Source organism: Lactuca sativa, chromosome 4, assembly GCF_002870075.4.
Source record: "Lactuca sativa cultivar Salinas chromosome 4, Lsat_Salinas_v11, whole genome shotgun sequence".
NCBI lineage: Eukaryota > Viridiplantae > Streptophyta > Magnoliopsida > Asterales > Asteraceae > Lactuca > Lactuca sativa.
Genome location: NC_056626.2, coordinates 29,044,398 through 29,116,486, shown reverse-complemented (window position 1 = coordinate 29,116,486; position 72,089 = coordinate 29,044,398). Strand labels below are relative to the sequence as shown.

General features: G+C 34.5%; 3 protein-coding genes across 3 annotated transcripts; all 3 read left to right on the top strand.

Moving 5' to 3' along the window:
• The first annotated feature begins 24,585 nt into the window (after positions 1 to 24,585).
• Positions 24,586 to 25,746, top strand: LOC128133396 (uncharacterized mitochondrial protein AtMg00810-like). The gene has a single exon (XM_052770803.1). The coding sequence runs from the start codon at positions 24,586 to 24,588 to the stop codon at positions 25,744 to 25,746; it is 1,161 nt and encodes a 386-aa protein (XP_052626763.1).
• Positions 25,747 to 28,290: 2,544 nt separating this feature from the next.
• LOC111894404 (uncharacterized) lies at positions 28,291 to 28,863 on the top strand. The gene has a single exon (XM_023890476.1). It carries the CDS (start codon positions 28,291 to 28,293, stop codon positions 28,861 to 28,863), a length of 573 nt encoding a protein of 190 aa, XP_023746244.1.
• A 22,590-nt stretch (positions 28,864 to 51,453) lies between these two features.
• LOC111894403 (uncharacterized) lies at positions 51,454 to 56,431 on the top strand. The gene is given in 13 exon segments (XM_052770802.1): positions 51,454 to 51,574; positions 52,849 to 52,958; positions 53,008 to 53,106; positions 53,358 to 53,402; positions 53,506 to 53,634; positions 53,858 to 53,920; positions 54,032 to 54,110; positions 54,256 to 54,297; positions 54,578 to 54,660; positions 54,760 to 54,861; positions 54,977 to 55,220; positions 55,540 to 55,632; positions 56,030 to 56,431. Coding segments are annotated over 13 exon segments (1,482 nt in total). The 3' UTR covers positions 56,302 to 56,431.
• Positions 56,432 to 72,089: the final 15,658 nt, after the last annotated feature.

The following is a 72,089-nucleotide window of genomic DNA, read 5'->3' as shown; positions in this document are numbered from 1 at the left end:
ACTCTTCATTTTGTAACCTATGAGAACTTTTATGAGTTTTAAGATTCATAAATGTGACTTTTAAATTACATAAACACATTTTATGAACTTCTTTTAGATTAATTTGGATTAAAACCAACTATCACATAATTTTTTTCATTAATCTAAATTCACTCATAAAACAAGGTAACACAAAAAACTTTTGGTGATCCATAACTTATTCTTAAGTTATGGAATTTTTAAAAACATTAACACCAAATTTTGTAACTCCATAAAAACTTTGAATCAATTTTTTTTAAAACCTTTTCATATCCATAACTTATGGAGGTTTCAAAAAATATAACTCTTTAGATCAAACTTTTAAAACTAATAAAATAATCATATCATTTTATCTTTTACTAAATTTGACCTAATTCAACTCATATAGCAAATTATTCAAATTTTACAAATAATTAGTTTTTCACAAGAACAAGTAATTATCTTAAAATTTGACAAACTTCATGTTTTTTTTCCTTTTTTTCAACTTTGAAAATAAAATATTTGCATCAATATAACAGAAAACAACCCGTGGCTCTAATACCACTGTTGGGTTTTGAGCATTCTAACACTCCTAAGTGTACATGCAACCCTAAATACCTTGGATCTATGTTTTCTCTATTATACATGCAAATATGAACTTTCCAAGGTATTCATCCTAACTAGCATAAGAACATGATTCATATGAATATATCAAGTTAGAATTACATACCTTTTGATGTACATTGTCTTCATGAAGCTTGAGTGCCTAGTGCCCCAAGTGTGACACCTCAAATGGTTCACACAACAACAAATGCACATGGAATGACTTGAGAGAACCTACACACTTCATGAAATCGGCTAGCCCTTTCTATTCCATCGAGCCGATTTCTTGAGCCATGGGATTCTTTTATATGGTGGCTATTAGGGTCACACCATGTAACTCATAACTTTACCCATTCCTTATGCTCCATGGATTTTAACCTCCATGGAGTATCCATGGGTCACCCCATGGACTTAGTCCAACATAAGGATTCTTGGATCACAAGCCCACATATATAAGAATAAATGATTTACACAATCAACCCAAATATTTAATTAGTCTCCTTTTGATCACTTAATTAATTCTAAATTATTATCAATACTAATTAAATAACCTTATTAATATATTAGAACTTATAATATATTAACCAACCTTAAGTGTTATTTCTCTCATTATAGTCTATCTAAATGCATGATGCCATGCAACCCAAATGGACCATGCCGGGTCGGGTCAAGTCTCACCAATTATAGTTATGGACTTAGACATTAATCCAACAGATGATACAGTCTTGGATGCGATGACTTGGAGTGATTTCACAACCAGGTTCAGGGCTGAGTTCGCACCTGTTATTGAGGTGCAATAGCTTTCTAGGGAGTTCCAGGATCTCCAACAGACGACAGAGACAACGACAGATATTACCGATAAGTTTAGGGAAAGGGCCCTTATCATTTCGTAGTATGTCGCGGACGAGGATATGAAAAAGGCCTGATATCATGAGATGCTGAGGAATGATATCAGACATTTTGTGATCCGGTCTTGCTGCAAGACGCCAGAGGATATGATAGCGAGGACTCGTGAGAGGGAGATTGATTTAGAGATGGAGAGGAAGAGGAAGCCAGAGGTAGTATATGGCACGGAGGGCTCGGGTAAGAAGCCCAAGCTAGATTCCCGAGGGAAGGGCTAGTAGGGCCGAGGCTGCTGTGGCAAGTGCGGCAGGGGGCATGAGGGACCGTGTAGGGCAGGTAGTTCGTGTTGCTTCAAGTGTGGTCGAACTGGACATGTCAGCAGGGATTGTACTGCTACCACTACCACCACTACAACATCTGATCTGATTTGCTTTCAGTGCAATCAGAGGGGACACAAAAAGTCCCAGTGTCCAAGTCTAGCAACAGTAGGACAGGTGATGGCACCCACTCCTACCACTTTGAGAATTACAAAGCCTTCCAATTGACAACAGAGGAGGCACGTGCAGCCCCTGATGTGGTTACTGGTATGTACTTTCTCCATTATCCCTTTATTATTTTTTATCATTACTTAAGTTTTGTGTGTTTGTTTATAGGATCATTTTTAGTGAACGGTATATCAGCTATGGTATTGTTTGATTTGGGGGCTACCCGGTTTTTTGTGTCGCTCGCACATAGCAAGCGATTTAGTAGAGCTCCGGGGGAGTTGGATTGGCCACTTGATGTAGAGATAGCATATGATAGGACTGTCAGAGTTGCGAGCGTTCATAGAGGTTGTATGCTACGGTTATTTGACGAGGAGTTTTCAGTGAATTTGGTTCCTATACCCCTGCGAGGGAATAAAGTTATAGTTGGTATGGACTGGTTGAGCCCCAATGGAGGAGTGATCGACTGCGAGCAGCAGCTAGTGAGGGTTCGCACTCATAGTTGGGGAGAGTTAGTGATTCAGGACGAAAGGCCACAACGCATATCGATTCTCTGTTCAGCGGCGAGAACTAGGCGCTACTTTCAGCAGGGTTGCATAGGATACGTCGCCTATGTCATGAATACCCGTAATAAGGGTAAGACGATAAAACTGTAGAAATGGTCTCTAGGGTAAATCCGTCATTTACCAAAAGTTAACAGTCATGCTGTTAAACTTAAGGAGATAGGGGCCAAAACCACCTAATAGGGACGTTTTTTGCTAATAAACTTTTTTTGGACCTTATCTAAAGAAATTGACAAACCACATGGACCATTTTCGCAATTTTGTCTTTCTGTAATTTAACAAGCGCATTCTCAAATATATGGACTAATGCATCCTCATGTCAAATTTATCAAAAACTCGAACTAGGTATGGTATTGGTGGCACTATTTAAGTTTTTAAGTTTCTTTTTATTGATGAGGAATTGTTTATGTGAATCAATTTATTTTGGTCCTTGTAACTAGAGGGGTGTTAGAATATACTTGCGTTATTTCATCATCATCATTGGAATGTTATCTTGGTTTCATATTTTGACAACTTCTAGAGAGCTTATTGGTTATAGCTTATTTTATTTTATTTTATTTATTTATTTGCCGTGGAGGGTACATGCTTTTTCTTGAGAGTTTTGATGATAGGAATATGTTTGTATTAGAGTAAGTAAGTTTTTTTATATATGAAGTTTTTTGATGGTCAATTAATAACTTTTCTTTCAAAAAAGAGATGGTAATAAACAAACGATTTCCAATCTAGATCGTCCCAACACATGAATATATGTTTTATGTTTTTACTTTTTATGCAAACCTAGAGATAACGTCTCTCTTTTCTTGGTCTAAATTTGTAACATATAATTAAGAATCTACCCAATAATACCATCTAACTTTCAGATTTTTTTTATCAAATCATCATTTACTCAAAAATTATATATTTTAAACCCTCCAAGTTATATTTTACTATTAATTTACACCTTTAACTTTTAACATTTTTATTTTAATTCTTTATCTTTGTTTTTCATCAAAATATTTGTAACAATAAAGATGTGCATTTAACAAATTTTTATTTAATTTATCATAATGCTCTGAAATGTTCTGTGTGGGTGTATGAACCTATGAATTGGTTTAATAATAAAATGTACATTTAGTTGTAATGTGTTAACATAAAAAAAGTTGCTTATATTTTTAAAATATTATGTATAACTAATTTAAATTAACAATTAAATAGTCACTAAGTTTCTACTGTTCGTAAATCTATTATTAATTATTATTATTACGTCTAACAAAAAAGGTTATTTTAATTTGCAGATCCTGTTAAGTACACATGTTATAAAGTGCTAATATATAAGATGTGTGGCTATAATTAATCGTTATTTTTCTAATTATTAATACATTTAAATTTTAAATTTTGAATTGAAGAAAATTATAAAGACTATTAAGGTAAATAAACATTACCCTAATTCTGTAAACTCCTATAATTACTCTATGCCTCTCTATTTCGTTGATCTAATCTCATAGAGCATACAATCGACATCTTCATCATACCACCGCCTCATCCCTACGCCACCACGCTACTATTATCATCACCAGACCTCGCCATCACCAAAAGCCTCCAAGGTTTCAACACCAAATCAACCTCCTGCAACTCGATCTCCAATCAGTCTCCTACAACTCGATTTTAGTTCATCGATATTCATTAGAGATTCTAGGCTTGCATCCTTGAATCCGACGAAACAGATGCGTTTTTGGATAATAACTGCATTTTGATAAAGTATTTGGTTCATCTGATTCCAGTCGAAACTAAAAATCATATTTTCATTCATTCTCGACTCATAATGTATTTTTCCAAAAATGATATTTGTTCGCATTCTCTCTTTAATTGCCAATATATGTTCGATTCCTTTCATTGTTAAGCTGAAATTGACTAAATCACCTGATTATATCCATTCAATTTTATGTGTTTGGGATTAAAGACGACTCAGTGAGTATTATTGATTTGATCAGTAAGTTGATTTGCTGTAGATGAATCAATTTGGAGATTTTGTTGATCTAAATGATGAAATCTGTTTTTTAAGTTTGAAGAACATGAATGTTTTTCTTGGTATGGATTTCGATCTGAAAAGGTTCTTGGAATTGAAAGTTAGGGTGTTACGGAAGAAGAATTTAGTTGTTGATCGAATGATTGTAGTTGTTCCAATAGACATCGAAGCATTAGATTGAAAGTCAAATGTAAATGGTCAAAGTTAGTGTTCTCATGAAGTGTTCAAATTCAAATGAATTTGGATAGTTCTCAAGTTTGGTCAAACTTGATGCTTCACAAATTATCAAAGAAATGTCTTGAGAAGTGGGGATGGATATCGAAGTGTATGAAATAGCAGTGTATTCATTTTTTAATAGCAATGTATTCATGTGTGAATGGTTGTATTTATTTATGAATATCAGTGTACTCATGAATAGTAGTGTATTCGATTAAAGAGATACTGATTTGTTATTTATGAATAGCAGTGTATTCAATTGTGAATAGCAGTGTATTTGTAACGCCCCGTTCCTAGTACACAATTAAATTATTAAAGTATTTATTTTTGAGCTACTCGACGAGTTGGTAGCCCTAACTCGTCGAGTAGATACCAGAAAGGACGTGGGGTTTAAAGGGTCTACTCGGCGAGTCCAAGCATGGACTCGGAGTAGGTCCGCCAGGGGGAAACCCTATTTTTAGGCTTCTGCACCCTGTCTAAGCCACTTAACCCCCCTTTGGGCCTCCCTTACCAGCCTTCCTGTCCTCCAGAAACCCTAATCCGATTGAGAGCTTCACCTTTGAGATTTTTTGTGAGTTTTTGTGTTATAGAAGATAGTTGGAAGAGCTTGGAGCTATCAAGCTTGTGGAAGCGGATCAAGATCCAGGATTGCATTCATCTTTGGCAACCTTCTGAGGTAAAAAGATCTTAGCTTGATAACCCTTAACTTAGATCTCCTTTCATGTTGATTTATGTGTCTTTTTGACCCTTTTGAGTAGGATAAGTTGCTTCTCAAGGGTTGTTACCAAGCAATACCTCTTTCCTGTGATATTTAGCCTCTAGAGTCATAAAAGGAGTCTTGAACCTGTTTCCATCCAAGTCATGGTCATGTTCATGGAATTTGGTTGCTATAACTTGATTTTGGGTCCACTTAAGGTGTGCACAACCATCAAGTCTCCAACTTTATAGAAATGGACCATGGAAACAACCTAGATATGTATTTTGGAGCTATAGAAGGGTGAATCCAGTTAACTAGGTTAGATCTACAAGGGACTTGACGAGTTCATAAGGGGACTCGACGAGTTCGATGTAGAAACCTCGATGATGTTCAAAGGACTCAGCGAGTTGATTAAGGAACTCGACGAGTTGGATGATCTTGTCCCTTTTCTGATTATGCCAGGGCTCGGCGAGTCTGAGGATGACTCAACGAGTCAGTTCAACCAATCGCGATGACAAGTAGCTTGGGAACTTGACCAGTCGTAGGGTGACTCGGCGAGCCGAGTCGCGATTCCAGGGTTCTGAGTTCTAGGACTCGACGAGTTACAAGGGTGACTCGGCGAGTTTGGTCAACTTGGAAAGTTGACCTTGACCAGTATATTGACTTGGACTAGGGGTAAAATGGTCATTTTACCCTAAGAATAGTTATCAGTTTTTAACTAAGTGTCATTATCGAATTTATAGCCAGAGAGTCAACAGAGTAGCAGATAGGGATTCCTCACCCAGATTTTCAGCAGTCAGTCATACGAGGTGAGTTTTCTTTCATTAGGTACGGATCGAAGGCACCAAGGTCGGCCTGTCTATATGATATGTTAGTAGCTGAGTGTGGGCGAGGCCCAAATCTTGTAACAGTCTAGTGTGGGTGGGGCCCGATTCTCTTAGTATTACTTGAGAATACATAGGCAATTACTTGGTAGATATACTTGTTGTTTGTGTGATACTTGTATGCATGTTAGTAGCGGAGTGTGGGCGGGGCCCGAATCTCCTAGATAGCGGTGTTTAGGCGGGGCCCGAATCTCCTAAATAGTGGAGTGAGGGCGGGGCCCGAATCTCCTAGACATCAGAGTGTGGGTGGGGCCCGAATCTCCTTAACAGCAGAGTGTGGGCAGGTCCCATGTCTCCTAGTTGTATGATATGTGTATGGTATGTGGTAGCTTGGGGAGACTCACTAAGCTTCGTGATTACAGTTTCAGTTTTGGTTTCAGGTACTTCCGGTAGCAAGGGGAAGGGCTCAGGGTGATCGTATGGCACACACCACAACATTCAGCCAGGGATTGTTTTGAGACTCTGGTATTTTATCATATGTTTTGTCACAGTATTTGATACGACATTTTGAGACACATGATGTATGGTTTTCTTTATGACTATGGGTGATTTATGGTTTTATAATAATTTTCAAAACAAAATTTTTGGACCGTGTTTTTGTGATGTTTCAAGTTGGTATCAGAGCCTTGGTTTGAGGGATTCGGGCACACTTTCAAGTGTGTCTGGACTCAAACTAAGGAAGTGGTATAAAATTTTCAAAAGAAAATCATTTTTACAAAATGGATTTTGAAAATAGAAAAGGAATTTTGAAAAGAGAAAAAGGGTGTGGTGCATGTGACATCCCCATTTTCACGGCCTATTAAAAGACCGATTTTGTTTATGCTTTATAAAAATCAGAGTACATCTTTTAATAAAAATGTTGCGGAATTTGTTCTCAGAAAAATATGATAAATACGTTATCAAAGCATTTCCGAAGAAATCTATTTTATTCATTTCAAAACATTTGGGATGTCATCGTCAATAAAGAAACATAAGCATAAACAGAACTTACATCCATTATCACTAGTGATTTATATCTCCTTAATCTCTTAGTGTAATGTAACTTCATATCGACACCTGTGATACAAATAAAATGAGTGGGTCAGGTTGGGAAACTCAGTGAGTACATAGGGTTTTCAATCCCACAATGTTATATCATATATATAATTTAGAACTCACAAAATTACACAATTTCCCCATATTTATAATCAACTCTTACCCCACCCCATCAATCCTCACAACGAGACTATCCATACTCTCGGACCTTCAATTTTACCTCTTACTCATAGATCTAATCCATGTTCTCGGATCAATAATTGTGCCCATTCCATACTCTCGGATTAGGGACAAGTGTCTACGTCTAAATCCATACTCCCGCATTAATGACAGATAACTATGTCATGTCCATACTCCCAGACTAAGGACAACTGACTATGTCTTAATCCATACTCCTGGATTAATAACATTTGACTATGTCCACTCCATACTCTCGGACTAGGGACAATGACTATGTCTAATCCATGCTTCTGGATCAATGACATATATTAAAGTTATATTCTCTGAGTAGAACTCACTCGTACTCGTAAGAAGATACTACCCAATATTCCTCATAATTAATTTAGGTTTACTCTTTATCCTACATCATCATATATAATCAGGTATTTTCTTTAACACCTATTTCACACAACATCAAATAACTCACACATAAACATATATTTAATACTTCAATGAATACTTGTAGTAAATTCATATTCATGAAAGGCACTATGCACTCACTTGTTATAGTGATTATTCCAAACTCGGGCAGCGCTTCGCTTCTAACGATTCTATTTTCCTTCGACGAAACCTAACATTATTATTGCTAATTTTTAGTCTAATCTTTATTGCAACTAATTATTAGTCTAGATTCATCATTAACTCAAAGTCTACTTCATGATCTATCAAGTAAGGAACAACCAGGTAGGATCATATCGAAGGTAGGGTCCGTTTGGTATACAAAGTATACTGTTTGGAAATCCCACTTTAAACACCTCACTAAATCACAACCTAGACATCATCCTCGTAAGTAGATCAATCAGTATAACGACTTGGAATCACTGATACATCTTGGTTATATGTTCATAATAACAATAATGAACTTAAACATAAGTTATACATAAAGTAGGGTAAGCATAACTCACTTATATTGGAGTTTAGCGAAGAATCGGGCTTTATGCGGAGAGAACTTCTGAGCCGAAATCTCTTCTTCTCGGAGCCTTCCGGTGCTTCGGGACTCACCTCTAGCATTTAGAAGTTGCTAGGGAAGGGAAGAGGTGTTTGGGGGGTAATGGGAGAGAAAGAATGGTTTTGGTGTGAAGAAATGGGGTGATTTACGCCTCTATTTATAGGCTTCCAGTGCCGAGTATGCTAAGCGTACTCAAGAATTACGCTGAGCGTAATGGGTTTTTAAGGGTTACGCTAAGCGTACTCAAAAATTACGCTGGGCATAATGTGCCACATGTCGCGATCTCATGCAAAGCCTTGGGGAAGAAGGTGCGGCTCAAATTGTGCCACGTGTCACTTGCTGGTTACTCTAAAAACTAATTATCTTCTAAAATCCATAACTTTTGCATACGATCTCTGTTTTTGACGTTCTTTATATCCACACATAGGTGGGACCATACTCTAAAACTTTCATTTAGACTCCGTTGGCAAATTTTGACTTTATTTTTAAAGTTATATTTTTAACAGGCCGGGACACACGAAAAGTCCGTTAAAAATTCATAACTTCTTCATCCGACGTCCGTGTTCATCTGTCTTTTTATCGTTGATCTCCTATTAACGAGATATTCTATTCTCATTTAGGTTGTGTCGGCTAAAAGTCGGTCGATCTAAAATTCGAATTTTAGGTCGTATACTGCTATGCCAAATCTTAGAAAAATCATAAATTCCTCATACGAAGTCAGATTTAGGCGTTCTTTTTATGTATGTTCTCGGTTTAACGTATACTACAAGTTTAATTTAGATATCTAAGGCTAAAAAGTATTTTATCAAAAAAACACTTTTTACGATTCCCGGTGCCGTGCCGGTTTTGCTGTAAAACTTCAACAGGTCATAACGTCTTCGTTATAACTCGGATTTTGGCGTTCTTTATATGTACGAAACCCTTGTGACATATACTATAACTTGGTTAAGATTATTTATTCTAAATAATCTTCTATTAAAAAGTCATTTTTGATGCTTGTTGTCTCTAAATTGACTAGACCTAAATTGACTAGACCGAATCTGCGGGTGTTACAGTGCATGCAATCAGCTGAGCTCAAGTAAGTACTCCCAAATTACCCATACAAGTGTATGTTATGATATGTTTTTTTCAGTGTTATGAGAACAGCATGCGAGATTATGACTAAGGATCTAGGAAGGATGCCTTGTGTGCCTGTTATATGTGTATCAGCTTTATGAACTACATGCTAGTACAAAATAGACAATATGATAGTTGAGTAGTATATGCTTGATTATGTATATTCAATGTCCGAATGCTGCTTGCTTTGTGCTTTTTAGGAGTTCTAATTATCTTTCACTAACTAGTGAACGAATATGTTACGTTACATATTGCAAGGACTAAATAATTTCAGAAGGTTAGATCTGGCTCTATTTCACAGCTCTTGTTTGAGTCTAACCGTTATAGGGTAGGATCTCTCATTCGAAGAATTATCTAGTCTGAGTAATATGTAATAGTATTTGTGAGTTAGTTAAGGGAAGGTAGCAGGGACTTCTTATTCAGCTGATGGCGGAGAGTGGGATGGTGATTACCCTAGGGCAAGCCTAGGAAGGGAGTAGCATGTGAGGCAGTAGTAGTAGAAGGGACTTGGTGGAGTTAAGGCGGTTCTTCAGGAAAGTACAAATAGACGTGGAATGTAGTATGTGCTCGTACTACTGAAAGCAGAGGATCCGTACTCGAATCAAGGAAGGATGCGATAATGTTAGGGAACTTGTAGTGTTTGAGATCCCTCCAGTTATATTCAGTATTCTGATGTTTGTTATGATGTGTTTTTCAGAATGGTGGTTTTACGCACTAGACCAGCAGCCGGCAGTTCAGGTGCCGGTGAGGGATCAGACTCAGGCTCTGGAGTTGAGCAACTAGACGAGCAGACCAGGGAGTTCATCTCCTCAAAGATCATGCACAACATACTACACCAGACTCCTGCGATCTTTTGCACGATCAAGGAGGGCATTCTTGAGCTTTTGGATGAAAGGTTGAGTGCTTTTCGCACTGAGGTGGTGGCTATGATGAGGTCACGCACACTAACTTTTAGGGAGTTCAAGGCTTCTGGAGCTCCCGACTATCATGGGGATCGATACCCCATTATGAGTACTAGATGGTTGGCGGATGTTGCCAACGCATTCCTCACCAGTAGATGTCTCGAGGGGGAAAAGGGTAGGCTTGTGTCCTGTCTTTTGACGGAAAGGGAACATGATTGGTGGGAGGAGGTTGGGAGAGCCATTGGTGATGATATAGTCTTGGATGCGATGACCTGGAGTGATTTCACAACCAGGTTCAGGGTCGAGTTCACACCTATTATTAAGGTGCAATAGCTTGCTAGGGAGTTCCAGGATCTCCAACAGACGACAGAGACAGTGGCAGAGATTACCGCTAAGTTTAGGAGAGGGCCCTTATCATTTCGTAGTATGTGGCGGACGAGGAGATGAAAAAGGCCTGATATCATGAGATGTTGAGGAATGATATCAGACAGTTTGTGAGCCGATCCAGCTGCAAGACGTTGGCGGATATGATAGCGAGGGCTCGTGAGAGGGAGATTGATTTAGAGATGGAGAGGAAAAGGAAGCCAAAGGCAGTGTATGGCACGGAGGGCTCGGGTAAGAAGCCCAAGGTAGATTCCCTAGGGAAGAGCTAGCAGGGTCGAGGTCGCTGTGGCAAGTGCGGCATGGGGCATGAGGGACCGTGTAGGGTGGGTAGTTAAGGCTGCTTCAAGTGTGGCCGAACTGGACATGTCAGCATGGATTGTACTGCTACCACTACCACCACTACAACATCTTATCTGATTTGCTTTCAGTGCAATCAGAGGGGACACAAGAAGTCCTAGTGTCCAAGTCTAGCAACAGTAGGACAGGTGATGGCACCCACTCCTACCACTTTGAGAATTACAGAGCCTTCCAATTGACGACAGAGGAGGCACGTGCAGCCCCTAATGTGGTTACTGGTATGTACCTTCTCCGTTATCTCTTTATTATTTTTGATCATTACTCATTTTTTGTGTGTTTGTTTATAGGATCATTCTTAGTGAACGGTATATCAACTGTGGTATTGTTTGATTCAGGGGCTACCTGTCACACCCCAAAACCGAGAACGGCAGAAACGTTCCGGGGTGGAGGACATCATGTACAGTATCACAACAGTGAAAGTAGTAAACAAGCAACAACATCATCCATTGCATTAAAAGTAAAGTTTTAATACATGTGTGTTCTTTCATTGTAATAAGACACCAAAATATACAATCAAAATAAAAGACGAGTCTTGTCTGTGCTCCGTCTTCTCAAAACCTAGCCATCGTACCTGTCTATTGGTGACCTGAGAATACAATTTATTTTGAAAGCGAGTATCAGCCTAAAGCTGGTGAATTCATAAGTATTTAAGTGTCATTGTCTTGTTTTGGAAAGCTGTTATGAATGCTATGTAAATCTTTGAATGAAACAGTTGATATAAGTATGAAAACCCTAGAAAATCCCATATTTCCTACTAGTATGAAATGTAGTCTTCTACCAAGACCCGAATGTTTTGATATAAAAATGATAGCAGTATGAAAACCCTAGAAAATCCCATATTTACGGCCCAAGAACATTCTTGGACCGTGAACACCTTAATCCTTGTGTTCTTGGCATATTTTCTTGATGCTAACATGTAATACAAGCTTAATTAGACTCAAGGATGGAAGTACTTACTATAAGGAAGCTTGAAATGAGCTAAAAGTCCAAGAACACTTAGTGGGTGTTCTTGGTGTTTTTGGAAATCTAATCAAAACACAAAAATGGATGGATGAAAAGATGTAAAATCACTAGATTAAGTGTTATACCAACTTGAAATGGCTAGAACACTTACAAGTTTGAAGATCTTGAATTAATTCTTGGATGATACTTGAGAGGGTTTTTGAGTTTACTCTTTTAGGGTGAAATAATGAAAAGTGACTAATTTGAGGAGTAAACTCATGCTTATGCATGAGTTCATAGTTTTTGGATGATTTTTCGACCCAAACATAAAAGTTTGGCCGTGAACTTCTAAGACACAAGGTGTTTGCAGTTTTTAAATTTCAAAACCCGAGACGACACTTTCTTACACCCGTTCGTTTAAAGAATAATATTAAAATAATCAAACGAACTTTAAATTTGCTAAAAATAAGAAATAATGACATTAACTTTTAATAAGAAGTGATTGACTTTTAGGGTTTGACCGAATGAAAATTTCGGGTTGTCACACTACCCGATCTTTTGTGTTGCTCGCACTTAGCAAGCGATTTAGTAGAGCTCCAGGGGAGTTGGATTGCCCAATTGATGTAGAGATAGCAGATGATAGGAACGTCAGGGTTGCGATGGTTCATAGAGGTTGTACGCTATAATTATTTGACGAGCAGTTTTCAGTGAATTTGGTTCCTATTCCCCTGCGAGGGAATAAAGTTATAGTTGGTATGGACTGGTTGAGCCGCAATGGGGCAGTGATCGACTGCAAGCAACAACTAGTGAGGGTTCGCACTACTAGTTGGGGAGAGTTAGTGATTCAGGGTGAGAGGCCACAACGCGGACCGATTCTTTGTTCAGCGGCGAGAGCAAGGCGCTACTTTCAGCAGGGTTGCATAGGATACGTCGCCTATGTCATGGATACCCGTGATAAGGGTAATGCGACAGTTGATGACGTAAAATTCGTGCGAGAGTACCCGGATGTATTCCCAGAGGATTTACCTGGGATACCTCTGGAAAGGCAGGTTGAGTTCCCGATTGACCTGGTCCCCGATGTGGCTCCGATAGCTAAGGCACCATATCGGTTGGCTCCTCCCGAGATGCAGGAGTTGTCTATGCAGCTGCAAGAGCTGCTAGACAATGGTTTTATCAGGCTGACCAGTTCACCATGGGGAGCCCCAATCCTGATTGTGAAGAAGAAGGACGGGTCGCACCGTATGTGCATAGATAACTGGGAGCTAAACAAGGTGACAGTGAAGAACCGTTACCCACTCCCGAGGATAGATGATTTGTTTGGCCAACTTCAGGGAACATCTTGGTTCTCCAAGATTGATCTGTGGTGCAAATATCACCAGATGCGGGTCAGAGATGATGATGTGCAGAAGACTGCTTTTAGGACCCGCTATGGTTACTATGAGTTTGTGGTGATGCTGTTTGGGCACACCAATGCTCGAGCCGCGTTCATGGACCTCATGAACCGTGTGTGCAGACCGATGCTGGATTGGTCTATAATAGTATTCATTGATGACATCTTGGTTTAATCCAAGACTCAGGAGCAGCATGAGGAGCACCTGAGAGAGGTACCAGACACATTGAGGAGGGAGAGACTTTATTCGAAGTTCTCCAAGTGTGACTTCTGGTTGCGCGAGGTGCAGTTCCTTGGGCACCTTGTCAACTAGAAGGGTATTTTGGTAGATCCGGCCAAGATAGAGGCCGTGATGCAGTGGGAGACTCCGAGGTCTCCAACTGAGATTCGGAGCTTCCGAGGTCTGACAGGGTATTACTGGAGATTTATCCAGGACTTCTCCAAGATAGCGGTTCCGTTGACCCGACCGACCAACAAAGTCGATGGTTTTACGTTGGGGTCCTGAGCAGCAGACAGCCTTTGAGACGCTTAGGCAATGATTGTGTGAGGCGCCGATTCTTACCCTGCTAGAGGGAGTAGATGACTTCGTAGTCTAATGTGACACTTCGATCACAGGTATGGGAGCAGTGTTGATGCAGCGAGGTCAGGTGATAGCTTATGCTTTGAGGCAGTTGAAGCCTCACGAGGCTAATTATCTGACGCATGATTGTGAGATCCTTTACCACCCAGGCAAGGCCAATGTAGTGGCCGATGCCTTAAGCCGCAAGGCGGTGGCGGACCCGATCCGAGATATCTATCTGAGGATGACAGTGATTAATCCACTATTGGAGCATATTAGAGAGATTCAGGTCGAGGGCCTGAAGAAGGAGCACCAGAAGTGCAAGAGGATTATAGGCCGAGTAGCTTTGTTTGATTACGATAGCCGAGGGTTATTGACCCTTCATGGGATGGTCTGGGAACTGTACTAGGGCAGAGTATGACATATATTAATGGATGAGGCCCACAAGTCCAGGTTCTTCATCCATCTAGGAGCGACGAAGATGTATAGAGATCTTCGACCCGATTACTGGTGGCCCTTCATGAAGCAGGACGTAGCTTGGTACGTGGAGAGATGCCTGACTTGCAGGAAGGTCAATGCAGAGCACTAGAGGCCTCATGGCAAGATGCAGCCGTTAGACATTCTCGTGTGGAAATGGGAGGATATCACCATGGATTTCATTACTAAGCATCCGAGGACCACATGAGGGGTCGATTTGATATGGGTCATCATGGATCAGTTGACAAAGAGCGCTCACTTTATATTGATCCAGGAGAGCATCTCGGCCGAGAAGCTAGCCGAGATTTACATGCAAGAGATAGTGGCACGTCATGGAGTTCCTGTTTTGGTAGTGTCAGATCGAGATGTCCGTTTCACTTCCATATTTTGGAAGCGGTTTCACGAGGAGATGGGGTACTCGTCTCCAATTCAACACCGCTTTCCACCCCCAAACGGATGGATAGTGAGAGGACGATTCAGTGTCTCGAGGACATGCTTCGAGCATGCGTGCTAGATTTCGGTGGCAGTTGGGATACGTATCTTCTGTTAGCGGAATTTTCGTATAACAACAGCTACCGCTCCAGTTAGATCGGCCTCCCTTCAAGATGCTTTACGGGAGGAAGTGTAGGACCCCGATCTATTGAGGTGAGGTTGGTCAGAGGGTCATGGGGAGTACAAAGGTAGTACTCAAGACCACGGAGCGGATCCAGCAGGTCCAGAGTAGGCTCCAGACGGCTCAAAGCCGGTAGAAGAGATACGCCGACAAGCGATGTTCAGATTTAGAGTTTCAGGTGGGCAACATGGTCTTCCTGTAGGTGTCACCCTGGAAGGGTGTTATCAGGTTTTGGAAGCTGGGCAAGCCGGGCCCTAGGTTCATTGGTCCGTTTAGGGTTTTGGCCTGGGTGGGTTGGGTTGCCTACCGGTTAGACCTTCCAGCAGAGCTCAGCTAGATCCACAATACTTTCTACATTTCCCAGCTGTGGAAGTGCTTGGTGGATGATTCAACAGTGGTACCCTTATACGATCTTCAAGTTGATGACAACCTGAATTACATAAAGAGAACAGTGGCAATTCTGGATCGCAAGACGGAGGAGTTATGGAACAAAAGGGTCGAGCTAGTGAAGGTGCAGTGGCAGCACCGTAAGCGTTCGGAATGGACATGGGAGCCCGAGGAGGAGATGAGGGAGAACTACCCAGAGTTGTTTTCAAACACAACAGACTTCGAGGACAAAGTCTAAGACAAGTGGGGAGAATTGTAACACCCTATTCCTGGTACACAATTAAATTATTAAAGTATTTATTTTTGAGCTACTCGACGAGTTGGTAGCCCTAACTCGTCGAGTCGATGCCAAAGAGGACGTGGGGTTTAAAGGGTCTACTCGGCGATTCCAAACATGGACTCAACGATTAGGTTTGCTATGGGTAAACCCTATTTTCGAGGTTTTGCACCCTATTTAAGCCACTTAATCCCCCTTTGGGCCTCCCTTACTAGTCTCCCCGTCCTCCAGAAACCCTAATCCGATTGAGAGCCTCACCTTTGAGATTTTGAGTGTGTTTTTGTGTTATAGAAGATAGTTGGAAGAGCTTGGAGCTATCAAGCTTGTGGAAGAGGATCAAGATCCAGGATTGCATTCATCTTTGGCAGCCTTCTGAGGTAAAAATCTCTTCTCTTGATAACCCATAGCTTAGATCTCCTTTAATGTTGATTTGTGGGTCTTTTTGACCCTTTTGAGTAGGATAAGTTGCTTCACATGGGTTGTATGCCAAGCAATCCCTCTTTCCTATGATATTTAGCCTCTAAAGTCATAAAAGGAGTCTTGAAGCCGTTTCCATCCAAGCCATGGTCATGTTCATGGAAGTAGGTTGCTATAATTTGAGTTTGGGTCCATTTGAGGTGTGCAAAGCCATCAAGTCTCCAACTTTATAGAAATGGACCATGGAAACAACCTAGATATGTATTTTGGAGCTGTAGAAGGGTGAATCCAGTTAACTAGCTTAGATCTGCAAGGGACTCAACGAATCCGATGTAGAAACCTCGATGATGTTCATAGGACTCGGCGAGTTGGATGATCTTGCCCCTTTTATGATTATGCCAGATGACAAGTAGCCTGGGAACTCGACAACTCATGGGGCGACTCAGCAAGCCGAGTCGCGATTCCAGGTTCTGAGTTCTAGGACTCGGCGAGTCACAAGGCTAACTCGGTGAGTTTGGTCAACTTGGAAAGTTGACCTTGACCAGGATGTTGACTTCAAACAGGGGTAAAATGGTCATTTTACCCTAAGAATAGTTATCAGTTTTTGACTAAGTGTCATTATGGAATTTATAGTCGGGGAGTCGACGGAGCAACAAACAGGGATTCCTCACCCAGATTTTCAGCAGTCGGTCATACGAGGTGACTTTCCTTTCATTAGGGACGGCTAGAAGGCACTAAGGTCGGCCCGTCTATATGATATATTAGTAGCTGAGTGTGGGTGGGTCCCGAATGTTGTAGTAGTCTCATGTGGGCGGGGCTCGATTCTCTTAGTATTACTTGAGCATAGATAGGCGATTACTTGGTAGATATACTTGTTGTCTGTGTGATACTTGTATGCATGTTAGTAGCGGAGTGTGGGCGAGGCCCGAATCTCCTAGACAACGGAGTGTGGGTGGGGCCCGAATCTCCTAGACAGTGGAGTGTGGGCGGGGCCCGAATCTGCTAGACAGCGGAGTGTGGGAAAGGCCCGAATCTCCTTGAGAGTGGGCGGGGCCCGTGTCTCCTAGTTGTATGATATTTGTATGGTATGTGGTAGCTTGTGGAGACTCACTAAGCTTTGGGCTTAAAGTTTCAGTTTTGGTTTCAAGTACTTCCGGTAGCAAAGGGAAGGGCTCGGGGTGATCGCATGGCATACACCACAGCATTCAGCCTGGGTTTGTTTTGGGACTCTGATATTTTATCATATGTTTGTCACAATATTTGATACGACGTTTTGAGACACATGATGTATGATTTTCTTAATGATAATGGGTCATTTATTGTGTTATAATAATTTTCAAAACGAAATTTTTGGACCGTATTTTTGGGATGTTTGAGTATTTATGTGTGAATTGTTGTATTTATTTATGAATACTAGTGTATGCATGTGAATGAGTGTATTCATTTATGATTAGAGTTATTCATTTTATGAAGAAATGATAACTTTTACACTATTTTTATTTTCAATTGATGAAAAAGTCATTGAATTATTTGTAAATTGAAGTGTATTCATTTGTGATTGGAATAGTATTAGGTTTATTGAAGAAACATTTTGTTTGAGGATACAAGTGTATTGATTTGGGATTGGATTTCTATACATTTAAAAAAAACAAAAACGTGAAATAGGAGAAAAAAAATTATTTTTTTTAAGATTTTTTTTTTTCAAATTTAAAATAATTTTGAGTAAAAATCTTTTTTATATTCCATTAATTAAAAAAATGAATATTTGCTTGTTTTTTGGTAACTGATCCTAAATTTAAGAGAATTTGATTGAATTTTATTTTATTTTATTTAATTAAAATATACAGCTACTAATAAGTCATTATATATTGATTGATCCGGAACTCTTCTCACGTTCTCAACCTTTTACATGTTCTCATTTGATCTTTTTCATATATATATATATATATATATATATATATATATATATATATATATATATATATATATATATATATATATATATATATATATATATATATATATATATATATATATATATATGAAATGATGACAATTGTCTTAAAACATTATTAATTTTATCAAAATATAACACATGTCACCGTATCATATGGGTAGAAAAATTAATAGGAAGAAATGGTAGGAAAATATTTAATTTCTCATTAATTTAATGAAATTTTAGAAATTATTTGCCTGTGGTGTCCACAGGTTGTAACCTACTATATATATATATATATATATATATATATATATATATATATATATATATATATATATAAACATATTAATAGTGGGCTTATACAATCTCCTCTACCTATACTGGGTATAACATGTTTTTGCAGATTACCACACCCAAAATATGCCACCTCATCATCCTAGTCATACATGGGTGTTATAACACCCAAGGCGGAAATTGTCAACACCAAATAACATATGATAACATCCCTTATTATTATTTTTTTTATATTTTTAATTTCTATATTTCTGATTTGTTTTTTTTATTAATGTCGTAATATGTATATTTATAATATAAATTAAATCATCAATTAAAAATAACATTTAAAAATTAAAAATAAAATTTTAATAAATCCTAAATTAAAAACAAAAATATTTAAAAACCTAAAAACCAAAAAAAAAAAGATGAGAAAAATTACATTTTTTGACCTAAGTTATTCATCTTCAGTACCATCGTGTATATGATCTGTCAAGCCTTCTCGAAGTTGCTTGTGTTTTCATTGGCCTTGAATGTCAACAACTCTTTGTAAGTATTATGTTGTCCCTAGTTGAAATTGAACGTGTCTTGGTTCCGTAGGCGAATATTCCGTAATGTTTCGTTTTTTATCTTCAATTACCATGTTATGCATTATGATAGATGCATACATAATATCTCGTAGAGTGTCTAACTTATATGGTCGTGTTGCATGTTCAACTATGTGTCATTTTATTTTCAAAACTCCGAAAGCACGTTCCACATCCTTATGTGCTCCTTCTCGTCTTCTCTTGAAAAATTTGTCTGTTTGTTCTATTAGGTGTCGAAACGCCTTCACCAACGTGGAATATGGTGGATATATTCCACCCGTGAGGTAATACCCGAACTTATACTTATAACCATTTACTATGAAATGAGCATTCGGTACCTTTCCGGTCAAAAGATCCTGAAATATTGGTGACTAATCAAGAACATTTAGGTCGTTGTTAGAACCCGCAACTTTGAAAAAGGCAATCCAAATCCATAAGTCGTGTGAGCAATAGCCTCTAATACTAACGAATGCGATCCAATATGACCACTTGTGTATTGACCTTTCCATGCTTCCAAGCATACCCGAAAAACCATGTCGTTCTTCATGCACCACATATAGTTGTTGCATGTCATTCAATGAAGGTTTGCGCAAGTATTTGTCACTGAAGGTTTCGATAACACCTCTCGCCAAATTATACAAACTTTCTCATACAGTTCGTTCACTCTAACATTCTCATATATTCATCAACAGAATCGGGTGACTCCCCCAAAGCCATAAGCTTGATTGCAGCAGCACATTTTTGCAACCCTATAAAACCTCGTTTACCTCTTGCATCATACCTCATTTTGAAATATTCATATCTAAACATATATTTAATTTGTAAAAACATATGTACTTGTGTTATCTAAAAAATAATTATTTAATAATCTAAAAAACATATATTTAATTTGTAAAACAACTATAATTACGGTACATGCTTTCCATTACATTTGCTATCCGTTGAAACATATTTTTCCGCAAACAAAACCTTCTTTTAAAATTGTTAGGTTGGTAGACACCATTATCCACAAAATAATCGTGTAATAGATGTATATGTCATTCTTCACGATTTCGGTTCAACGCCACACGTCTGGTCAGTAGTGGAGCTTGCCCTGACTGTAGCATATCGATACATCACGAACACATCATCCTCCTTAATATCATGATTATATAGATGGAACGGATTAAAATGATCCATTTTTTTAATTAAATAGATTACTAGAAAAGAAAATGAAATATGAATTTTTGAAGAAGTTGTTGAGTTTTATAGGTAAAATTGAGATAAATATTGTGTATTTATATTAGATATAAATAGGGAAAATTATTATTATTATTATTATTATTATTATTGTTGTTGTTGTTGTTGTTGTTGTTGTTGTTGTTATAAGTTTGTCATCGTTTGCAAACGGTAAAAAATGTGATCATTCCCCAAGCCAATTTCAATCATTTCCTCTCGTTACCACCATAACGCTCATTACTGTTATGCCTAAAACAACACCCAGGCCGTGGCGGTGTAGCTGACGTTATAACATCATGTTTAGCGTGTCACGTCGGAAAAACGGGGGTGCACGTTACCCACTCCCACCCGTCTATAAAATAATAGTTTCTTTGTCATGTGTCACCCTATTCACCTTCCTAATTAATGTAATGTCATTTGTCAACTTATTAAATCTCCATTTCATATTTTAAATTTTTCATTCTAATTATATTAAATTAATAACATTAGAATAAAAAATAAAATAAATTTAATACAGATGATATAATTTTACGTATTTATTTGAGCCAATGATTATAATTTTATATAACTAAAAAAATATCTCTTAATTAATAATTTATTTTAAATGATAAATTAATAATTTTAAGTTTTTAATATGAAAAATTAATTAAATTTGTAATAGCTGTTGTCATGGGTTATAAACTAATATATATATATATATATATATATATATATATATATATATATATATATATATATATATATATATATATATATTCAATAAACATGTTTATTTTATATTTACTGTATAAGCCATAGACTTTACTTTATCCATGTCTAGAAAACATTCTACAAATAAGTGAAAATATGCCAAAATATTCCACGATTGTTAAAGTCTACTTAATTTGAAAACTTTCAACCTTATTATTTAGCTCAAAAACTTTAGATACGATCGTACTATCGGATAATGTAATTATCGTCTATTTTGTTTATCTTTATCACTTATCGCTTCCTAGTTTTCAGCCTAGTTGTTTGACTTTTCTATTTAAGCATGTATTGTTATTCAATTCAATTAATGAAAATTACACGATTCCCCTGATACCATTGGAATTTTAGATGGTATCAGAGCAGGTCTCGAAATCTCAAACCAGATCCCTTTCCATTATCAAACCTTGAAGAATGGCAGGAGATCAACCCAAAACCGGTTTCGGTACAGGGGAGAACTCCGGTACAGCAATCACAATTCTCCTTATTACCTTCATCCCTCGGACTTCCCAAAGCAACTCCACGTGAATGATGTTCTCGCAGACATCAATTATCCCGACTGGTCACAAGAGATGGAAAATTTTCTTCTAGCCAAAAACAAGATCGAGTTCATTGATGGGACAGCGTGAAGTACGCGAGCACTGCATCGCAAATATGGGCAGATTTACTCGAAAGATTCGGCAAAGAAAGCTCTCCCAGAGCATACGAACTGAAGCAGAGAATTGCGGCTGCTCGACAAGACGGGGCTTCCGTATCAATATACTACACAAACCTTCGATCGTTGTGGGACGAGAATTCGTCTATTCAACCTCTTCCTCGTTGTTCATGCGACAACTGCTCTTGCGATGTCGGGAAGAGGATGGACGAGTTTCAAGAAAAAGAGTGATTGTATCAATTTCTCATGGGTCTCGACGCCGATTTCAATGTCATCAAGACCCAAATTCTGGCAACCAAACCCACACCCACCTTGGGTACCGCCTATCATCTTGTGGCGGAAGACGAGAGGCAAAGATCAATTTGAAACGACAAAAGAGCTCAACCCGAGTCCGCTGCGTTCAAGGCTTTTCAAAGGAGAGATGGCAACTCTAACGTGAACAAAGAAAGAAACTCTTCAAGGGCTGCTAAAGACAGCAAAGAAGGTAGAGAAAACGAGTTTTGCATATTCTGTGAAAAGAAGGGTCACAAGAAAGAAGGGTGTTTCAAGTTAGTGGGATACCCAGAATGGTGGCCCAGAAAGAAAGAAAAGGGAAAACCGAGAGCTTCATGTATCGAGCCGGAGTCGAGCCCGATACCTGAGTTGACGAACGAGCAATACCAAATGTTCGTAAAGCATTTTTCTAGCACCAATGGCAACAATGTAACAGAACGCGTTGCTAATATGACAGGTAAAAGGGGTAATGAAGATGATTGGATTGTTGATTCAGGTAGCACCGACCACATAACATACTTACCCGACTTGCTCGAAAATAAGAAGAGAACTTTTTTTGAGCCTCATGTTGTCACACCGAATGGTGAATCTGCCTCTGTCGAAGGAAGAGGCGACTGTACTATCTCAGGGGGAGTAAAATTAAATGGAGTCCTATGTGTTCCAAAATTTAACTGTAATCTACTTTCCGTTAGTCGCATAAGCAATGATCTCCAATGTGCAGTAACTTTTTTTCCTAATTTTTGTGTAATGCAGGGGTTACAAACGAGGAACTTGATTGGAGCGGGTAGACGTCATGGAGGGTTGTATCGAATGGGGATGACCAAGGGTAGAAAGGCTATGGTGACTATCGCAGACACTTGGCACAAAAGACTGGTTCACGCTTCAAAAGAGAAACTCTCTAGAATCGATTTAGCTAAAAGTAATTCTATCAATTTTAGTAACGAAATTTGTGATTCTTGTGCAAAGGCAAAACTTGCCCGGACACCTTTTCCTATTAGTTCTATTAAAACCAAAGAAGTTTTTGATTTGATTCATTGTGATATTTGGGGCGGGTATCGGGTACCATCTTACACTAAGGCCAACTACTTCCTTACCATTGTTGACGATTTTAGTAGGGCTGTGTGGGTTTTTCTTATTAAGTATAAAAGTGATGCCAGTAAGTGCCTTGTTGATTTTCACAAAATGGTGAAAGTTCAATTTGAGAAACACATCAAAAGAATTAGATGCGATAATGGTGGAGAATTCACCTCCAACTTTATGCTTCAGTTTTACCACGAAGAAGGAATTTTGCTAGAAACGACTTGTCCACACACACCGCAACAAAACGGTGTCGTTGAAAGAAAACATAGACATTTACTTGAAACAGCTCGAGCAATCCGTTTTGAAGCCAATCTTCCAAAAAGATTTTGGGGGGAATGCGTTCTAACGGCAGCTTATATAATTAATCGTCTCCCTTCCAAAGTTATTAAAAATAAAACCCCTTACGAAATCGTTTGGAACCAAAAATCTCAATACAATCACATGAGAATCTTTGGTTGTCTAGCCTATTATAGAAATACCGATACAAAGGGGGACAAATTTGAGGAAAGAGGAAGGCCCGGCGTGTTCTTAGGTTACCCACAAGGAACAAAAGGATACAAAGTTTATGACATCAAAGCACATAAAATCATCATTAGTAGGGATGTGTTGTTTTGTGAAGACGTTTTCCCATTCAGGAATGTTGAAGCCAATCAACACAGTGAAGATGAAGAACCGGTAAAATACCATGATGACACATGTTATGGAAAGCACCCAGCCAATCAAACATTGGAATCCATTCCCACAAACGAGTCATCTCATGACGACTTTAATGCTTCCATCAATCTCCAAGACGAACATAGTCATGAGGATGTTCAATGGAGTGAGCCCAATAGCGTAGAAACGAGTTCGGATATCGAGCCAACCGAGCCCACGAATCAAACCGAGCCCACAAATCAACCTGCACAAAATGATGAACCATAGAATCCGGATGTTACCAGAAGCACCAGAATGAAATCACAGCCACATAAATTCAAGGACTTTGTTGTCAAACTCCCCCATTCGATCAACCACCAGCAGCCCGACTCCAATCGAGAAGCCTCGACGGTACACCCTATCTCTAATTTTGTTTCATATGAAAGTTTTTCCGAAAATCATAAAGCTTACCTAACGGCCATCACTTTAAATGATGAGCCACGATCTTTTAACCAAGCTTCTCAGGATGAACGTTGGCAACAAGCCATGCAACAAGAAATTCGAGCCCTTGAAAAAATGGAACGTGGACTCTTACCGACCTACCAAAGGGCAAACGGGCAATTGACTCAAAATGGGTTTATAAGATCAAGTATAAACCAAATGGCGAGATAGAACGATACAAGGCTCAGCTTGTAGCAAAGGGGTTCACTCAACTGGAAGGCGTTGACTATCATGACACCTTTGCACCAGTTGCAAAGCTAGTTACCGTGCGCACTCTTCTATTAGTTGCTGCCAAGAAAAATTGGTTCATACACCAACTCGACGTCAACAATGCTTTTCTGCATGGAGACTTGGATGAGGAAGTGTACATGAAAATTCCTCAAGGTTTTTCCAAAGAAAATGAGACTCGTGTCTGTCGTCTACAGAAATCTCTTTACGGGCTAAAGCAAGCCTCTCGAAATTGGTACCACAAGTTTACTAAGTTTCTTTTGAGCATAAATTTTCATCAATCTAAAGCCGATCACTCACTATTTTTACAAGATCATGACGACAGTTACATTGCCATTCTGATTTATGTGGATGACGTCATTATAACTGGAAACAATTTAGACCGAATTCAACAAACAAAAACGCAACTCGACAAAGCCTTCAGTATCAAAGACCTTGGACCTTTAAAGTACTTCCTTGGTATAGAAGTGGCAAAAACTTCCGATGGTTTGGTTTTGAGTCAAAGAAAGTATGTTTTGGACATTCTCAAAGATAGTGGAATGTTGGGGTGTAAACCAAGTTCCTTTCCCATTGAACAAAACTTAAAGCTAGACCGACGAGAAGAAGAAGCTCAAGTTGATGCTACTCAATATCGCAGACTTGTAGGTCGGCTTCTTTATCTCCAAGCTACACGTCCTGATGTTACCTATGCAGTTAATGTGTTGAGTCAATTTGTATCTGATCCACGACATAGTCACATGCAAGCCATGATTCGAGTCTTAAGATATCTAAAGGGAACACCGGGGCAAGGAATACTTTTGCCACGAACTGGAGAACCAGTGTTGACAGCTTTCTGCGACTCTGACTGGCTCGGATGCCCATACACGAGACGTTCCAGAACAGGTTACTTACTTATGCTTGGAGGTGCCCCGATTTCTTGGAAAACAAAGAAACAATCAGTTGTGTCGCGTTCTTCCGCTGAAGCTGAATATCGAGCTATGGCCTCCACAGTAAGTGAAGTCTTATGGGTTAGATGGCTCTTAAAAGACTTGCAAGTTGTCATTGACTCGCCAACCACGTTGTTTTGCGATAATCAGGCGGCACGTCATATAGCTAACAATCCAGTGTTTCATGAACGAACAAAACATGTTGAAATGGATTGTTTTTTTGTTCGTGAGAGGGTTGCTTCTCGAGAAGTCGTGTTAATGAAGATTGACAGCAAAATGCAAGTTGCTGACTTGTTGACAAAAGGTCTTGGTACAAATCAACTTCAATTTCTGCTTGGCAAGATGGGCGTTAAGAACCTACACGCTCCATCTTGAGGGGGAGTATCGGATAATGTAATTATCGTCTATTTTGTTTATCTTTATCACTTATCGCTTCCTAGTTTTCAGCCTAGTTGTTTGACTTTTCTATTTAAGCATGTATTGTTATTCAATTCAATTAATGAAAATTACACGATTCCCCTGATACCATTGGAATTTTAGACATACCGATTTTAGTAAATCAGGATCATATTCAAACTTTTCACACTGAAATATATTTGAATGACGATATATAACACTAAAATAATATCTAAAATATTAACAAACTAATATGCTAAAGCATTCTATGTAGTTGGATCGAACAAATTTGGTTCAAATCAGTTTGACAAAAATGTGAAACTAAAACCGACTAAAAGTTTATACTTAGTCAAACAAATTTGGTTCAAATCGATTTGCTGTTTGAGGCGATAATTTGTTTTTCAAATTTAACAAATAATGTATAACAAAAATTTAAAAACAAATGCCAACACAATAAATAATATAGTCATTAAAACACATCATATAATTAAAAATCAAATGAATCATTCATTCATATTAAAAAAAAAACGGAGTATATGGCGAAGTGCAACATCCCAAGAAAACATCTAAAAAACTAAATAAAAAATACTTTAGATTTATTTATATAGTTAGATTAAATTTGAAAAAAGAATTTTAGAACAAGGTTCAAAATGAAACATATTAGAGTTCTAATGTTATATGTGGTTTCATTTTCACTTGAACTATGCTTAATGTCTTAGGACTAAAGTAGAAATGATCTTGGACCAGTTTGCAACTGGTGTTCATGTACATAGACTATGTGACCGATATACTTGGTAGCTGGTACGCTTTTTACTTAACGGTATATTTTCCAAAATAAAAAAGGTCAGTTTTCTTTAAAATCTATAGGATCACTAGTGGCACCAAACGTATATAAAGTGTAGAATAGTAACCAACAAATATATAACGAATCCTTTAATTACATTTCTACATTATAATCAGTTATTATGTTACCCCAGGCCCCAACAAAAACAAAAGAAGAATATTTATGAATAATCAAATAAAAAAAAACATTTCTCAGCTTCAACTTCCAACGTGCTTATAAATTATTCCCTTATTATTGTTTTTCCTTCCTGCACATTCACAATCCAGAAAACTAAATTAGTAAAAAGAAAATGCATGAGTAATCATTAAATATAGACTTTAAACAATAAGAAATAAGAAAAGATCGATAACTTACTTGGCTTATTTTTATTTCTAGAGATAGCAATACGAGGAATAAAAACCCCAGTTCCTTTGTTGTTGCTTCCCCACAAGCTTAAAATCGAAGCTGGGACTGAATCACAACCACCCTCATTCCAATAAAAATAATTACTGGTTTGTTTGACTGTTTCATATCTCCGTTTTGTATTCAATGAAGAGCTTGAATATATTTGGGTGTGGCTCGAAAATTCTTTGTAGTCATGATCATCTATCAATGTTAATACTCGTCTTTCGAGTTCAGCATAAAAAGCATCATCATCATCATGCTCATGGATACCGAGTTCTTGGGCACTGTTGATTATGTCCATGTTTTGAGAATTGAAGGGATTTGATAACGATGAGGGTTTTGAGAAATTTAAATAAACAGGTATGAAATGGAAGACGAATGATTTGTAGGATTCAGTTAATGTTTCCATATTCAAAGGGGAATGAATGGTCTTCTAGATTCTCTCCAAATCAGTAATATTCCGTGACATGCACATGCCTCTTGGCATTATATAAAATATGTGCATGCATGCATGCCATATTAATATTTTTAATATATCTAGGTAAAGTGTGAAACTAATTAAGTATTAATTCACTTCATGGTTATTGGATAGAGTTGACAAGATCAATTGAAAACGATCAAAATTGTTAAGTCATGTTTAACTTGTCAATGTTTTTTTTTTTTTGGAAACGGTCAACATTTTTTTAATCTTCTCAATTTTGTTGTTTGTGTTCATGTTTAACCGAGTACGTTGGAGGTCTTCAATTGAGGTGTAAATAGTTCTTAATGTGAAGGACGAGAATTGTAATATTTTTTTTAAAGATTTAAGGTATTAAATTAATTAGTTCACTGAGTTGAACTGTAGGTTGACTTTATTTTTCATTGATTTGGTGATTTGGAATTTAGTGTTTGATTAATATGTCTTTATTTTGCAGGCGTATACATTAAATAGCTATAAACAATTCAATAAACATTAACTTCGGGTATCCTTATCATTCACATTTAAATTCAATGAGAAGTAATCGTACAAGTTCAAAAAGAAGTCATATGTGACTCTAATTGGGTACAATCGTAGACAACGGTTAAAAGGCTTAAATATTAAAAGATATTGTATTATTTTTAAAGGTTTAAATATTAGAAGATATTGTATTATTGTTGTATATTTTTGTATTTTAGAAAGTTAGCCTCAATGTATCTATATATTTGTTTATTATGTTTAATGAAAGTCATCGAGTCATTTTGATTCCTTTATGGTATTAGAGCTCCCAAAACCCTAATTCCTCCCTTGACAGTCACGACTGCCATCACCGCCGCCAATGCTTGGAGACAACCCAAACCCTTGCAAGGACTCCCTTCATCCGGTGTATATTGTGACAAACATCCAAAACAAGGTTCGAGTCTTGGATGGAATCAAAGTGACTTACTCCTCATGGGTAAAATTGTTTAAACTCCATGCTCGCGGATACAAGGTCTTGTCACATATCGACGGTACTGTGCCGCCAGCCAAGACCGCTCTCAACTATGCACAACGGAGTGAAATTGATGTTATTGTCCTTCAGTGGATCTACGCATCCCTATCTGATGACCGACTCACTCGAGTCCTAGAGAACGACGTCATTGCTCATCAAGCATGGGAAAAAGCCAAGCAAATCTTTCTAAATAACAAGGGGTCTCATGTAGCAGCCCTTGAACAAGAATTTACAAACCTCACCCTCAAATCCACGAACTCAGTCAAAAGCAATTGCCATAAGTTGAAAGACCTTGCAAATCAGCTATCATATGTTGAAAATCCGTTCTTTGAAAATTGTCTAGTCCTCCAACTCATCAGAGGTCTTCCACCGGAGTATGATATCGCCGCCGCCTACATCAATCGGACGCTACCTGACTAGGATACAACTTGAAGCATGCTCCAACTGGAACAAAATCGTCAAACTTTTCGTAACAACAACACAACCAGCACTATTGGTCTCACGGTGACTGAAGCCAACGTTGCATCTGATTCATCATCATCGCGACCACCACCAAGACAAACTCGTGGAGGTCGACCGAACCGAAAATCCCATCAGCCTCCGCATGGTTCTTATCGATGCGATCGTTTAAATTAAAATGGGCCACCTCCATCTCATTCTCTCAATAAGCAACCTGTTCCTCACCCAACTGGTCATGAGAATCCTTACAAAACTGCTCCTTGGTAGACAATGATGTCGCCCATGCGCTTATCCAAACCAACAAGGTTGATCATACCCATGGTATCCTCCACAACGGCCGTCCTCGCAACAAACTCAACAAGGCAATCAACAATCAGATTGTTCCTTCGACAATTAAACATAATATTTGGTATATAAAAATAAATAAAATTGTTATTTTAGCTGATCGAAGAGATCATCAATCCATGGAAGTGGGTAACGGTTCTTCACCATCAAGTTTTTCAACTCCCGGTAATCAATTCACATCCGGTGTGAACCATCCATCTTCTTCACGAACAAAATTGGTGCTAACCATGGAGAACTGCTCATTCGGATAAACTGTTTGCCCACCAACTCCTGGAGCTGAAAGCACAACTCTTGCATCTCATGCGGTGGTAATTGGTATGACGCATTAGCAATCAGGGCTATGCCAAGATCTAAATCAATCCTAAATTCAACCTACCTTGGAGGAGGCACACTGGGTAAATCCTCCGGGAATACATCTGGAAAATCTATGACTACAGCCACATCCAAAACTTAAACTCCCCCTTCGACCTGAGTGTCAATCACGTAAGCAAGATAACCCAAACATCAATGATAAAGATACTGTTGAGCCCTGGCGGCTAAAGAAAAAGCCAAACCAACCCTGGTACCCTCGACATAAATAATCATTTCTCACCCACTTGGGGTTCGAACTACCACCCGTTGTCCCTCACAGTCAATCATGACACCAAATATGCTCAACCAATCCATCCCTACTATCATGCATAGATCCCTCATGGGGATGGGAATCAAATTGACCGTGTAAGTCACGCTAAATATCTCTAAGATACAATCTCGAAAAAATGCTCGAAGCAGAAGCCCCAACCTCGTTGGCAATGGAAACTCACAACAGACACTCTAACTCGGAGATGCTTATTGAAAATCCTATTGAGGGACTGAGACACACAAGACCAACTCGCACCTAAGTCAAAAAGCATAAGAGTAGGTAAGGAATTCACTAAGAAGGTACCTAGCAGAAACACAATCATAAGCATATAATAAAATATCTTGACATAATAATAAATGAAAACATACCAGTAATGAAATCAGGCGCCACCCTGTCCTCCCTTGCAGTGAGCTGAAAAGCATGATTCCTTGCCTTCGGGTCCTCAGCTCTCCCCTGTCGCCCATCTATAATCCTCAAAGTAGCCACGGCTGGTGTCTGTACGGGCCGAGCAGCAAGCAAAGGACACTAGGTCTTCACATGGCCCACCTGATCATAATTATAACAAATCCTGGTACCCACAGAAGGATCCTACTAATGATATTTCCTCGCGAAATTCCCTTCCTTTCCAAATTTGTGGCACCTAGTAGCTGATCAACATGCTCCCGCATGTGTCTTCCCGCACTTACCACAAATGCGACCCCTCTGACCTCCAGATTGTGAATCAGCAGGCTTGAACCACTTTATTGCTAGCTGTGACTGAACCGGAGCATGCCTCTATTCCCTCGTTTGGGTCTCAATCGCAACCTCTCGCCTCCGTGCAACATCTTGAAGCTCGGAGAGGGTACGGTATCAATGGGTAGACACAAACTCCTAAATCCCAGTCTTGAGCATGCTCAAATATCGTGACATCTGGGCCTGCTCCAAAGTAGAATACTCAGAGCAGAAAAGAGCTCTCTCAGTAAACATCTTGGTGATCTCCGTCACCAGCTCTATCGTCTGCCTCAACGACAGATACTCCCGAGCCAACCTCTCCCTCTCCACCAGGTGAAGATACTCAGTGAGAAACATCTTCGAGAAGTACCCCCAAGTAACAACAATCATTTGCTCGGTAGTATAAGAACTGGTCACCATGTTCCACCAGTCCTTCGTGCCCAGATGAAGAAGGTTCAGGGTGCACCTGACCTTCCAATCCTCCAGACAGGAACAAGTAAAGAAGCAGTCATCCACGTTAGAAATCCACCCCATGGCCACAATCAAGCTATTGACCCCATCAAACTCCGAGGTCTTCATATTGTTGAAGTTCCGATACTGAAATGGCCTTCTCCCTTGAATCCTCGCAGCAGTAACAGTTGTGGTAACTGCAACAACAACCTTGGTCGTAGTGGTGTATTGCTCATCGAAAAGTTCAATCATCATGGTCTTAATAGACCTAAAAATCTCTGGGTTAGTACCCGAACATCTACAGTCACGTCAGTGGAAATCAAATCTGAATCTCATCATCAATGAATCCTGTCCTTACCGGGTTGCCCGCTTCTGATCCAGAACCCCAAGTGATCAGCATACTGAAAAAACAAACCGGAATACACTAGAAAACCAAAATTCATACTATAATATCATATTAAATTTTTACATCCACAGGGTTCGTAACTTCCTTGATATAGGTACGGGTCTTATGCTTCCAGTAGTACAAGCCCATACTACTTTCCACACCTACCTGTATTTGTCTAAGAGGATCTTCATGACCACCAACCCAATAGACTCATCAACTAGTCATACAAATACATCCTATACATACTCTATCAGGAGTGGCTAATTCGTCCTCACACTGGCCTGATATAATCCATACTCACTTATGAAACTTCCACTAACCCTGAAACTGCTCATTTATGCTAATCATACATAACACTAGATTCGACAAACAATCGAATACAAGATTCTACCCTAAGCCCACAACCAAACAAGGAACATGAAATAAGACTAAATTAATCATTCTTAGGCTATAAAATTTTAGTTATATATAACTATATACACTTAGCAACCTCAATAATAATTTCAGTTCCATATAGTATAATAAGATATTCTCATATGCTATCAGGCATCATAGATCATACAATTCTATCATGAAATTCCTAAAGACCCTAGCCTACAAACTAATATGCAGTTCTATCATAATCATCACAAACAAATAACAGTGTGGGTAACTTGGGGATTACTTCTTGCTCCGTTTGATCGTATAGATCGCATCCTTCTTTAGTTACCTTTTAAAATAATTGTGAAAACCTTTGCAGATCCTTAGTTTGAGTCTATATTTGCACGAATGCTTATCTAATTCACTCAAGCTAGGGCTATGATACCAATTTGTAATATCCCAAAACAAAGGCAAAAATTTTAGTTTTAAAACCATTCCAAAATCCATAAGTTTGAAAAAACAAGTATCCAAAAGTCACAATCACGAATCAGAGTATCCCAAAATCATAAATCACATAAAAAATACAAGATTATATGCATGATCAAGCCTTCGCCTTGTCCCTGTCCTCTGAAGTACCTGAAACCATAAAATTAAACTGTAAGCCAAAGCTTAATGAGTTCTCCTAAGGTACCACACACAACCAAACAGATAACAACAAGAATATATGAGCCTTCAGCCTAACTAGACTGCCTCGTAAGGCCTACAACCTATATGGACCGCGCTCTGGGCCTTCTTCCTGACTGGACCGCCTCATAGGGCCTACATCCTATCCGGACTGCCCCGAGTATCTTGGACTTCAACACAAAACTAGACTGCCTCAACCCAACCATAATATGTCGACATATGCAACAAATAAAAATAAACACATATCCAACAAATACATGTAATCATACTGATATTCCATTCTATCATATAACCAGCATAACATCATCCTATACAGTAGGATACACAACCTAGTGGGTTGGCATTGGTGCCTTCGACCCATAAGTACAGTGAGGAAAACTCACCTCACAATCTGAAGGATAGATAAACTAATCACTGCTCTAAATATTGTCTCTATAGGTCACCTATACAATAAACAGGGACCTAATTCTCAAACTACTATTCAAATTTCCCAAACTGACCTAAGGTCAAACTTGGTCAAAGTCAATGGTCAAAATCCAGAAGTCAAAATCCCAAATAAAGCTAAGTACATACTGCATACTTCATCTCTATGCATGGTGTAGAGAGTTCCTTCCCAGATTACGGGACTGCAACTTTGTATGGACTACACACCCCCTTGGTATGCCCTGCGTACTTGGATAGGTCCAACTTTCTTCATTAAGTACTTATTCCTTTAATATCTTACGTCTAGAACTTAGATCTAATCCTAAATATCATCCAAAATCATAAAGTTTCCAACTTTATGACTTTGCATGGCTAGAAGGTGCCCAAAACCAAAACCCTGAGTTATTACACAAACCTAAGCTTCATTTCTCTTGCATGGGTGAAATGAAAGAATCAAGATTGCATTTTTATGATTCTAAACACACACAAACGTTAGAAAATGCTACTCATGTGGTCTGGAGTAGCTCATACTCAACTAGACCAAGAAGATGGGACAAAAGGACATAACACTACGAACTAGCAAGATCTAACAAATCATTCACCAAGTTCAGAACTGAATACCTCCTAGAGAATGCTTGAGAGGTGCAAATCCCAGATCTACAATGCTTGAAGCTTTCCATGTAACACTATCAACTTCTTCCTTCAAAATCACCCAAAAACACACTTTTAGCTCACATGGCACAAATATGGGGTTAAGGTTTCAAGGGAGTCATTTGGAGAGATGGAGACTGATAATGGAAAGGATTTTTGGAGGTTAAGGTGTTTAAATAGGGCTCAAAACACAAAATTTAGGGTTTGCACTTCAGTCGAGTATGCCCTGCGTACTACTTATGTACGACATGCATAGTCAAAGGCACCCATGTTACTCTTTAATAACTTACACCCAACGTACTTCCCATGTACGTTCGGGGTAAGGACCATTTTTGCAATAATTAAATACCTGAGTCAATAATGGAAATACCTGATGCTGGGTGTTACATGAGCGTTATTGTAGAAAGGTTGGATTTGTATATACTTGAAAACCATCTACTTCAGTGAAATAAATGAATTGTTGATTTTGTTATCATTGTGTGTTTTTACAAGTTTTTACAAGCCTATATATAACTTATTGATAAGATTAGGGTTCAAAACATGCCATTCATGATTGGAAATGGAAATTAAATCATTCATGTATTAAATGAAAATATCATAATAATCTATAATGCATTTTGATCTTATGAATCAACCAATTGATCTAGTAATCATAGTGATTTCGATATCTCCTAATAGTCAGGGTTTGAAAGCCTAAAGCTTGTAAATCATCTAAGTGTGATTCAATGCTCCATTACTCTAGAACTTTAATGATGAATCTAAAAATCATGTTTCACTTTAAACCCTAACATGAAAGAGATGGAGGTAATGAGTAAGCTTATACCTTCAAGGATCTCTAATGGAAGAATTAGGGCATACTCTTCAATTTTTCCTTCAAATTTCACACCCAAACACTTCTTTTCTTTAAATCACCATGCGAGTTCCTCATTCCTCTTCTTTCGATCAATCTTAGCTAACTAGGGAGAGTATGTAGCTAACTCACAAGTTTGAGAGTTTTGGCAACTATAGTCCTTCCCTTTCATATTCTCTCAACCACAAAATTAGTGTGCCTAGATGTTTTGTTAACATGTTATGTCTTATATTAAACCCCACTTTTAAAATTCTTATCATTTTAGTCCCAAGTTCACGTTATGACAAAATGACTTTAGTTTGGCTAATTTACAATTTTAACCTTATCTTCCATATATTCAATCTATGGTTTAATTTAGTTCAATCTTTGCATATATATATATATATATATATATATATATATATATATATATATATATATATATATTCAAATGTGGATGAACATTTATTGTGCAGACGTGCGGACAAGACTATTATAGTGCTTTTCTGTGAGAATAACTAAGACAATATGTTGTTTTGTAATATGAATACGTTCACCCTAACATAATTATTGTCATTATCATGCATTCTCACTAACTAAATCGTTATAAGGGTATTATAAACTTTTTTTAATGATTTTCATTTTGTCAGAATGTTATCACAATGTGTTATTCATAATCATATTCTATAATAATGAAAATGAGTGAAAAACAATGTGTAAGAACAAAAATGAATAAGAATTAGTGAGAATGCATGATAATAATGATAGTTGTGTGAGGTTGAAGATATTCACATTATGAAACAACTTATTCTCTTAGTCATCTCATAGAATAACACTGTTTACACACTTCCGTACAAAAGATATACATCCACATTATATCATAGCCATATATATATATATATATATATATATATATATATATATATATATATATATATACACACACACACATACACACGAATTAATAAAGTAATTTTTATAATTACTTTTAATCCATTTTATAAAAAAATAAAAAAAATAAAAATTGCATTTCATATCATTTTATTTAGATAAGAAAATATAAATTTTAGTGTGGAAACTTAAAAAAGCCAATCATTCCATATATTTTCTTTGGTTTTGGTCCTTTAAAATTTGAAAAGACAATTTTACCCATATTATTTATTTTTTACATCTTCTTTATTTGTTTTAATTGTTTTATAATTAAAAAAAAAGCAAAAAAAGAAAAAGAAAAATAATAGGACGGGTCCACCCCTCTCACTCATTCTCTCTCTCTCTCTCTCTCTCTCTCTCCATCTTCTTCCAGACAGGATCATCTCAACCAAACTCACCAAACCCACTACCACCCAATTCACAAACCAAACCCCAATCTCCTTACAAGTCAAAATCAAGCTTCCCACCAGAATCATCTTCGGAGATCATGAAACCATCACAACATTCAACCCCTGTGATCTCATTCAACTCACCAAGAATAGACTCGGTGGTGGATCCTTAGGCACACTTTACTAAGTTATCGTCCTACTCTGGCTCCATTATCACAATCAGAAAGATCTGTAAAAACATCACCCATGGCAGCAAATTCGAGCACTGGATTAATTTTTTCGGCGGCCTTCGTGGCAAACGGTGGTTGTTGCCGCTCTGATTTGGTTTTTGGTACGACGGCTAAGCGTTTGTTATTCATGACTACTAATGTTTAGGCAGCTTGGAAGAGTTCCTACATGGTAAGCAATCCCATAATTGAAAACTAGGGTTTTTAATTTTTACCTTTAACCGATTTCAATTTCGCAAGAAGCGAAGGTGTTCAATTTATGCTGTTAAATTGGGAAATCGGATAGGAAATAGCACTCGGAGCAACGAAAGCAGTATCATCGATTCACAGTCATGGTCTTCTCAGTGCGGTGATAAAATCATCTAACTTTCTGATTCAAAGCGACTTCTTACCTCGTCTTTCTAGCTTTGAAACGTCTGTGGTCGGAAAGAATGTGTTACAGTTTGGGGATTTCGATATTGGAGATTATCACCGGAAAGAAACCTTCGATGACTAATTTAGGGTAGTATGTAATGGAGAAAAGAAAGAGAGAAGGGCTGAAAGGTTTTCCCATTAAATGAGAAAGGAACAAGGGTGGGGAAGACGGTGGGTAGAGAGAGAGAGAGAGAGAAAGGGGGTTGGGTGAGATTTTAGTTTTTATTTTTTATTTTTAATTATTTAAATACCAAAGAAAATAGAAAAAAGAAATGAAAAGGGTAAAATCGTCTTTTTAAGTGCATCAGGGACTAAAAACCTAGAAAAATCTTGCTTTTGGACCTTCCATACAAGTCAAAAACTTTTTGGACCCCATCCAAAGTTTTTAGCAAACCACAAGGACCAATTTTACAGTTTTGTCTTTTCTGTTTATATGAGGAAAAAAACACTAGCTAATTAGCGTCATTCTCATTTAAAATTTAAAAGGAAAAGCTCTATTAATAGCAAATAAAGTTCCAATCGCGAGCCCATGGTCTTCTTTTATTGGCAATGCCTTTTTCCAACTCGCCAAACCATTTTTCACCAACTTCACCACCCCAAAAATTTACTTCCAAATAGGGAAAATACCAGTAATAGTAAAAAAAAAATGAGATGTATTTTCAAATTTTAGACATGAAAATGGACAGTTCCGGATATAGACATGCTGGAGCCAAAAAAATTTTTAGGGTGTTCCTTATAAAATAATTGAAATATATATATATATATATATATATATATATATATATATATATATATATATATATATATATATAGAGAGAGAGAGAGAGAGCGAGAGAGAGAGAGAGAAAGAGAGAGAGATACAAAAAAATGGCCTCTTAAATACAATTTTATATATATATATATATATATATATATATATATATATAAATAAATCTAAAAAAGAAAAACTAAAAACTAATTTAAATTAGCTAAAAATGGAATTATGAAAATTTATAAAATTTGATGTATGAAATATGTAAATTTGGAAAACTTACTTATGAAAAGAATTTAACTTCCAAATATAAGGGGCCAAACTTTAGCTTTAGAAATGAATTACAAAAAAAAACATAAGAATCGAAGGGCAAACTTTAGCTTTAGAAATGAATTACAAAAAAAAAAAACATAAGAATTGAAGGGCATTAGGATCGAACTCTTAAACTATTGAATAGAGATATAGTGCCTTGCACTGAGCTACATGAGTTTATTGAATAACTTACATTCAAATAGGTTTATATATCTATATGAAAAAAAAAATTGAAAATTTGAGGGTGGACCTGGGCCTACCCTGGTTCTAAGGTGGCTCCGCCCTTGGACATGCATTCCGCGGAGATAGCTCCGTGGAATCTACTATAACTCCGCGGAATAGCAAAATCGTAAATAAATCAGTGTATTAAAAAAACTCAAGATCAATTCCGCAGAGCTACAGTGGATTCCGCGGAGCTCCATGGAGGTAGCTCCGACGAATGGATCTTCTGGTTTTTTTTTTTTGTTTTCAAATCGATTCTTCGGGATTTATATTTATTTTCCCAACTAATTATTTACAAAAAAAAAAGATTATGATAGCATGAATTTTTCTTCATAATGTTTGGAATGAATGTGAAGGGAAAGAATTGGTCTTTTAATTAGAGATCATTACATAAAAGAATCATTGGAGGAGATTTTTTTTTTTTTAAACTGAAGATCCATTCCTCGGAGCTACCTCCGCGGAATCCACTGTAGCTCTGCGGAATGGATCTTGAGGTTTTTTTTTTTAATACACTACTTTATTTACGATTTTGTCATTCTGCGGAGCTACAGTAGATTCCGCGGAGCTACCTCCACTAAATGTATGTCTATACCCGGAAATGTCCATTTTCATGTCTAAATTTTAAAAATACCCTCGATTTTTTTACTATTGCCGGCAAAACAACAACATATAGTGGATACCGAGGCTATCAAACATCGATTTTAGATGTGTATCTTCCACCGATAAGGTTTTCACTTCCAAATTTGAAAGTTTGGTTGTAAAATCTATGATCACTTCTTTTCCATCCTTCAATTTGCAACATTCATAACCAAACTGAAAAATAAATGAGAAATTAAGTTATTTTTTATCTTTTATGCCTACAATTATTTGTATCCATTAAAATTATGACAAATCACCATTCAATTTAATTTTATTTGATATATTCCTAATACGGTCTTAATGAATTACTTAAAAAAATCTGAAATGATGACACTTTTCATAATTTTATTTGATAGAAATATTTATAGGCATGTATGTAATGTAAAGTAGGAAGGCAATTTCATTTCTCAAAATAAATAAAAATCATCTCATCGAATGACAGAGGCACAGAGCCAAGAATATGAACATGCATGTATGGTACAACTAACGAAGCTGAAGATACAATATTTTATTAACTGTTCAAAATCAAAAAAAGAATACATAAAAAAAAACAAATTTTGTTATTATTTTTGAGATGCTATAACACCGTTTCCCATATAGCTCTACGCCTCCACCATTGCTCTTCTGCTCCCGATCATTTCCAGTTGAGAGCAATTGGATTCATTGAATGGATTTTTCTTAATAATATGGGTTAACTAATGGCTCCAAATTTAAATAGAATATAACATAGTAACGAAACACCAAAAAAAAAAATATTTGTCACTTGCTTTCATTATATTTCTACATAGTAATCAAATGTTATGTTGTCCCAACATAAAATCAAGAATGAATATTTATCAATAATCAAATAAAAAAAAAAGTTCTCAGCTTCAACTTCCAACGTCCTTGTAAACTATTCCCTTGTTATTGCCTTTTCTTCCTGCAGATTCACCATTTGAAGAAATATCAGGAAAAACAATGCATGCTTAAATACTAAAACTAAACCTTTAAACAATAAAAAAAAAAAGACAATTAATTAAAATAACTTACTTGGTTTATTTTTACTTCTAGAACTGACTATACGAGGAATAAAAACCCCAGTTCCTTTGTTGTTGCTTCTCCATAAGTTCAAAATCGAAGCTGGTACTGAATCACCACCATTGTCGTCATTCCAATAAAAATAATTACCGGTTTGTTTGACTGTGTCATATCTCCGTTTTGTAGTTGATGAACAGCTTGAATATTTCTGTGTGTCGCTCAAAAATTCTGTGTGGTCGTGATCATCAATCAATGTCAATATTCTTCTCTCAAGTTCAGCATAGAAAGCATCATTACCGACTTCTTGGGCACTGTTGATTATGTCCATGCTTTTGTGAATTGAAGGGATTTGATAATGATGAGGGTTTTTGAGAAATTTAAATAAATAGGTGTGAAATGGAAGACGGATGATTTGTAGGGTTCAATGTTTCCATATTCAAAAGGGAACGAATGGTCTTCTGGTTTTTCTCCAAATCCTTGACTTTATTTTAGCATTCGTGACATGTCTCTTGGCATTATGTATATGTGCATGTATTCCATATTAATACGAGTGAATTATAGAAATAGTGAATTATAGAAATGGTTCCTGTGGTTCGGTAAAAATGGCAAATTTGTTCAAACCTTTAAAAAATTGATAGTTTGTGTAATTATGGTTTAAAAAAATTACACTATTGGTCACTTTTAGCTAACAAGCATTTGTTTAATATATGTAAAATGACCAATCTACCCTTAATTTTTTCTTTTTTTATTAGAGTTTAGGTCATTTTTTGTCACTTAACTTTTGGTTTTATACTCATTTGGTCACCTAATTATTTTTAAGTTTTAAAAGGTCATCAAACTTTTGATTTTGTGATCATTTAGTCACTTAACTACTAAGAAATGTACTATTTAAGAAGGTATTCAAAACCGAAAAAACCAAGAACTGAATAATCCATAAACCAAGAATCGAAAATCATATTGAATACCACTATTCGGTTCTATTCACTTCCGGATTGGTTCAGTTTTCGGTTAAAAATTTCATCCATAACCTACAATGCTTTCAAAAATAGTAAAAAATAGCCCAATGAGATGTATCTAATGGTGGTTAAAATAATCATAAATCTTTGCAACACGTTATAGCAGATTTTAATAGTTAAATAATAACTTAAACATAAATAAAATAAAATTATTATTGTCTTTTATGTGGAAAAATAATTTTTATAATGTTGTCTAAATCTTTTTAGTAACACCGTAAAAATTAAAACAATTTTTCTTTTTTGAAAAACACATTTTTAATTAAACAATTCGTTCACAAAATGTCATAACATCAAGTTTTCAAATCACAAATGTCTCCCAAGATCAAAATACATCCAATTCTCATATGTGTGTACGAATCAAGCCGGCGCCTTCCCGCGGTCATCACTGGTACCTGAAACACATAACACTGAACACTGTAAGCATAAGCTTAGTGAGTTTCCCCAAAATATCACTCTAATCACATAGTAGCCACTCGAGGCTGTAACTCTGTTGACCCTCTGGTCAATGTGTCTCAGTGGGGCCCTCCAGCCCGCCCCAACTCTCTGTGGGCCCTCTGGCCCTAACTCTAGGGACCCGAAAGTCCCAACTCTGTAACTCTATAATCATGCATATCATATATCACAACAAATCACAACACATAATAACATGCAATCACTCTGGCATATAACTCTATAATACTCTGTCTCTGAACTCTATTACCACACTAGGTAAAGTATAGTGAGAAGACTCACCTCGGGTGTCTCGGTAAATATCTATCTCGGAATAAATGTGATCTAGCCTCCGCCTAATCACACAAAGTAATACACCCATAAATACAACTAAACTCAACCCTAAAGGTCAACAAGGTCAACGGTCAACTTTGACCGAACTCGGCGAGTGCACTAGGGCGACTCGGCGAGTCTATACGTGTCCACCGACTCCCATGGATCCTCTCTTGACACGTCGAGTGCTTCCCTAACTCGACGAGTTCCACCTGGCATGAATCGCGGGACCACCACGACTCAACTCGCCGAGTCTCAAGAACAACTCGGCGAGTTTAGGCTTGACTCAGCCCCACCCCTTGACTCTTCCTGACTCACTGACTCGACCCCTCAACTCGGCAAGACCACTCACTGAGTGGTTACGGGCAAACTTCATGCTACTCGCCGAGTCTGTTCTTCAGACTCGGCGAGTCCATGCCATGCATAAACTCAAACTCACTTCTGAGGTCAGATTTGTTCCATACAATCATAGATCTGGCCTCCCCAGGCATGATAATCACGTAAAGTCCAAACCTTGGTGCTCAAACAACAACTATTTGCTCATAAATGATGTTTTATCCCCATATCTCACAACTCTAGGTCAATACTCTCATGAACCCTCATAAAGCTTAAGGAATAAAGCTTTACTGGACCTCTATGGATCTCATCTCAAGCCTCATCACAAATAGGGACGAAATGGACATCAAATCTAACCAACAAAGGGGTCAAGAAACCCTAAACCCCCATGTTCAACATAACAACAGAAAAAGGAAGCCAAATATACCTCCAAGATGATGCTCTGAGCTCCAAAATCGAAAGATGTCCACCTCCCTTGTCTTCTCTTAGCTAGAATGTCCTTTGCCTTGCCAAACAAAGCTTCAAGGGTCAACAATGGCCTCTTCTCTCTCTCCCAAAATGCTCAAATCTCTTTAGGGTTTCTCTCTAGGGGTTGGTGGCTGCAAATGACGGCCATAAGCCCCTTTAAATAGGTCTCAAACTCTGGAAATTAGGGTTTCATTAAACAGCGTGGACTCGCCGAGTCCAGAAGCGAACCCGCGTCCAAAACCGCGATCCTACTTGGCGAGTTTGGACTCCAACTCGCCGAGTCTCCTCACAATTCACCCAAAAATACAAGAATAAATAATACCTGGAAATCCGGGGTGTTACATTTTTTTAGGTAAATTACATAAATAGTCAACATGATTTGGGATAATTTGTGTGTTTTGTTTCATCATTTATATTTTAACTTGCACAATCACTATAGTTTGTTTTGTATCGATGTTGGTTCTTGGTCGACTTCAAATGATTCCATTACCCATAAAAATCCAAACTACACTTTGTTTGTTCTTTCTTTATTTTTAGAGTAAATTACATGAATGGTTCCTATGGTTTAGAGTAATTTGCACGTTTGGTCCATAACTTATTTTTTTTAACTCGGAAGGTCCCTACTGTTTGTTTTTGTTACGTGTTTGGTCCCGATCATACCTAAAAAGACTATTTTGCCCTTGATTTTTTAATTTATTAAAATAAAAACACCCTCAACCCCACCCTTCACCTTACCTTACGTACCTCCAGCTAAGTTTTTATCAATTTTCAAAAATCAATTTTAGCAACATTAACATCATTTCCACTCTTCGAATCCTTGAATAACTTTAAGTTTTTTTTTCTCAATTTATCATGAAAACACGGTTGAAGTGAGTGGTTCTTAAAAGCTGTTTCAATTGTTCATGGTGTTCTTGCGTCAAAAAAACATGAATTAGTGACGTTGGCATGGCAATGATTTAGGGTTCTTACTAAATGAGAGAAGACATATATGTGTGTGTGTGTGTGTATATATATATATATATATATATATATATATATATATATATATATATATATATATATATATATATATATATATATATATATATGACAAAATTGCAAAAATGGTCCCTATGGTTTTCAAATTATGTGGTTTTAGTTCAAAAATGTTTAGTGGTACATCATTGGTCTAATTTTGGATACCTTGTGCATTTTTTATCCAAAAATATTAACTTTAACAACTTAGCAGTTAACTTTTTTAAAATGACAATTATACCCTTAGGGACATACTATAAAATAAATATTATAAATAAGAGTAAAACAATCTGGTTGCATGTTCTTTTCACGTGATTGATGCAAGCTAAGGATGAATCAATGTTAAATTGAATTATAGTCTAAGTTGGTACTTGAAGATACTAACAAGTTCTAGCATCTTCCATTCTCCAAATTGTTTAATCAAAACAAGCACTTTGAATTAAACCTAACCTTATTAGTCTACTCTAAACAAGCTCTCAAAATATATTTAAAGATCGCATTAAGTTTTGTATGAATGTTCCCACCAATGTTTAACACTACTCACAAGCACATAAGCATAACAACATTCAATTTTAGCTTACACCAAATTTAATCTCATTACAGAAACACTTCGATGTGTGTCACTAAGCATCAATTTTATAAAACAATTAGGGATTTTACAAATCGAATAACAAGAATGAACTTACCCAATTCAAGAGGCCAATATAAACCCGATCAAAAATCAAACTTTGAGTTATAATAAAAGTGAAATGGTTGGAAAGAAAAACGATGTAACATCAAATCATTTTATTAGAAAAATTAATAATCCAATTTAATAACATTTATTAATATATAAATATTATACTAAAAATAACATTTTGTTAATATATAATAATCTAATAAAAAATTAATCCAATACAAAAGAAATTAAAAAAGGAATTAATTAAAAAAAAATTAATAATACAATAAAATAATCTTTAAGAATATACAAATATTATTTATTAAAAAATATTTATTAATAAATAAAAATCCAATAAAAAGAATTAAACCATTAAAAAAGAAATAAAAAAATTTAATTGAATGAAAGTAATAATACAATAATATATATCAATATAAATAATATATTAATAATAACAATTATTAATTTATAATAATAAAATAAAATGGAATTAATCCAATTAAAAGGTTAAATAAAGAATTAATCTATAATAATTTAATAAAACTAAAATGAAGAGATACAAAAATGGTTCTTATAGTTTGGTTGCAAAAATAGTGTAAATATGTTATTTTAACAAAGGAAATATAGTCAAAATGTTAAAGTTTGACAACCACAGAGACCATTTTTGTAGTTATATATATATATATATATATATATATATATATATATATATATATATATATATATATATATATATATAGAGAGAGAGAGAGAGAGAGAGAGAGAGAGAGAAAGAGTTGAGTTCAACGTGGGACCATTTTAAATTGTAAAACCAAAGAACCGAACTTTTTTCCAACTTTTAAAGCTTATTTTTTTTTATCGAAACAAACAAAAAATATAGAAATTCATAACTTTTTATTCTATTTTCATTGATATTAAATTCGATATAATTTTTTTTATCTCGTCAAATTTACAATGAGAATCTCTATAGATTCACATTATGAATCTGAATTCACATTTTTTCAATTGATATAATGGTTCGTTGGTTCTATGGTTCAAATGGGCTCCTTGTTGACATTTTACTTATATATATATATATATATATATATATATATATATATATATATATATATATATATATATATATATATATTACATTATTGGATTAGTAATTTTTTTTAATTATTGTTTTAATTTTTTTTAGGTTAGTTCTTTTTATTTGGATTATTACTTTTAATTTATTTTTTTCTTTATATAATAAATATTATTTTATTCGGTTATTAATTTTATTTATAATATATAATATTATTTCTTTCTATTTTTATTAGTTCAACCCTAAAATCATCAGAATACACAAAAGCATCACCTTTCATCATCAAAATTCACTGGGAACATCATCAATCACTTTCATTAAAGGTCCGACAGAAACTCCACCAACATTTTCCTCCAAATGTAGCCGAAAGCCACCTGTGACAACGTCTTCATAATTCATCGAAATCCTCCATCTCTCACACAATGCATAACAAATCGATAAAAACATTATAAGTTGTGGTAGTGACCGAGTGCAATTAAAAAATTAACTAGATGAAATTTATAATTCAATAATGTAATATTTATTTATATATAAACATATTTTAATCTATAATAATCCAATAAAAATTATTCTATTAAAAAAATCAAAAAATTAACTAAAAGAAAATAATAATCCAATAAAGTAATATTTAGTTAATTATTAATGTATATACATGTTATATATTAAAAATAATAATATTTAAGATATAATAATTCAATAAATAAAAAAGAAGTGATGTATAAATGGTCCTTGTAGTTTGGTAAAAAAAGACAAATTGTATAAATGATCTTTGGGCGTAGAATTATAACTTTTTTAAAATATTAGCAGCCAAATTGTTAAAGTTAACTAGAGATGAGACAAAAAAAAAAAAAAAAAAAAAAAAAAAACCCTTATTATAAATGACAAATTTTGCAATTTTATAAAGATTTGGTCCTTAGTCACATAAAATAAAAAACCACATGAAATATTTTAGCAAGATTGTCTATTATTTTTATTCATTTATCTGATGGGTCATTTTAATTAAAATAAATTTATAGTTGCAAGACAAGTTGCCACGGAAAACTCCTTTACAAAGTGGATGTTAAAAGTATAAAAATAAAGTTTTAATTCAAACAATTATATATTAATAAGACGGACAAATTAATAATTTGAAATTTTATTTTACTTGATACAATATAACAGTGACAATCAATTATGAAATTTTATTAATGAAAAAAATAAGAAGTGAATTTAGTCGATCTTGGTGCGGAGGTATTAAACAAAATGAAATCTTTCACAAGGCTCATTTGCAAATATATATATATATATATATATATATATATATATATATATATATATATATATATATATATATATATATATATATATATATATCATATTAGTTATATCTTGAATTTTAAAATATATAAAATACAAAGTTTTTTATACAAATCAATTATGCACAACAAAATCGTTAATATTTGCCAAAATTTTGAAGACTTGAATTAAGGATGGTAACTAAAAATTTAATTTAGAAAAAAATGACAATTTTAAAATATTAAATTCATTTATATAAAATAATTTATATTTCTTAAAGTAGACAAGGATAATAATTATTTTACATTAAATGTATAAATAGAAAATATAATTAAAAGTTCTAAACATAAATATTTTAATTAAAAGTGTTAATTTTTTATTACATAATAATAATAATAAAATGTAATAATTATTTTCCTGTAAGAAAACTATTCACTAAAAGAGTTATTTATTGTCGTTGTTTTGCATGGGCATATATATATATATATATATATATATATATATATATATATATATATATATATATATATATATATATATATATATATATTATTTTGCAATGAATGTTGTATATGTGTATAGTTGAAATAATTTTAATATGAATTTTAAAGTTTGATTATTCATATATTCATTAGAATTTTATTATTCTATTATAAATATATGTATATATATTTTTGTAGTAAATTCTAATTTTAGTTTTAACTTGTGACTATTTATTTATTCATTGCTGAATAATGACATAAAACCGTGGATTCAAAATTCATTGTAGAATAATAATATAAAAGTAGTGTTTTTACGTTTTCACACTATTTACAGTTATATATATATATATATATATATATATATATATATATATATATATATATATATATATATATATTTACTATATATTTTAAACAATAACATAGAGAAGATATATATTTATTAACAATTTTCTAAAAAAAGAAATGATATAAACCAGTTTCAAAAATAATTAATACATGTTATTAGTTTTTACTTGTTTATTGGTTTTGTAAGGTCTACACATGCGTGTTTCTCTCCAACCCATCCAAAAATCAAAACTTCAACCGGTGTAAGGGTTAACCTTCATTATGGGTTAGTCAAAAAATTCACATGAGTCCTTTTCTTGTCAGAAACCCCACTGTGAAACCCTAGCCCTCAAGCCCATGAGAGGGGATACACCTTTAAGGTGCACACATGTGTGTTTATCTTCAACCTATCCAAAAATCAGAACGTCAGTCGGTCTAAGTAGGCCTGTCGAAAAAACCCGAAACCCGTTCTACCCACCCGACCCGTTCCGAATTCGGGTAGAATGGGTCGGGTAGAACGGGTAATGGGTATGAACATTCGGGTAATAGGTTAACCCGATAATAATATAGGTCGGGTTTTAGGTATAAATATTTATTTTCGGGCATACCCGATTACCCGAATTCGTTTTTTAAATAATACCAAATATACAATGCAGTCACGTACGCACACTTCAAATAAAACAAAACCCTTCGTTTCCTTCTTATGAACGACGGCTCGACAGTCAACGCAAACTTGCAAAGGGAATATGACGCTGAAGCTGAAGTCCTGAACCGTCATCACAATTCTCAGTTTCTCACTATCGCACGGAATGAAATTAAAAAAGTACATAACATATTATAATGATTTGTATTGTTATTATATATGTACTTGTTAATTCTATGGAGTATTTTCCTACCTGATTCTTTATTAAACCAACAAACATGTAAAAATAAAAAAATAAAGAAAAAAATTATCAATAAGTGTCATTTAAGAAATTTTCAGGTATACCCAATAATTACCTGACCCGACCTCAAACCCGAATACCCGAAACATGAAAACCCGAATTACAATATAGGTCGGGTATCGGGTAATATTTTCTTAAGGAAATACCCGTTCTACCCGAAACCCGAAAATTTTACCCGTTCGACACCCCTAGGTCTAAGGGTTAACCTTCATCTTGGGTCAGTGAAGAAATTCATAGGAATCTCTTTCTTATTAGAAACCCCAACACGTTTAAATATTTCAAACAAAACATCCCTCGTTATATGAATTTTGTATGAATTAAAGTCCAAATGTGAAGTGGGAGAACTACTTTATCATCCTATTGATGATATTCTTGATTTTATACGATTTATGTTAGTAAGAAATCAAGGTCAAAATTGTATTTTCTTCTGAAATTTTAGAATAATTTGATTCGAAGCTCCAAATGAAGAATCCTAGGTCTTCCTGTCGGTGCAATCGTTAAAAGGTGTTTATGAGTCAGGACCCATCGATACATTGGTTGATCATATATATCTTGTCTTTTAAAGCCAATATTATATTCATCTAGCAAAAAAATAGAAAAATTGCAAAAGTCGTGTCAATTCGGAATTTATACTCTTTCAAGCATTTGTTCCATACGAATTTATTTATTAAGTTAGTTATATATATATATATATATATATATATATATATATATATATATATATATATATATATATATATATATATATATATATATATATATATATATATATATATATATGGATGGAGTGGTTGAAATGAAAACAAAAAAAAGTTAAAACCCTAAGAACCATTTTTTCATTAAGAATTTTTTGGACAAATCAAACACTAATATAATATTAAACAAAATTTTTCACACCTTAGTTTACAACTAGTTGCCACTTGTCATATGACCACCACCGGACAACCACCAAACCACCATCGGACCGCCACTGGAGTAACAAATGCACTGACAAATTTTTAGTCGTATTCACAGCTTAATAGGACAAATACAATAACTCATATTTCTATAGTAATAACTTTGAACATATACATTTTTATTTTTGCAACCAAATATATAAAATTTAATGAAAAAAATAGAATTATGCCATGATAAATTCATTTTTTCCACTTCTGTATTGTAAATCTCTTGAAAAAGGTATATCGTCTGAAAGACATATTCACAGTTTAATAAAATATTAATTCACTACTTCACGTTCTCTTATTTTCATGTATGCATTTAATCATATTTTAACACACAATTTAAATAAAATATACAATTTATACAGTCCATTATCAGCTTAATATATAAAATTCACAGTTTAATACATTCCATTATACACTAATTCACATATTCAAAGAAGTCAAACTCAAACCCTACCACCACCACCACCACCTACCATATGTCGCCACCAATCACCTATGCCACCGTCGTAAACATTCATCCTTCCAAATCAGATCTTTAAGTAAAATCATGGATTCATAGCTTAAATATATATTAATTTAACTAATTAATTCACTAATTTAGAGTTTATTGCAAAAAAACTTATAAAAACTAATACATTCTTATATATTTAAAATACACAAAAATAAATATATTCACAAGAAAAATAATACAAACATTCATACATAAATCTTTTATATTTTAACACAAATTCACTTAAAATTCACAGCTTAATAGAATCAATTCACAACTTAACACAGTCAATTCATAGTTCGGTATGCAAAATTCATAGCTTAATATAATAAATTCACTGTTTAATACACACAAATTATACATTCATAGCCAATTATCAATTTCAAACTTACATTTATATCTTTAGATCTATAGGTTAGTACTTATTTCAAAGTTTATTTACACAAATATTCACAGTTTAATCATTACATACTTTATTCAAAATTATAAAATAAGATGTGTATAATGTTACTTTCATCTTATATTTTAGAAGCAAAAAAATCATATTAAATTCACAGCGTAATGTAGTCAATTCATAGATTAATACAATCAACTCATCTTAATATAATCAATTTGCTCTTTAATACACAAAATTCATTACTTAATATAATAAATTCAAAGTTTAATACAAAACTATACATTTCTGATTTTATTCTCAACTTAAATCTTACATTTGAAGACTTTAATTTACAGTTTAATAAATCGGTTTTAGACTTTTATTCACAGTATTTACAACTTAAAAACATACTTGATTTTGTGGAAGCATTTCATCAAACACCTTGTGTGCACTACACAAATGCACAATTTAATGGAGCATTTCAAGACGTTCATTCACTGTTTAATAAAACAGTTTTGGACTCTCATTCATAGTATTCACAACTTTAAAACATATTAATTCACTCATTCATAGTTAAAACTTACGTACATTAACAGAACTAAACATATTTAAATGTCCTTATTGAAATAATCGGATCTGCATAAAAAATCAAATATTCACAGCTTAAAACTTATAAAAAATCATGTATTTATAGTTAAAAACTTATAAAAATCAAGCATTCACAACGTAAAACTTATAAAAATTTATGCATTCACAACTTAAAACTTATATATTCTTATTAATAACAATTAAAACTAACATTAACATAACTAAACAATAATTGAAACAATAAAACATCACAATCACAACATAAAAAATATAAATTAACATTTTCTTTTGGAGAAAATACTAACATAGTAACACAAATTCTAAACTCAATTCGTAATATAAAAACGTAAAGCATAAGCTATGAATACCAATTTTAGGCAAATATTATAATAAATAAGAAAACAAACTTGAATTCACAACTTAATAGCAATGGATTCAAAATTAATATTTTATGCAAATATTATAACAAATAAAAAAAAATAAAGTTAGATTTATAACTTAATAACCATTAACGAATTAAAGATTCAAATTCATGTGTTTGCAAATTAAATAAGGTAACAAAATAAACGACTTATAAAATTTTGGTTATCGGTTCGAGTTGTTAATAATAGAAACTAATGTAAATAATATATTTATTTTATTTCATACTTGTGAATAATGTTTATTTTATTTCATCTTTTATGTGCAAACACAAAATACATATAAAAATCAAATCTTAATACAACAATTCACAATTTAATACAATCATTCATAGTTTAATACATAAAATTTACAGTTTAATATAATAAATTTACAGTTTAATATAAAAAGTTGACATTTAACTCTTCCGATATGTTTATGTGAGGCTTTCTAGTCCATAAAGTTTAGACGTAATTATTTAGTCCATAAAATAAAATTTATAAGAATCTTTATTTACTAATTTATTTTTGAAAATAAATCCAAACTGCATTTAGTGAATATATATAACCTATTATTTTAATTAATTAACTGCAATAGTTAAACGATGAATCGATTTCAAAACACTTCCAGAATACAAGTACTATACAAATACTTAAAGTGACTTTCTGAATTGCTTTTAATTCAAATTGATTTCCTTTAGGCCTAATCCACTTAAATTCAGCTCATTAATAAACATAAAACGATTTAGCCCATTGTAACCCACAGTTCGTGACCTAAATTCGGAAAGTCAACAACATTTAAGATATTACCTCATTGCCGGCAGTTTGTCTAGCTACTCCATATCACGTCATTATAAACTTCTGACGACTACATTGCATCAACCACCACTGCTGTTTTCACTATTGTCGAACTAGTAACATCGCCGGAAAACCTCAATAGGGAGAAGAAATCAAGAGATCTTAACAATATTTCATTAGAAACTCCATCCAGATCTCATATCTGTGCTCTCATGATAATCCTGCTTAGAATTGCACATATGTCGGCAGCGGTGGTCGACGAAATTAGATCTGCTGGTCGATGTGGTTGTAAATACGGTAGAGTGGAGGTGGAGGGCGACGAAGGTGAAGTCACCAAAAAAGGTAGTGTTGCCGGAGAAGGTAGCGTCATATATCTGCGACTGTAAAATCGGAGAAAGTGAAGGCGTCGGAGAAGGTGAAGGTGCCAAAGAAGGTATCGTTGCTGGAGTTGTTAGGGCGGGCATCGGCGACCGCAGGAGGTGTCGATGGTAGAAGGAGGGAATTTCCATTTCTACCGTGTTTTTTTTTTTTCTTAAATAATACATAGTAAACCTTCTATTCGTGATAATTATAGCTTACCATTCCATGTTTTGATAAGAATTTCTCTAAATTAGTTGGTTCTTAGGTTCTTAATTTTTTTTTGTTCTCATTTGAACCTTTATATATATATATATATATATATATATATATATATATATATATATATATATATATATATATATATATATTTACTATCTTATAAAGGAAATCTAACTATTTCTAAAAATACAATGAATATAATAATATTATTTTTTAAGACGTTCAAACCCTTAAGCTAATGGTACAAATAGCCATCAATAAAATAATAATATTTTTTAAGTCGCACTGTAAAATATGAAGAATGGAATACAAGTAATCAATGCATATGAACTTGTAATGCGGGTTTGACCTAGTTCTTTAGTCCTGCTGATAGTTGTGAAGAAGCCTGAGATCACGGCAAAAATCTTTCAGTTCTTGGCCCCCTTCCCCTATATCTGTTCTTCTTCTCCTTCGCAGAAATCATCCCATTTCTCTTTCTACTAAACAATTTTCTTCCTCTCTCAGTAAAAAAAACTCTAACACCACTCAGTTACACTGTGCGTACCACCACCATTTCTCTTTCTTCATTGCTCATGGGTGTTCATACATCGAGATACATGTTATATAAACGCATCTCCTCTCCCAGCCTATTAAAACCCTAAAATTCTAAATTCTCTCAATCAGTGACCAACTCCCACTTGCAGAAGATGTAGAGGACAACCACCACACATATATACAGACCGTCGTCACTCTAACTCTTTTGTTTTGATCGACGTCAGGTTAGATTGTTCTCATACATGGAAAATCAAAGGGGCTACCTAACTTGAAGAAAATCCAAAGGGAACAAAGAAATGATGATTCTATGTACAGATTAGGTGAAATACAAAATTATAACTTTTTTCTCAACTTGTTTACTGTTGGTACGGGTGATTGTAGTCTAGGGTTTGTAACATGGTCGATTTTAGATGGATTTGTTTCCTATGATTTTTTATTTTCTTGGATTTTTCTATCTGTCTTTTTTTTTTTGCCAATTTACTTGAATGATTTTTGGTTTTTGTTTGTCATTTCGTTCTTAGCTGGTGTTAACACAATTTCTATGAAAGATTCATGTTATATGTCTATTTTCTGGATGGAAACCCTAAACTTTGGAGTCTTCCGATTTGCAGGTATTTACTCTGTTTTTGAGGTTCTTTTTTTTTCCTTTCTTACTCTCAATGTTTGTCTTTAAATTTCAGAATTCATGGATGAGCTCACACATATTCAATCGATGGATGAGCTCACACAGATCAATAGGAACCACTAATGGCAACACTGGGGAGACACAGTCACTATTAGTAAGTCTACTAACTTCATATTGATTATCGTATGTATCTAACTATCTACATATTTCTATTCATGAATTTAAACATGTACATCTCCCTAACCCTAATTATGTAACGTGATGTTGAAGAATAACAAGTGTATCTATCTAATTTTCTCTCGGTTCATTTACAACTTCTCCCTAATTACTGTTTCTAACTTAAAATGGACTATTTTCGTGAACGGATTTACATGTGTTTTGTAATTCCTATTTTTTGAAACATAGGTGGCGTGCACCCTTTTATCAAATTCGTTCCATGTACCAACTCAGGTTTACATATTGTCATCAAATTCTTTTCATCTACTTTTGTTGTTCGTATTCCTGGTGAATTTTTTTTGACTTTTCTATATTTTTTTTGTCTTTATTTGTATAGGGATGTGATCCGTATGTCGAAGTCAACTATAAAGAAGAACGATTATACCCCAACCACTTGATATTAAGATTTAAAAGAGAGTTTCACTATGCACCCCAACTGCTTGATGAAATGCTTGAACCAGGCCCTGTTCCTTGAAAGACAATAATAAATTGGGAGAAATTAGAACCAGTTAAGATTGTGTAATAGGGTCTCAAAGGTCAACGAAAGTAGTGTTATCCCACATTAATGGTGTCGTTCCTTCTTCACAGAGTGAGCCTCCTTGGAATGGTTCTTTATGATACTTAAAAATCATATTTTTCTCACATTTGTTATTAGAGTCGATGCAAATTTAATTTTTATGTTGTTTCAGGTCAAGCATGACACCTTCATTCCAGTTTATTTGCTACTCCCTGAAAGTATAAAAATTGATGGTGTCTGTTAAAGCAAGGTCTCTTAATATCAACTTTATGTTGGATGATACATGAAACCATAATTTACTAACTTTATCTCTTTTATTCTTTTATGTATCATACTGCAAATGTAGACGGTCAAACAAATCTTAAAATCAGGAAATGGGGAAGATATTGGACTATTTGACAAGGTGAGCTCCTTCGTTTGTTTATGTATGTTGCAGATCTTTAAAATACATGTTCTTGATTCGTTCGATTTTGAAATATGATTGATTATGTTGGTCTTGATTGATTTTCGATTTCGAAATGGGGTTTGTTTCTACGAATTTTTTGAAATTGTTTCTTTTTGCATTCGTAGGTGTGAAATCTCAATTGGAGTATCTTCAACAATGCTTGCGAGGTAATACTTCCAGTTACATTTTGATTACTGTTTTATCTTAATTTGATATTTATACAAATTTTTAAATTCTGCAGTTTTTGCATATAGTTGAAATCAATCCCCATTTATAACTTCAAATTTTTAATCAATCTAATCTCTAATCTTTTAACTATGATTTTTCCAAATTGATTGTGATAGTGTGGTGTTTGCTTATTAGAGAAAGCCAGAGAAATGACACTTTTTCCATTAAGCCCTAACTTTTTACAAATTTGCACTCATAAATTGTTATTAAACATACAAGGGTATGAGCAATTTGGGATTTCAAGAAAAGGATCCAAATATGTTTCAGATCAGTATTGCACCATTTTCTATGACAAGGAAAAGGTAATACTTTGTGTACTACTTTCACATAATTGCTTAATATCTATACTTTTGTTTATTATTATTAAATTTTCTTGTCTCGTATTTTCTTTTATCAAAAAGGTGGAGTTATTAGAAGGAGGAACATTTTGGTTATCAGAATCTCCTTCTATTCCTGAAAGCATATCATGGGGGAGTGAATCTCCTTCCATAGCCACATGGGCAATATCCTTTTCAAGCATATAATATAAATATTATAATGATGATTAAATCTTGAAAAACATTTGAATAAATGTTTTTTTTTTTACTTCATTCGTTTCTTTAACAAAAAAATCTCTACACCTTTCAAATGAAAAGAGTAAAGTCGCCTGGTTTTTCATTCCAAATAGTGAATACAAACATGGATGATTTTAGCCCTCGTGCTCGTAGGCGAAGTGCATTGCTGACGTGGCAGTATATTGCTTCATTACCTCCTAGCTTGCCAGTTCTATATTGTGGAGGTTTTAATACACAAAAAGAGTCAACCACAGGACGATTTCTTTTGGGGAGATCAAGGTAATTATACCTTATTTAAAGTCTGTTTGGTTGGATGGAATGGAATGGAACAGAATGGCATAGGAATGGAATAGGTAGAGTAATGGGATAAAGAATGTAATGGAAGAGTCTACCAATTTAGCTGTGAAAATTGCTTTGTATTTGGATGACATTGTTATAACTGTGTAGATTCTTCAAAGTACAATCTTATAAAGAAAATGAAAATAGATAGCTATAATAAGTCAATCAAAAAAAAGTACATTGCTATTTCTTGCCTTTAACCCTTCAAATATTTAAGAAAATCCATATTACCTTTTTAGTTTGACCTTAAAAAAGTCAAAGAACTAACATTTTTCCCTTTGTTTGGAGAACATGGTGTGGTAGGTGGTATGAGAGATGCATGGCCTAATGCCCGATTGAGGAAAAATGTGTCACTTGTACGCACCTTTCATGGATTTAAAGGTATCATATATTTTTATTTATTATTTATATCAATCTCAACTCCCATTTTTCTTTCTTTTTACTATTAAGTGAGCAAATTACCATTTTACCCTTTTGTCATCATTAAGTCCATTAAATTAAAAAGAAACAAACACCTAAGTCAACTTGTGGAGTAAGTCCTATATGCAAAGACTGTTTCTTTTTGGGACGGGGATGAACTATCTGGATGCGAGCAAAATGACCATTTTACCCTCCTGTCCTTGTAAAGTAAAAAAGAAACTACACCCAAGTCAACCCAAGGAGTATGTTTCTATACGCACAAAGACTTTTGTGTCTGGACCGAACGAAGTCTCTGAATGTGAGAAAATGACCATCTTATCCTTCAATCTTTATAAACATATAAAACTTCATATTGTAGGCAGCAAACAAGGAGCTGTTGAGTTCTTTAAGTTGATTTTCTGTGCACTTTGCCTGTGTTGGGATCGACAAACTCAAGATTTTCATGTAGATTGGATCCTGTTTAGAGGAAGATCATTGGTGCCTGTTTCATGTGAAGTTGTGAATGATAATATTGATGGTCAATATCTGTATTCTAATTATCCAATCTTTGTTGAATTCATGCTTCCAAGAACAGTCAGACTCCTTGATCCGCCACCTGTCCAAGATGATGCAACTTCTCCACTTTCTTGATTTGTTTATTTGTTTATATTCATTCAAGTTATTTGCTTGCTTGTTTGCTTGGTGTTTCTTGATACCAAATGCTATTGCAATTCTTGGAAATTTTGTGGGATTTGATTGAAATTTCTTGACTCCATTTTTACTTTCTTTCTGTCCTGAAAGTTGATTGATGAACACAAGTTGTAGGATGAAAGTGTAGTTATAATGATTGATAGTTCAACATATATTATGTGTTCGGTAACTAAATGAGACTTGCAATGCATAAGAACCAGAAAAAAATGATATTATTTAATGAGTAATAGTCAATATGATTCAAATAAATATCACGTTTAGTATGACATTATTTAATGAGTAATAGTCAGATATCTATAATGACTTTTAGTTTATGACCAAAACTGTTATATCTTGTCCTCACAATTTTTTTAAATATAAAATATGTTTCGACGCAAAACTGTTATACACTCTGTTTATTAGTTTGATGTAGTTATGGTGATTGCTAATTGAGAATTTGAATGAGAAATTTTGTTAACCGATTAAATAGACTACCTAACAACAAAATGTTATTTGAAATTATGTAATTGAGAATTTTGATATTTAAAAATTATCTAATTAAAAAATAATTTTTAGGTAGCTTCACACACAAGGGTAAAACGGTTCTTCACTGCAAACAAATATAATTTGTTGGTTGTATATGCCAAAAACCATCAAAATGGAATTGCTTGTAACCTAAAGGAATGTATTTTTATTTTAAACTAGAAATAGTGTGCCAAAAAAAGAATAATAGTTGTTTGAAACTATTTGACGAATGAAACTAATAGCCCAGCTGCATTGCATGGATAAGCAGCTAGTATATATATATATATATATATATATATATATATATATATATATATATATATATATATATATATATATATATCAATGCAACCATAATATTTGTACAAATACATAAAAGACATGTAAATTTGTCAGTTTCAGAAAAGTTAACAATATAAAAATGGTTATTTTGCTACGAAATAATAAAATCAATCAAATATAAATGAATAAAATAATAATTTTAGTAAATTATAGAAATAGAAATATTCAATGTGGTTGTCTCAAGACTACATTTTTTGGTACATTTTTTTTTCTAACAAGACGGTTTGGTTATTGTACAAAGATTAATATACCATTTTTTTTGTTTATATTCTTGTTTTTTCTTTAATTTATTTGTAAAAAAACAAAAGGTTGGTTGAGATGGGGCCATTATTTTTTTTTCTTTTAATTACAATGGAATTAAAGAAAATATGAAAAGAAATTATAAACAAGCGAATAGTAATTTTAAATTGAATATGGACCAAACCCTTAACAAATAATGTCCACAAGCATTATATGGTTTGTAAAAAACACTCAGTTGGAAAAATAATTTTTGGAAACCAGATACATCATTTTGTGAAATTACTCTTATAGTTTATTATCGTTATAATAATTAACAAATTCATCAATCTATTCGAAATTCGAATTTATCACTTTTTTTTTAAGTCTAAAAGTATGATAAATCAGGTTGTGCAGATTTTATTCTTTTCATCCATAGCATATTCTCCTCGTGGTTTCCTTTTTTGGTAAACGGTTAGGGTATAAAACTATAAATAAAAAAATGGAATATATATATATATATATATATATATATATATATATATATATATATATATATATATATATATATATATATATATATATATATATATATATATATATATATATATATATATATATATATATATATATATATATATATATATGGGCTAGGTTATAATGTTGATGGACAACTATTGTTTAGACGTGTGGATAATGCTATTTTATGAAAATTACTAAAATAATATGTTGTTTAGTAACGTGAATACATTCAATCTCACAGAACTATTATTATTTTAATGGATTCTCACTAATTCTAATTCATTTTTTTTTCTTATTCATCGTTTTCATTTATTTTAATTCTTATATAATACGACTCAATAAACATCCTGATAACATTCTGACAGAATAAGAATAATTAAAAAAAAAGTGTATAATAACCTTATAGACGATTTAATTAATTAAAATGCTTAATAATTAAAATAATTATATAAGATTGAACGTATTCATATTATCAAACAACATATTTTCTTTGTAATTCTCACAGAATAGCATTATCCATACGTTCACACAATAGATGTCATTCCATATTTGAACCTAGCTCATATATATATATATATATATATATATATATATATATATATATATATATATATATATATATATATATAACATTAGCCTATTATGTTCTACGTAACTATTATGTGTATGTAAGGACAATTCTAGGCCAATTCATGAAAATAACGAGTGACTGATTTTGAGGGTCTATGATATTACAACGAAATATTATGTACCATATCATTACTCAAATTTGAAAAATTCTTCCTATTATTTACTTTTATGTTCTTTATTTGCTTAGTTTGTTCTTGTTAATTATACGTGAAGTGTATCTGATCGATACAAACCTTCACATATGCGTGCGGTGCACTTAATGTGTGTTGTGTACATGACTCGTGGCTCCATCCAAGGTTTGTCACGTGTCACACTTCTGGTGGTCCACGTCTCTCCAATCTGGACGAATTAGGGTGTCAGACATGTCGAGCATGGCGCGCACTTGGCGTGAATCGCTAAATTTTCTATACAAATTCATATCTTTCTTATATGAATTTTGTTTCTTACCCTCTTTATATATTTGTGTAGCTCTCCACTAGTACTACAACTTTCCTTAATGTTGCATTGTCAAATTTTAACTTTTATTTTTAGCTCATATTTTATATTTTTCCAAAAATCGTATCCTCTTTATACGGACTTCTTTTTTGACCTTTTTCTTTTGAAAGTTTTTATCTCTCGGACTACTACAATTTTCTTTTTAATAACTTTAGCCAAAACTCAACCGATTTTTTATACTATTTCGATGGTGAATTCATTAATAATGCGATTGATTTTTACTTTTTATAAAATCATAATTCCTCCAATTGGTGTCAGATTTTTACAAAGTTTATATCCTTGAGATCACGTTACTGCATACTTTCCAAATACACGAACCATTATTAATAGTTGTATAATTTTTTGGTCACTCATTTTTTACCCTATTAATCTTTTCCTTACTTATAAATCATAGCATATCTGATCATATTTTTCCGAAATATGAAAAACTCTATTGTTACCATTTGTGAATGCTAATCTCTAGTGACGGTTGTTGACGAAATTTTCCCAGTTGTCACATTAGGTCTTGTGTTACGTATAACTCTTGTGTTCTAAACGTCATAACTTCTTCATACGATATTGAATTTTAATGGTCTTTATATTAACACGTTCGTATTTGAGTCTACTACAACTTTTTTTCAATTACTCCTGTTAAAAAAAAATATTTTTACTTACGATCTTTATATACATGCGTTCTTTATGAATATATGTATGAACTTTTTTTATAAAATCGTAAGTAAAAATATATTACTTTTTAATGAGAATAATCTAAGTTGCTTGGTTGTGTAGGTCTTATGTTCTGAACGTCGTAATTTTTTCATATGATTTCATATTTTAACGATCTTTATATCCACGCATTTGTATTTAAATCTACTACAGTTTTCTTTTAGATTACTACCGTTAAAAAGTAATATATTTTTACTTACAATCTTTATATACATGCATTCTTTATGAACGTATGTATGACCATTTTTTTTTTATAAAATTGTAAGTAAAAATATATTACTTTTTATCAAGAGTAATCTAAACGAAAATTATAGTAGATTCAAATACGAACACGTAGATATAAAGATCGTGAAAATTTAAAATCATATAAAGAAGTTACGAAGTTCAGAACACAAAACATAAGTACCAAACAATTAATGTCACAGTGGCCATAATTATAAATAATCTCAAACACCTCGTTAATGATTGTGTTATATAAAATGTTATAAGAAAAACATAAATAAATTGTTCATAAGTTGAATGTGTACAAAAACAACAAGACCATATTTTGCAACAAAAAATATTAAATGTTAAATATATAAAAAATATTAACGACTAAATGTGTACAAAATGATAAATATATTATTCTATGAAGTCATTTTTTTTTTCAACTTACCTGGAATTGTCTGAATATATAGAGTTAAACAAGTTGAAGAATAAATATAGACGAAAAAAACCAGTATAAAAAATCAAAAATATGTTACAAAACCATTATCCTCGCTTTTTATAGGAGTAAATATTTTATATATAGTACTCGAGTGTTTTAGAGTTTTTTAATTCATATCTTTTAGGCCATATGTAGTGGCTTTTTAAGTAATCCATGGGGACTTTTTGTATATTTTTAGTTCAAAACATGAAAATTAGACGCAATAGATAAATTGGCAAATAAATTGTGTCGTTATCTTTTTTTGATAGCGATACTAATTATTTTATAAACAACGTGCATATATTTTGGGCTCGTAACATTATTATAATTTATACAAGTTAGAAAAAGCAAGATATTATGTTTTGACGAAATTCTTTCAACTCAACAAATGATTCGAATCTCAATATCAGATAATACAATAAAAATAAGTTATTCTTACTTTGTAAGTTGATCCATCTTTTTGGATACATATAAAGATAAATATTTCAAAGGCCCACAAAGAATACATGAGTGAGATGGACATTTTTGAATCTTAAAAAAGACGAGCAAATATCTTTGTCCATATTTGATTTGTTCGAGTATACAGATTTTTCAAAATAATTTAAATATTAGGTTTTGAATTTTATTTGCATGTGTTATTAACAAAATTTAAGAACATATTAATAAACATGGAATACAGTTTGACTTTAGATTCGATTTCAAAACAGCAAAGTTTTAGATTGACCAGAACGCCCCCAATATTTGTCAAATTTCTAAACAAGTTCCGTTTTTATGCTTCTCTTTTGGGATATGGGATAAAGATATGTAAAATATTCCAAAAGAGGCATTTTCCATGGAAGACGTAAAACCAAGGAAATTGGTCGACATACATTTACATCATGTTATGTAAAAGCAAATAAATTGGTCCATTGGAAAGTATAAGAATTCTTTTATATATATATATATATATATATATATATATATATATATATATATATATATATATATATATATATATATATATATATATATATATATATATATATATATATATATATATAGATAGATAGATATATACACACACACACGATTGAGCAAACTACACGTTCTTATATAATTTCATAAATGGCAAATATCATAAAGTCACAACATTTTCACGCATAATTGAGAAAACTCTATTAATTTTTTTTTGCTGGCGCTGGCCACAAATTGGACGTACAGTTATCACTCTAGCATATTTAACGATTTTTATGGTTAACTCTGTTATTTTTTTTTGCAAAATCAGTCCAAAAAACTCAAATTTAGTCCTTATAGTTTGTAAAAAATTACATCACATGTCCACAACTATTATTTTTCTTTATGTTTTTTAACTTCTTTATTTTCATTTTTTAGTCAAAACTAAACTTGTTTTTATATTTTTTTTTCGTTTTTTATATTTTCTATATTTTTTGCTTTTTTTTGTTACTTTTTTAATTTTATTATATACTTTTTTATTTTTTAACTTCTTTTTTTGTTTTTTATTTTTTGTATTCATTTATTTTTCATATTTTTTAATATTTATTTTTCACTTTTTTCTTTATTTTTGTTTTTTCGCTTTTTTTAGATAACCAAAAAAAAAAAAAAAAAAAACTCGAACACCAAAATGTAATATACTCTAATGTATTCATACACTTTACACTTTTTAAAAACTATCAAAAGAAATTATCAAATTGACGAAAACAAAACATAAAAAAAATACGAAAAAAAACAAAAAAATATGAAACACATACGAAAAATATAAAAAAGTATTCATACACTTTACATTTTTTGAAAAATATCAAAAGAAGTTATCAAATTAACGAAAAACAAAACGTACAAAAAATTAAAAAATATATAAAAAACGATATATATATATATATATATATATATATATATATATATATATATATATATATATATAAAGTTTAGTTTTGACTAAAAAATAAAAAATAAATGAAAATAAATAAGTTGAAAAACATAAAACCGAGTTTTAGACATGTGGTGCAATTTTTTGCAAACTGTACGGATCAAAATTGAACTTTTAGGACTGATTTTGCAAAAAATTTAACAGAATTAATCATGAAAATCGTTAAATTTGCTGGAGTGGGAAATCTATGTATGCCTGAGCAAACAAAAAAAAATTAATAAGATTTTTTTCTCAATTACATGTACATATATCAAATATTGAGGTTTTTTTTTTATGATATTTGTCCTTCCTTAAACAAGCGGAACAATAAAATATAACCTTTGAAGAGCGAAAATAAGCGTTTTTCTAAGAAAAGTATACAGATGATACGTGGGAAATTGACAAGACAAATAGAAAATTTGTGATAAAACCACACTTATATATATATATATATATATATATATATATATATATATATATATATATATATATATATATATATATATATATATATATCTTTATTCTAATAAAAGAGTAGCACTTTTGCCATGTGTCACCATGTTAGACATTGTAATTAATATCATAACACTTGTCAATCTATTAATTCTTCATTTCAAATTTCAAATTTCAAAATTTAAATCATATTTTAATTATATTAAATTAATAATATTAGAATTAAAATAAAATAAAATTTATACCAATTATAATAAAATAAAATTTATACAAATTATAAGATGATATATTTTACGTATTTATATGAATCAACGATTATAATTTTATATATAACTAAAAAAAATATATTTTATTTAATAAGTTATTCAAAATTATTAATTAATAATTTTGAGTTTTACTTAGAAAGTTTAATTAATTTTGTAACCGTGGTTCCCACGAGTTATAAACTAGTATATATATATATATATATATATATATATATATATATATATATATATATATATATATATATATATATATATATAAAAGAGTAGTCCTTTTTTCAAGTATCATAATATTAGAACTCCTAATTAATATGATGTCACTTGTCATTCTATTAATTCTCTATTTTAAATTCATTAAACCTCCTAATTTGATGTTATTTGTCAATCTATTTATTATTTATTTTAAATTTTATATTTTATATTATTGTTTTCATTAGTTCACAAATAAAAAGAGTCTAATATATATGATAAATTAATTCCACATATTTGTTTGAATCAAAAATTATAATTTTACATAACTAATAAAAAAAATCTCTTAATTAATAATGTATTTAAAATTTTATATAAAATAATTGATTAATAATTTTGAATTTTTTACTATGAATATTTAATTAATTTTGTAACCGTGGTTTCCACGGGTTATAAACTAATATATATATATATATATATATATATATATATATATATATATATATATATATATATATATATATATATATATATATATATATTCATGAATTTCTCATGAGACTTTACAAACATTACACATACGCTCGTTACTAGAAAATCTCAAAATACAACCGATAATATCCATTCGTGTTCCGCCGGTAATAGCCGATACCGATTGATCGTCGACGGATAAAGGGCGGTTAAATTTTAGGTTGTGGGTAAATTATACCAACATATTAGCGAAAAATTACCGACGGTAATACTGACGACTGTTTTTTGCCGCTAATTACAGATGGAATATAGATGCATGCATTACCGACGAATTAGCTAAGATCTACGGACAGGTGCTCTTTGACCGAGTTTGACGTATATATCGACGATAGCTCTCTGATTAGCTACAAAATAGCGACGAATATCATTACCGACAGATTGTCTGTACTAATCCTTTAGAATTTTCGAATTATTTATAAAATACTGCAAATATATACAAATTTTTAGTTTTCTCACTGGATGACAAACTCAAAAATTTATAATAATCATATTCAAACACAAACCTAATTAAACATTACGGTTAAAGTGTCAAAATAAACAAAAAATTTCACAAAACAAAGTTTTACATAATTGTTTCATACCAACTAATAAATAACACAAAAACAAACAATATCAAGGGTGTGTTTGACATGGAATATTTGTGAGCTTCTAGACTTTGACAAAATGTTCTGTTTTGAACAAAAAGACTCGTTTGGTACTACAAAATTTTAGCATTTAGTATAAACTAAACGCTCTAAATCTGAAAGTTATCTCATGTACCGTTTACATACCAACTACCCGCTACCTGCTAGTTTTGTCAAATACGCCCCAAGTATCTACACATTCAGTTGTTCCAAAATATTTATTCATTATCATCGGCTGGAGTAGTAGGTGGATTACAAGGTTGATTATTATTCATATTTCACTATATCAAGAGCATTGCCTTTTGTTCTTGAATTATTTCTTGTTGTTGTCGTGTGGTAAAAATTTCTTCACGCAACCTTACAACCTAAAAAATGGCAAGACAATTCTATACTTAAATCATAATAGCAATGCACTTTTATTTATTATCAATTAAATCCACTATAACAAATATTTCACTTTTAAACTATAATAATAATAATAATAATGTACTCTTGTTTATTATCAATATAATCAATATTAACAACAAACCACCTAACTTTTAAACCATAATAACAATGTACTTTTGTTTATAATTAAGTTTATCCATAATAACAACGTAATACTTAACTTTAAAACCATAATAGCAATGTACTTTTGTTTATTATCAATTTAATCCATAAAAACAACATACTTATAACATCCCAAAAATCATGGCCATAATTTTCTTTTAAAACATTAATAAAAACATAAGTATTAAATCATTTCAACCATAACTAAAGGAGTATATAACAAAACAGAGTATCATTTCAACACACTTGTTCATTTTATCAGAGTAAACATCCCAGGCTAAAACTCCTTTGGTGTGTATGTGCCATGCGATCACCCCGAGCTCTTCCCTCCGCTACTGGAAGTACCTGAAACCAAAACTGAAAACCATAAGCACGAAGCTTAGTGAGTTCCCCAACCTACCACATACCATATACGCATAACCATGAACACATAACCACATACTGGGCCCCCGCCTGCTGCATTGGGCCTTGCACGGCATCGGGCCCCGCCCGACATCAGGCCCCACCTAGCATCAGGTCCCACCTGGCATCGAGCCCCGCTCGGTATACAAATATGTCTCTCTTAGGCCCCACTTGTCTCCGGGCCTCGCCCGCTACACACAAACATACAATCAAATAGCATACTAGTATATACATAAACACTCTCTAATTGTACACTGGTCTAAGGCATCGCCTAACTAGGGCCCCGTCCTTGCTCTGCTACTGAAGTTGTGGAACTCCGTCCATACTCCTGCTAGTAGTGAGATACGTGCCCCCGCCCACACTCACTCCTTTCTTATCGTGGGCCTCGCCCCTACTCTGCTAATGTTGAGATATGGAACCCCATCCATACTCAGCTTGTGATGAGATACAGGACCTCGCCCACACTCACCTCCCTACCAGCCACATACAAGTATCACAAAGACAATAAGTATAATTTAACATACAACATAAGGATCTTCCTCGGGTTTGCCCCGACATCGGACCCCCGGACCGAAAACATACTATCATCTAATCATATTATGGGCTTACCCCAACATCGGACCCCTGGTCCTGAATCTATCATACCTACTCATGCAAGAATCACAAAGACCTCTGGCATTCTAACCTTCCTCGGGCCTTGCCCGACATCAGGTCGTAACCCGGAACATATAACAATAAGTGCCTAGGGCTAACCCCGGGTCTTCTTACTATACATAAACATAAACATAATGGGACGGTATTTGTGCCTTAGACCCATACAAACAGTGAGGAGACTCACCTTGCACTGTTGAAGACTAGCTGCACACTTCTAACTGCTATCCGGCAACTCGTGAACTATTGATCCTTCGGCTCCCCGAACTATCAATACCCAAAATAGCATTTAGACCACAATACCCTCGAAGGTCAAACTTGGTCAAAGTCAACACTCCGAGTTGACCCAACTCGCCAAGTTGACCCACCAACCCTTCGAGTCCCACAGTCCACACAAAACTCTAGACTTTGATCCTACTCGTCGAGTTCTCCTTGAACTCGTCAAGTGCACCTTCAACACATCAGGACCTTCCTTCATCTGACTTGCCGAGTTCCTCTTTAACTCGCCGAGTCCACCTTCATAAATTAAGGAGATTGCCTTAGACTCGTCGAGTTCCTCCTTGAACTCATCGAGTACAATGATCTCCAGGTCCACCAAGAACCCACACTAGCAGAGTCCTTTTCTAGATTCAACCCTCCTTACACTAAAATAGGAATATTAGGGAACCACGTCCTGACTCGTCGAGACCAAAGAGCAACTCATTGAGTCCCCTATGGTACAACTCTATTCAGAATATTGCAAAGGGTCTTAAAGCATCCAAAACATAGATATGGACCCAACCACCTCACAACCATGCAAAGTTCCTGCCTTTTTCCTCCACTCATGGCCTTTTGAGCTAAAAATGCCAAAAGAACACTTCTTAAGCTTCCATGGGAATCCCTATGTTATAAAGCTTTCACCTTTATGCCATAACAACCCTTAGTGGTGCTAGATCTGAAAACACAAGCCCTTGGGACACCAATTCCTCTCATGCTAGGGTTATTGGACCAACCCCCCCCCCCCCCCCCCCCCAAAAAAAAGTGATAAAGAAGAGATCTACATGAATAATGATCAAGGTGGAAGCTTTCTTACCAGAAAATGGAGGAGAATGCAAGAGGTTTCCGGATCTACTAGTCTCTTCTTATATCCCCAAGGTTTCACCTTCTTCTTCAAGCTTCACAACACTAAAAAATGCTCACAGTGGCTTACAAACTCATGGAAGGCACTAGGGTTTCATTCCGGTCTTGAGAGAGCATCAAGGAGGCTGATTAAGGGTTATAATGTTCCTTAAATAGGGTGCAAGGCTCTAATTTAGGGTTTTACCAAAACCTGACCAACTAGCCAAGTCAGTCCTCTGACTCGTCGAGTAGGTCACTTAACCCGCGATCCAAGTCGCGGTCCTACACGTCGAATCACTCCAGTACTCGACAAGTCACTTCCTTATTTTGAGGTTTTTCTTTCATTTCTAGGTCTTCTAAATTTGGGGTGTTACAACTCTCCCCTATTTAAACCAGACTTTGTCCTTGAAGTCCGCCACGGTCAACTACCTTACAATCCATTTACACCTTTATCATTAGTTACGCACTTCGCCCATTCGGTCCAACCCTCGGCGGACCGCTCCGACTAACAACTCCGCAACTTCCCACGACGTTTCTAAATGTCGCATACCTTCCCTACTCGACCCAATCCTTAAAAATATCATCTTCGGAATAATTCGATCATTACTACCCTCGAGTACAACACTCTAACTCAACCGGTAACCCTACCAGTACTTCCCGAGTACTTGCACTTGGCATACAAGGGGTTCGCCCCTTTTACCCTACGCTACCATTGGCCTTCCTAAGGTGTCTCTCCAAGAGCATCAAACCTTTCCAAACTCCATCAAGGATAAATTTTATGTTGAAACTGCAATCCCGACCACTCTCGGTGCTGGCCATCACACCAACACTCACAGAATAATTCCACATATGATGCTCTAATAATGAAAGCTCCAGCTAACATGAGAATCGGATAATCTTTTGAGTAGAAGATCCCTCTCTGAAACGGTTAAGACTCAGACAAGAGCTACATCACAGAGCCAAATCATTCACTCTGAGATTATTTGATCCCGCGGTGAGCAACTTAGCATCTCTCGATCAACTCACTGCCCTATGCACAAAATCCCTTATCATCATTCCTGTCTGAACTCCCACTGACTCCCATTCACCTTCTGGATTGTGACAACCCGAAACTTTTATCCTGTACACTTAGCCAATTCAATCAAAGTTAAACTTGTTATGTTGACTTCTCGTGCTGTTTAAGGGTTCATTTGAGAGTTCTAAGCTTGAGTAAGACTAGGGTTGAGTTTAGGAATCAGTCAGCAAGCCACAGGGTGACAAAACCGGGCCATACACACCCTTAGGGGGAGTTTACAGCCGTACACATGGGTGTGCGGCCGCACACTCACTTCTAGGCAGCACACCCACCCCTATATAAAGGGTAGACCCCTTTCCTTTCATTCCTTTAACACCTTGGCAGCACAAAACACCATTTCTCTCAAGCTTCTTTAAACACAAACCCTCCCAAGGCTTAAAAAGCGTGAGTAATCCATCCCTTAGCTAGTTTTACTTGAAGAACCACTTAATCTAAGCCTTGAATCATTGAGTGCCGTCATGTTCTTCATCTCTTTGAGAGAGTGCGACTGCACACCCACATAAGGTGGCCTTACACTCCTAAAATACCCTCCACAGTGAGAGTTGGACTTCCACATTCGAGTTGGACATGAACCTAGCTTTGCTACACCTTAGAATTAGCATTCTTGGACATCATCATGTAAGGTGTACGACCGCACACACCTGTGTATGGCCGTACACACCCTTGTGCGGCAGCACACTCCCGTGTGCGACCACACACACACACCTTAGGACCACAAACCCATTTCTAGGACCCTTAACTTGCACTACAACTGAGTATAGACCTAGAACACTTCATGGATGCAAGTACGGACCTTGAAAACACCGCAAAAGCACCTTCTATCATGAGTGTACCGCCGCACACCCATGGTCGTACACACCTTTAAGGTGGCCAAGCACCTCCCTCGTCCAATCCTTTAAGGTTCTAACACTTAGTGCAAGTAGTCCCAAGTTCTTAAAGTGGTTCTCCATCACATTTAATAGAGAAATACCTTCATTTGACTCCCTTATGTGTCATTACATGTTAATTAGGATCAAGTCGTGTTCAAGGCTTCACTTGAACATCCGACATTCCGTATCGATCTTCCATTCAAATCGCACGAGGTGAGTTCATACCCCTACGTTTTTCCGAGTTTTCATGTTTTCAGGGGGGGGGGGGGAATACAAGCAAACGTACAAAGAAACTTGTGCTCAAAGTATATTCTTTTGTTTAAGATAATTATATTTTCAGAATTCTTTTAACACAGAAAGCAGTTTTACCAAACGATTAACAAATCAACTCGTAGAAACAGTTTTCAAAACTAGAGCAATGAACTTATGAATCATGTAGCAAAATGTATCGTTTTATAAAGGATTCATGTTAATCACAAAAGGATTTTCTATATTATTACTTGTAAATTTGTTAGTCTAAGTTGGAGACACGTCCTTGGTAACACTCACCACAAGAAACAGAGTGTATGACTAGCACTTGTGACCAAAGTCTCTTGTAGGGAGAGCGTGACTGTTGTGTATAGATCTATACGGGACTGACAACCCCGCACCTGGCTACTAGCTACAGTCTGACCGGCAGGTCTACGGGTGACAAAGTCATAAAGGATACCGGCCGTTGTGGTCCATGTCCAGTCAGTTATGGTTATAAAACTCACAACCTAGATAGCAGAGATTTACTTTTGTAATAATGAATCAAGTGAACTATCCTCAAAGTAATAACTGATTTGATTACTAGAGGTTATTAATAATACCTTCAGTATTTAATTCACCAAGTATTTATTAGTTTTATTTATGTAATAAGGCTAATATACCTCATTGGGAGTAACCAGGGTTTTTCAGGGAAACTACGTTTAACGATATAAGTATGGTAGATACTTGTACACTTCATTTTAGAACGGATAACCAACAACCTACTTTTAGGGAAAATATAGGATTTTCCCAGGATAACTCGGCCTTTCATAAATGGATTGTTTAACAAGTAACTAACGGATGTTCATATTCATTCCATGACACCTTGGATTGTACATATCTTGTATGAATCTAGAAGTCATGGAAGGAATAGATTTTCAAACACACTTTTCATAAGAAAATATAGGATTTACTTGAGGAGCACTTTTCAAAAGGATCGAAGAAACATTTTCCTCCAAAAACTAAATGCTTATGAACTCACCAGCTTTATACTGATATTCTTTCAAAACTGCGTGTATTCTCAGGGATTTAGTCGACAGGTACTTCCAGGATTTTGGAGAAGTTGACGCGTTAGAGTCACGTCTTTCCATTGTACTTTTGATAAGAACAAAACTTTGTATTAAGACAATGTAAACCTTTTTCATATATGTATTCAATGTTTGGTTGTGTTTACTATGCTTGCTATGATACAACTGTTGTGATGCTACGCATGACGTCAACTACCCCCGAACATTTCCGCCGTTCCGGTTTGAGGGTGTGACAGATTGGTATCAGAGCTCTTGTTTATAGTGAACTAAGTATACCGAACCATACATGGTATACAACTACAAACATTAAGGGGCCTAAGTGCTCTAAACTAAAAGTATGTTTTCAAAAATATAAGTATTTTTATAAAAAGTATACAAGTATACCTAAGTACCCGAACTAGTGTCATAAGTAGAACAAAACAAAAGTATTTGGATGTTGGACATCGCAGTTAAACCTGGGCAGTTATGTAATCATGTCTAGGGTCAATATAGCTTGATCAACTATATTCATTCGAGACATGACCAACATGTGCTTGGGAGTGACTGTAGTGTTGCATCAATCCTAAAACTTACCTAGATACCAGGAGAATTAAAAAATCAAACATAAGGGTTAAAATACTATAGGAATATTATAGGATGCTATAACGATCGAACTGGAAACTTACCCAGGAATCCATCCCTCGAGAATCAATCATGTAACTATAATACATTGGAAGTATTATTAGATTCGATGCCTAATAACTATCCCTTTACCCCTTATCTCGCATAGATAGCATGGACGAATTCCATCTCCATGGCGACCCGTACTTTCCCAACCAAGGGGATGATGGATGGCTCGAACCAGCGCCAGAAGAGAACCATGAGATTGCTTTGGACGATGACTTTTCCGAACCATTCTTGAAGAGAATGACTCAGAACCCGAAGTCGAGAACCTACCTCAAGTAGCCCCGATACCAAATCCTAACCCCCGACTTGAGTTTGAAGGCCCAACGCCTATGTGGGTCGGAAGCCTGGATAGGTGGAGTCACGAACAAGGCTAACCCTGCCCATACAATGGGGATCGCTGCTTCTATAATGTGAACGAGGGAGGCTCCGCAGACAGAGCCCTTCCAATCATAGTCTGCCAAATGGCCTGCAATGTTGAACTAAACATGGCGGCCATTTAGTGAAGTATGGAGCTTGAGGCAGACTCGGATGCCAACACAAATCGCATTCGCAATCTTGAAGATGCTCACGGGAGAACTATGAGGGACAATGAAGCTCTACAACAAGAGTTAGCTACCACTCAAGCTGAGGTCATAGAGCTCCGAGCACGCCAGACAGTATATGAGAGCCGCCTGCTTGACATGGAGCGCCAGCTGGCTAACTTAAGGATCCGTCCGAGGAGTGCCCGTCGCCGATCGAAGAATACTCTACTCATCCTTCATTTTTGGTTTAAGGAATAACTTTCATAATTATTTTCTAAGTAGCTCTTTTCCGTAAACATCTCTGTCCTTCATGTTGCCAAGATTCTTTCCCTGTTAGAATGACTTAGACCTATTTTTAGGTCAAGAGCTCCGGAATATGTGTAATCTCAGTTTCAGTTATGATGGCAACAATCATATTTCGGTTAAAGATTATCTTTGTCAAAAGTATACCTTAGATCGATAGCATGCAAATTAAGCAACTTTATCAAGGTCCTATCACTGTTTTGGCCTCAAGACATGT

What these genes read in the sequence shown, in the direction of transcription:
- LOC128133396 (XM_052770803.1), top strand. Translation starts at nt 24,586, where the DNA reads ATGAAAATTCCTCAAGGTTTTTCCAAAGAAAATGAGACTCGTGTCTGT.
- LOC111894404 (XM_023890476.1), top strand. Translation starts at nt 28,291, where the DNA reads ATGCTTGGAGACAACCCAAACCCTTGCAAGGACTCCCTTCATCCGGTG.